Source organism: Plecotus auritus (genome assembly GCF_963455305.1).
Source record: "Plecotus auritus genome assembly, chromosome: 9".
Taxonomy (NCBI): domain Eukaryota; kingdom Metazoa; phylum Chordata; class Mammalia; order Chiroptera; family Vespertilionidae; genus Plecotus; species Plecotus auritus.
Genome location: NC_137783.1, coordinates 150,509,127 through 150,573,801, shown reverse-complemented (window position 1 = coordinate 150,573,801; position 64,675 = coordinate 150,509,127). Strand labels below are relative to the sequence as shown.

At 48.2% G+C, this 64,675-nt stretch overlaps 2 long non-coding RNA genes across 9 annotated transcripts; both read left to right on the top strand.

The window, feature by feature from the left end:
- The first annotated feature begins 11,462 nt into the window (after positions 1 to 11,462).
- LOC308257858 lies at positions 11,463 to 43,970 on the top strand. Of its 8 annotated transcripts, XR_013961638.1 has the most exons (7): positions 11,478 to 11,542; positions 12,058 to 12,175; positions 23,343 to 23,437; positions 33,008 to 33,122; positions 35,609 to 35,741; positions 38,632 to 38,744; positions 42,824 to 43,970. It is a non-coding gene; the product is annotated as an uncharacterized lncRNA (long non-coding RNA). The 8 variants fall into 8 exon arrangements; XR_013961636.1 differs by lacking the exon at positions 23,343 to 23,437 and having other exon boundaries at positions 11,463 to 11,542; positions 38,627 to 38,744; XR_013961640.1 differs by lacking the exons at positions 11,478 to 11,542; positions 23,343 to 23,437 and adding an exon at positions 11,559 to 11,958.
- Positions 43,971 to 44,142: 172 nt separating this feature from the next.
- On the top strand, positions 44,143 to 44,331 carry LOC308257857. Its single transcript, XR_013961635.1, has 2 exons — positions 44,143 to 44,252; positions 44,290 to 44,331. It is a non-coding gene; the product is annotated as an uncharacterized lncRNA (long non-coding RNA).
- The last annotated feature ends 20,344 nt before the right edge of the window (positions 44,332 to 64,675 follow it).

The following is a 64,675-nucleotide window of genomic DNA, read 5'->3' as shown; positions in this document are numbered from 1 at the left end:
CAGCTTCCTGTCGGGCATTCGCAGCCCCAGTGCCTTTCTAAGTATGCGGGTCGCCCAGGCTGCATGCACTTCAGGGACGTGGTTGGCGTTGACATTTCCCTACGTCTTACCGCCACCGCCACGTGCTCTTGGACTAGACAGTTTGTCAGTGTGAGCAGTGAAAATACATTGCATCTTTGTTTTTTGCATTTCTGTTGGATTGTGTACTTCCTTATTTTAAAGAGCTCTTTATTTGACAGGGCTACTTTCCTGTTTGTCTTGACTTTTAAATGTTATGCTAAAATTTTGCTGTTCAGAGTTTTAAATATACAAATACTCATCAGTGTTTTCTTTTATGGCTTCGGGATTATATGAGTAGTTCAGAAAGGCTAATCTCTCTCAAGATGACTTCTTGTTAAACCCCATGTTTCATCCTGTGTTTAAATTTGAGTCTGGGATCTATCTGGACTTCATTCAGTGTAATGAGTGACGGAAGTCGTAGGCCTCTTGTCGCCACACCGTTTACTGACTGATACCTCCGTGACCTTTGACCTGTCTGTTCATGTGCCGGCGTCAGTGTCACAGCCTGTAGTTCTGAGCCTCAGCATCCGGTACGATAGCCACGCCTCAGTACTTTACTTCTCCTTTAAGATGTCTTCGTGCCGCTGTCTTCCGTGCAAGAATCGGGTATGTCTCTGCATTTACTCACGGATGTTTGCCTTGGCTCTGCACCTGATGGGAGCGTGTGGGCAGTGGTCTTGGTCCGTACGGTGTCTGGGCCTCCTGTCCTAGTGACCGTCGCCGTCACAGAAGACCTTTCTGGGTTTGCTGTGCCTCAGAGTTACTTGTTGCGGTTGAACTGGCCGTGTCCAGTTCAGTGGACTTTCTGATGAAATACTTCCGAACACACTGTCCTGGTCACCGTGCCGCCACGTGCCCAGCTGGGGAATGCATTGGGCCTGTTCTAAGATGCTTGCATTTCCCCGTTTTATTGAGAGGTAACTGATGAGCAGGGTTTGCATTCTGATCCTCTGCCATGTGGCTGACTCCTGTTGTGGGAAGTTCTCTGTGCCCGGATGTCTGAACAGAGGCCCGTTCTGGAGCCCAGCGCCTGGCCCCATGCTCCACCCTGACCCGCCCCTCCTGTCCACGGGCCTGCTGGGACTGCTGACAGATGCATTGCGTGCTCTCCTCCGTGTCAGAGGTCACGCAGGCCAGGATCTGCTGGCTCCAGGTTCTCCAGGCCGCCGTCGTGAGCACCCTGTCCTGTCTGGGACACGGTGGTTCTTTGGGGGTTGCCAGGTGGGGCTGGCTTGTCCCCTCACTGCCTGCCTTCTGGTTAGGGGCCGAGTCAGGGTCAGCCCGCCCGCCCTTTCTTGGGCTCATTGTGCTGCAGCGGAGAACTGAAGGGGCCTGGAAGCCAGACCCCAAGCCTTTCCGTCGGTGATTCATTTTCTGCACGGAAGTCAGGCCTGAGCCTGCTTCAGAAGTCACGCCTGTGGGGCTGGTTTTCGGTCACGCACTGCTGTGTTCTGGTGATGCTTTTTTCTGACCTACTGTTGAAATCGGATGGGATGCTTTTTCCTGTTTTCTAAGACGTTGCTGTGCATGAATCTGATTATTTCCTTAAGAGAATTCCTTAGCAGTGATGCTACCGGCTCAGAGGGTGTGACCAGCACGAAGGCTTTTGACTCGGGTTGCCAGGTGCCCCCGAAGGTGGCACAGCGCGGCTCTCCCAGCCCACCCACAGCCGCAGTCCCGCAGCCCTGCTTGTGCGGTTTGTTTTCATCTTTGCTGATTGGAAGGCATACAGGGTCTCGGCGTTTTCATTTGCACTTTTGATGGTGTGAGGCTGGGTTCACTTGGTGTGTGTGTGAGCTGGCGGCTTTGTGCTTCATTTAAACTTGCACTTCCCAGGACCTCTGTTGAGGACGGCTCCCCCCCCATACCACAAAAAGTTTTCAGGTGTGAAGTTTGCCTTTTAAATTTGCATGTTGGATATTGCCGACGGTTTTCAGTTTTGTAATCAAATCTGTTTTCTTACTTTGGTTTCATACTTGGGCATCATGCTTATTTTTCTTAAGGTTCCCTTGTGGTTTCAGCTTTGACAGTTAACTCTTTAATCCGTCTAGAAGTGAATTTGCAGTACAGTATGAAGTAAGGATCTAATTTCGTTCTTTCAGAATGGCCAACCAAAGTTCCCAGCACCATTTACTGAATAATTCTTTATCAATTTGAAATGCCACTACTTCATTATTAAGTTCTGTTTCTGAGCTTTCTAGTCTGTTCCACTGACCTATCTTTTCTGTGGGCCAATCCAATGTTTTAGTTATTTTAGCTTTATAATAAAATAGGTTTTTATTGGAATTGCATTATCAGTATAAACATTACAATACTGAGACTTCCCATTTAGAAACTGGCCTCCCTGTGCATTCAAGATAGGATGATTCTCATCAGGCAATTTAGATTCAGGAATTTCAGACTTCTCTTATACAAATTATGCACATTTATGACGTTCTTAGAACTGTTACTCTGTATCAGGATTGGATCTGGTTTTCAATTAATAGTTCAGATGAGTTTTGCACATTGGCAGCGTCGTAGCCAATGAGGTTTATCCGAGGTACAATTATTGCCCATAAAAGAAAAAAAATTCAGATGATGGTAACATATGGGAAGGTGTGTGTGTGTGTGTGTAGTAAATTATGCTGAACTTCAGTATTAGGGCCAAATAGAGGTAATGCAGCATCTTGGCTAAAATTGTAAGCTTCCGAATCCGATCACCTGCTCTCACACTGGACCTGCCTCTGTCATGACCAGTTTCCTGTATTTAAAAAAGTGTCATCATATTATTTACTAAGAATATGAGGGTTAAGTAAGCATTGTGCTTATTTGGTGTGCTCCTGAAACGGAGTGGGTACTGTTCTTGGGGTGTCCAAGTAAACTTGTAGCATGTCATCTTTAATACGTATATTATCGTGTGATTTACTCCATTTTTCATGCTTCTCTCACCTAATTCCCAATGCGCTGTGAGCATCCTGGCCTTGTTCCACCTGACCCTCTACTGGGATCTGTCAGCAAACAAAAGAGGGGGTCAGGCAGGGCCCTGGGAGGTGCACATAGGCCCCAGCAGCCCCATCAGGTGGCTGAGGGGTGATTGTCCTGCTGGTGGTCCTCAGGACAAGCTGGGGTGGCCTGATACACATTTTAAATTCTAATATTTATGTATTTATATAACATGTATTTGAAAAAAATCACTGGTTTTCTATTTATGGGGGTAATATAAAGTTTCCTTTTAAAATAAATTTATTTTTCCTTTTTTAAGTTGAAATATTTACATACCATAAAATGCATGCTTTTAAACTGTGCAAGTCAGTGGGTTTTAGCATTTCACCATGTTGTGCAACCATCACCAATATTCATTTCCGGAACTTTTTCATCACCCCAGACAGAAGCTCTGCACCCAATGAACAAGAACTTCCCATCCCTTCCTCCCCTAGGCCCTGGTGACGGTGTTTCTGTGAATTTGCCTGTTCTTGGTATCTCACACAAGTGCAATCATGTTTGTCCTTTGTGTCTGTCTTATTCCACTTGGTATAAAGTATTCAAGGATCCTCCGCACTGTGGCATTTAACAGCACTCATCTCTTTTATGACTGAACTATGTTCTAATGTACAGATATACCACGTTTGGCTTATCAAATGTCAGTTGGACATTGGGTTGTCCCCACTTCTTTAGCTATTATAATAACCCTGCTATAAACATTTGTGGGAAAATTTCTGTATGAACATAAGTTTCAAATTCTCTTTGATTTGATATCTACTTGGGAGGGGAATTACTGGGCCATATAATAACTCTGTTTAACTTTCGGAGGAACTGCCAAACCTTTGCAATGTAGCTGTGCCATTTTACATTCTCACCAGTAACCGTGAGGGTTCCAATTTCTCCATTCTCGCCAACACTTGTTCGTACCCGATTTTATCGTAGCCGTCAGGATGGCCTGGGAAAGCGGCACCTCTATAACCCTGATGTGCGTTTCTCAGTTACTGATGCTGCCAGGCGCCTTTGCGTGTGTGCGTGAGCCACGTGTAGATCTGCTTTGGAGATCACACTGACCCTTTGACCACTTTTAAATTGGGTGTTTGTCTTTTCATCACTGAGTTGTAAGAGTCCTTTATGTAGTTTGGATACTAGACCTCCATCAGATATGTGATTTGCAGATACTGTCTCCCATTCAGGAATCTGTGATTCCATTTTCTTGGTAAGTTCCTTTGACATAAAATAAATTTACATTTTAAAAGTGAATTGAAAGAGCAGCCAAAGGACTTGTATGCATGCGTATGAGCATAACCAGTGGACACACAGGGCGGTGAGGGCCTGTGCTGGGGGTGGGAGCGGCTCGGGGGAGGTCAATGGGGGGGAAAGGAGACTTATGTAATACTTTAAAGAATTCAATTTTTTTTAAAAAGTGAGTTGATACAATGGGGGCTGGGGAGGACTGCTGTACTCAGATGTGGCAAAAAGTCTCAGTGTGTGCGAAGGATGAAGGTTTGGGAGGGTGTCCCGATGAGACCACAAGGGTCTGGAGCAGGAAAGGAGTGCGATCCTTGACTGAAATGGGTGAGGGCGCTGCCCCGGGCGTCCCTTCACGTGCCGTGTCCCCTGGCATCGCCCTAGGTGTGCTGGGATCCGGCTTGCTCAGAGAGTTTGTTTTTTCCTCAGTAACATACGCTGGGCTTATTAAAATGTCTTTCCTGCGTCTTTTGAGATGAGCCTCAGGTTTTTCTCCTTTCATTTTTGATGATTAATTATCTTAATGGGATATTAATGTTTGTATTAATGTGAATGGAATAGGGTGCTGTCCTGTGATTTCTGAAACAACCATGCCCTGGCCTGGAGCTGTCTCATCCGCACGGAACTCGGTCAGGGGCCCCGCTGATGCGGGCGCCGTCAGGCAGGGAGCACAGCTGAGCACTGGCCTCTAGTCCCTGCTTTGTCACTTAATACAATGTCACTTCGGCCAAGTTTCTTCGTTTCTTGACGTCGGTTTCCTCGGTGATAAAATGAGGACAAAAGCAGTCTTAGGACCTCACTCTTGGCCTGAGCCAAGCTGGTCACGTGGCGTGGACACGGAGTGAGGGAGGGGCACCGCTGCTTCCTGTCTGTCAGGAGAGAGAGACTGTACAGAGGCAAGTCCCAGCCTCCCGGCGCGGGGGGGGGGGGGGGGGGGGGGGGGGGGGAGGCGGGAAGCCCTGGCCCGGCTGCCGCCACTCCTCGGAGGGTCACTGGTTCTTGGGAAACTTTCAGTTTCTGAGTTCCAGTGCTAGTCAATATTCCTATTTCATCGTAAGTTAATTTTTCAAAGTTTTATTTTCTAAGAAAATTACCTTTTTCATAAGTATTAGTGTAAAATATGCTTTTACATTTTAATATTCTTTCTGAGTCGTTTTCTCATTTTATTCTGATTCCTAGTTTTTCTTTATCTTTTTTTCTTTATCTTTAGTATATTTTCAAGAAATGCATTTTATTGGTCTTTTCAAAGAAACAGCTTTAGATAAAATAAGCGGTTCTGCTTTCATTTTGCAGTTTATTAATTTCTCCTTTTATTGCATTAATTCCTGCTTTCCTTGGAGTTTGTTTTGTTACCTTTTTCTAGTCTGCATTTATGCTCAGACCCGCCTCCTCGGAACAGTAGGAAGGGAGGGTGCAGCCCAGGGGGAGCCCTGGCGCGAGGCAGTCCTGCTCCAGCCGCCGGCCGCCGCCCTGTGGTCTGGACAGGCTGCTGAGGGTGTCGGCATCCTGTTGGGGGCAGGGCAGGGTCCAGCAGGCACATGGGGACCTTCGGCAAAGGGAACAGAACTGTTCTCCTTCCACAGTGTCCACTTCCAGCTGTCCCTCCAATAACACCCTCCGTGGCAGACACCGAGCTGGTCCCACAGACACAGGCAAACGAGACTGGCCTTGCCTTCATGGCACCCCCATTCTCACGGGGGACAGGCCTGAGGTGGTCATTGCACAGACTGTAGGTGAGCACAGTGGTCACAGCCACAAAGGAGGGAAGTGCAGCCGGAAGCCCTGGCAGGTGGCTCAGTTGGTCAGAGCGCCCCAGTCAAGGTTGTGGGTTTGATCCCCAGTCAGGGCTCAGAGGAGAACCAACCAGTGAACGCGTCAGTAAGTGGAGTGACAATGGATGTTTCCCTCTCCCTCGCCCTGTCTCCCTTCTCTCCCTCTCAAAATAAAGAATTAAATTTTTAAGAGTGTGGCCGGAGAGTAAAGGCAGAGGCGCTCACCCGGAGGAGGGACCCGTGAGCACCCCTGTGGGATGGGGGTCCGTCTGTGAGGAGGAGCCTCTGAGGGAGCTGGAGCCACCTTGAGGTTCGGGGGGTGACTCCAGGGGCCGGAGGCCTCCAGCCGGCCGTGGGGAAGGATTTGCTCTCCTTACGTCCTATGTGCTTTGTGGTTTCAGCTCTGCCACACCATTTGACTAGTTACCGAAAAGCATGCTTTAAAATGTCTAAGTGTTTGGGAAATAGTATTTTTTAACGATTGTAATCTATTTCTAGTTTAATGAATGGCTGGTTACCTGAGCAAGCAGCCTGTACAGATTCTGCTGCTTTGAATCTATGGTTCCCTTTTTCATGGCTTCAGGTATGACAAATTCATAGACTTTCGTTGTTGTTGTTGTTAATCCTCACCCGAGGATACTTTTCCATTGGTTTTTAGAGAGAATGGGAGGGAGGGAGAGACAGAAATACTGATGTGAGAGAGACACATTGATCGGTTGCCTCCCACATGTGCCCCAACTGGGGCGGGGATTGGTTGAGCATGCAACTGAGGTCTGTGCCCTTGACCAGAATTGAACCCGGGACCCTTCAGTCCACGTGCCCACTAGGGCCAGGTACTATGTTTTTATCTGTGTCCCCTGGCAGTCGAGGAGGTGCTCTCTGTCACGTCCGCTCTGGACCAGTCTCTGCCTTGGGTGTTTTTCCGTCCAGTCCAGATCCCCTGCATCCTGCAATGAGAAGTGGGGTCACCTTCCCACCTCCTCTCTCTCCTCGCTTCTCCGAGGCAGCTTAGAGTGTTCCATGTGCTTCCCTGCAGTGATATTGGAACCTCGAGATTTCCAGCAGCACAAACCGACCTCCGCTGTGGAGGGCTTCTGCTTGGAATTCCCTTTGTCTGATGTCCACGGGCCAGACCTGCACCTGCGTCCCACCCCACCCGGCCGGCGTCCTGTTTGCATTTGACTGAAGGACCTGTCAGGGTTATTTTCAGCTGTTGAGGGTTTTTTGAAGCTATTTTCACATCTCTTTTCTGCTCAGACACGCTTTATTTTACACGGTTGTGATGAGTGGTTATTTTGCTTTTCCACTTCAGGTTATGTTACGGGCACAGCCAGGCTGGCGGCCTCTGGGGCATCCCCGTGTGTGAGCCTGTCAGGGCCACCTGTGAGCCACTTGGGGGGTGGTTACGGCATTTTGTGGTCATAAATCACGCTGTCACAAACGTCTTGGGGCAAATCCCTCTTTTGGTTTGCAGTCCCAACTGGCTGAAGGGAAGGGCAGTTGCTCTGTTCTCCCTGTTCTGCCCTGTGCCGTCCAGATGGCTCTAAGGGGCAAGTTATGTACAGGTTCCCCCTGCCCTGCCAATACGGTCTGTTTTTATTCACGCTCGTGGGCTGAGTGCGGAGTGGTTCCTTGAAGCTATTGTAACTTTCGCCCTATTAGCTCACTCTTGGGGGTTCCCACAGTACAAACCTTGAGGTCTGGTCACTAACATGTTACATTAATTCTTTGCTCATGTTACAGAGTATGTTCTGCCTTCCCACATTTCTGAGGCCTTCTAAGGCCAGAGCTTTGTTACTTCATCGTCAGGTTGGGACTTAGATGGCCGTTCATGGTTCCTCTCTCCTGCTGCAATCAGTAAGTGCCTCTCCTTTGTGGTGTGTTTGGGTTGAAGCTAGAGGGAGGCTGTGAGGCAGGCAGATGGGCCAGGAGGAGGGACGGGTGGAGGGAGCCGGGGTGAGAGGTTTGGGGGCTGGGCCTTCAGGACTGGCTCTGAGCCCACCTGGTAGTCCACAAACCATGTGTGTGTGTATGTATATGTATGTCTGTGCATGGCTCTGTGTGTGACTCGTATGTGTGTATCACTGTGACAGTATATGTCTGCATGACTTTGTATATGACTCGTGTGTGTGGGACTGTGTGACAATGTGTGTGTGACTGTGTATGACTGTGACAGTGTATGTCTGTGCATGGCTATATGTATGACTCATGTATGTGTGTGACAATGTGTGTGTGACTGTATGACTGTGACAGTGTATGTCTGTGCATGGCTATGTGTATGACTCGTGTACGTGTGTGACAATGTGTGTGTGACTGTGTATGACTGACAGTGTATGTCTGTGCATGACTTTGTATATGACTCGTGTGTTTGGGACTGTGTATATGACTGTGACAGTGTGTGACTCGTGTGTGTATGTGTATGAAGCGGCCTGGCTCAGCTCACATTCAGTCCTCGGAATGAGTAGAAAGGCCCCAGTTCTCAGCTGTGTGTGACCCTGAGCAGGATTCATCCCTCTCTGAGCCCGGGCCTCGCTGGGGAGGGACTTCGGAACTCCTCGGGGCTGACATGAGGGGCCAGGAGCCCCCCCGGTGAGAGGTGGAGCAGGACTCCTGGACTAGAACTGCAGAGCTAGTGGGGGCTGCTCCCACCGGACCCGCCGGGGGCCCGGGGGGCAGAGCCGGGGCTGGGGGCAGTGGGTGCTGCGGGCAGTGGGCTGGGAGGGGGGCCTGGGCAGATACTGGCTGAGGGTCCAGGTTGGGCTCCGTGGACCTTGGGCCCTGGCGACTTAGACCCGTCCTCCCCGGAACTCAGACTCCGGTGAGTCCAGTGAGAGGAGAGAGGCCGGTGGGGGCACTGAGCTTCCGACTTCATGTTCAAGTAACGCAGTTCCCGGGAGGATCCACAGCGGCGCTGGAGAGCCATAGGAGGCCTGCAGGCCGGCAGGTGGGCGCGTTGGTGTACCCCACGTAGCGGGGCGCAGCAGACCTGGATAAGCACTGGCATTTGAGCTAGGCCGGAGTGCTCAACCTGTCCCCTGGTTCTTAGGTTTCCTGTTCTGATGAAAAAGCTTAAGATTTTTACCTTTAAATATAAAAATCATCTGCATAGAGTTGAACATCCAAGCCCTGGAAAAGATTCAAAATGACAGTAAAATCCCCTTCCCTCACCCATCCCGCACGTTTCTTTGAGTCTTTCTGGACATTTCTGCGCACACAGCTGTCACTGCCAGAGCAGGCAGGACCGCACCGCGGGTCAGTTTGCCCGTCTGACCTCATGGGCTCCTGCAGTGGGACGAACGCAGCAGAAAACGGGGCCCTGAAGCCGAGGGGACGTGTGTCCCCCTGGCTGCGCCTCGGAGAGGGGGGGTGTCGGTAGGAAGGAGTGAGCCTGGGAGGGAGGGAGGCGCGGAGCCGCCGCAGGTGTTTCTTTTCCTGGACGCGGCTCATGGCCGCGTTCAGGTTTTGCTTTTCACCTTTGAATCTGTGAGAAAATGAGCAGGAAAAAGCAAAAGGCACTGGTGGTGGCACACCCAGCACGGCTGGGTCAGGGTTCGAGTCCCTGTGGTGTCCTTGCTTCCTTCCAGCTCCCACTCCAGGCCCTTCCTCCCACCCCATCGGGGACATCATTCTCCCCAAGGACAGGTGTCTGGGTGGGGTGCCTCTCTCCCAGGAGCCCTCCTGTTCCACTCTCCCTCACCTCACTCAGGTCCCCCGAAAGGGGTGAAGGAGATGGAACAGGCCTCATCCCTCCAGAGGCCAGAGAGGACAGTTCAGCCTTCCCGGCTCCCACTCCCTAGGCCAGTGGTCGGCAAACTGCGGCTCGCGAGCTGCAGTTTGCCGCTCTGTTGACTAATGAGTTTGCTGACCACTGGGATAGGGGCTTAATCACAAGGAACAACAGCCTGTAATTATTGGAATCGAGAGTCTAGGTCAGTGGTCGGCAAACTCATTAGTCAACCGAGCGGCAAACCACGGCTCACGAGCCGCATGTGGCTCGCGAGCCGCAGTTTGCCGACCACTGCCCTAGGCCCAAAGAGGCAGAGACCAGAAGTCTGACCCACACACCCGTTTGCCAGGTGTCTCCCTCTCTTCACCCGGAGCTGGTACAGGTGGTCCTTGTAGACAAGGTGGAAGATGTGCATCTGAAAGGCATTGGGTTCAGTTTGCCAGGAGTGCCGACTAGTGGGGTACAAGGCTGGAAAAGGGGTTGGGCTCTGAGGTATCTGCTTTTCCCACCTGTGAGTCTCAAGTGAGGCGATGCATTTGAAAAATTCCGAAAAAATGTTTGGATCACAAACTCAGGACGGTATTTGTTTTATTTATTAACAATAATTTAGCCCGGCTGGCATGGCTCAGTGGTTGAGCATCGACCTATGAACCAGGAGGTCACGGTTCAATTCCCAGGCAGGGCACATGCGGGGGGGTGTGAGGGTCAAATCCCCAGTAGGGGACATGTAGGAGGCAGCCAATCAATGATTCTCGGATCACTGATGTTTCTATCTCTCCCTCTCCCTCCCTCTCTGAAATAAAAATACATTTTAAAAAACAGTAACAATAATTTACGTTTTACTCTGTGCTTGACACTGTTTTAAATGCTTCATAAACACGGGGGTGGGCAAAAGCAGGTTCGCAGTTGTATTGTGCCGTTTTTGCGTTAACAAAGCCATTGTAATAACCATAACCGCATGTCTTTTCCATATGACTGTAAAACCACTTTCCCCACCCTGTATATTACTTCATTCTCACATGAGTAGGTGATTTCCATTCTCAAATAAGAAAAGGGAGGGTAAGGGACTGTAAACGACGGAGCTGGAATTTGAACTCAGTCTGGCTCCAAAGCCTGAACCATATACCAGGCCAAGATCTCGAGTTTTCCATACTTGAAAGTCTATCTTTCTGGGAAAGGTTTTCCCAGTTTTGGTTTTATACAGACACCCAACACTGTGCTAAGTGAGAGTCATACATACATCTTGCAATCTTAAAAGATAGCAATTCTTTTTACACAACCGCACAGAAGAGAAGAATTAGGCTAGGAAAGGGCACTTTCTGAGTTAGCCTTCAGACCTAGATTCCCCCAACAATCTATGACGTAACTGTTCTGCCTTAAGGATCCCCTTCGAGTCTTTCTCTTTCCAACACAACACCCCAGGGCTGGAGTAGCGCAGGATAGCAAGACAAGAGGGGCTGCCAGGCGGCTCCTTGTAGCTGGGGCCCCCGGTACCTCCCCAGCCGCCGCCTCTGCTCCTGGCCGCCCCTCCAGCCCCGTGAGCCCCTTGCACACTCTTCACGAACTCTCTCGCTTTCACCCTTTCTGTGTCAAAGAAAACACGAGGTCCCGACAAATAGCTGGGCTTCCGACCGGTGCTAGCTAAGCGGCTCCCATCACCTGCCGCACCCCACGGTCCCACAGGCGGCGCATGCGCGGCGCGGGGTGGCGAGGCGGGCTGGGCGTGGCCTGGGCGGACGGCGGAGGCGGTGACGCCAGGCGCCCCTACTGGCGGGTGAGTTCACGCCCTCACTTCCGGATTCCGTTTCCACGGATACGGCGGCGCGAGGCGGTGTCGCAGGTTAATCGTGTTTCAGTTGAAACATGAAACTGAGGGACTGAAGGCTGCAGGACGCGGGGACGGGGAGAGAGGGGAGCGGGCCCTGACCCGGACCGCGGGAGGAAGGCCGGACCCGCGCGTGCCCCTCCTGCGGCTCTAGTCAGTCTGCCCACCATTCCCGTAGGATGTTGCCCCGTCCACTAGCGCCCTTTAGCCCCACGAACTGTCCTGGACCCCCACATCCCCCCTTGCCTCTGCCAGCTGCCGACCTCACTCTTCCCTGCTCCGAGTGGCGACATGCAGCTTTTGCCCGCGCCCCGGAGCTGCACACGCCTGAAGTGACTGGCCTGGAGGCCGCTGCCCCGATCAAGGTCAAGACAGTAGTGTGATCCTGAGCGTCCCTAACGCACCCGCCCTCTGCCGGTCCTGTGGCTCCTCACAGAACCCTTGACTCTCCCTTTCCTCCCCAGGCCCCTGTAGCCTCCCTGGAGGGCCTCGCACCGAAGCTAAGGTCGGGCTTCCGGCGGGTTCTCCCCTAAGGATGAAGCCACCTTGGGCCAGTGTGGAGTAGAGGCCGCATGCTAGGAGGTGAGTGGGGCCACAGAGGCCCCAAACTGGTGCAATTCATGACCTGTAGACTTATTTATTTGCCTTTCACAGTGTCTAACATTTTTAAATTTAACTTACAATATCTGAAAGTCAGCTGATTTTATGTTAAAATTCAATGTGTGGTTTTGCTTCAAACATTGGGGAAAGCCAAGCCAGTGTGGTTCAGTGATTGAACTTCGACCTAGGAACCAAGAGGTTCCGGTTTGATTCCCAGTCAGGGCACATGCCCGGGTTGGGGCTCGATCGCTAATAGGAGGCGTTTCTCTCATTGATGTTTCTGTCTCTCTCCCTCTCCCTTCCTCTCTAAAAAATCAATTAAAAAAATATATTTTTTAATGGAGGCGATCTGGGGACAGTGGGCCTGTGTTCCCACATACCAACAATCTGCCATAGCTGAGAAGTGGCTGCTCTCTTTGGAAGGCTCTACAATTTGCTATGGTCCTCAAAGCCAATGTCAGTTACCATTTATCATCAGGCTTGAGCTATTGTTTCTTATAGTAACTAAAGGTCAACTCTTTTTGCACCTATGTCTCTGTCAAAAGTGGGAAAACGAAAGGTGGATTGAAAGCATTGCATGTTTCAAGAAAAGTGGGAAGGAGCGTATTTCCTTGTGGAAGTAGAGACTAGCCCTGTGTGTTCAATATGTAACCAAAATTTGTGTCAAAAGAATACAACTTAAGGCAACATAATGAAACAAACCCTAGTAAGAATTTTGACTGGTATACAGAAAAGATGCGTGATGAAAAACTTAATGAGCTCAAAAAAGGTCTAAATCTACTTCACCATTTATCATCAAATAAAAACAAAATAAGGGATGCTGCTGTGAAATGCAGTGATGTAAAAAGGGAGAAAATTGCCCGAGCATAAAAACCTTTTACAGATGGTGAGTTTATAAAAGTCTGTCTGCTGAGGCAGCGGAAATCATGTGTCCTGAACAGAAACAAGCATTTGCAAACATAAGTCTAACTGGAAACACTGTTGCTCAGAGAGTAAAAGATATGGCTGAAAACTTACAAGCTGCAAAAAAAAGTGGAGTTCTTTGTGACATTTTCTATTGCAGTTCATGAGACCACATATATAAATAACACGAGCCACTTAATTATATTTATCCGTGTTGTTGATGAGAATTTTGACATCACTGAAGAACTTTTGGACATGGTACCCATAAGAGACCCAACATCTGAAAATGATTTATTTTTGTATGTTGAAAAAAGTCTTGAAAATTAGTAGACTGGTCAAAATTAGTAAGTGTGACCACAGATGGTGCTCCTGCAATGGTCTGTGATAACATTGGACTTGTTGCAAACCTTAAATCCAAGGTCGAAATGTTTTGCAGGGATGCAGAACTTAAATCCGTTCACTGAATTATTCACCAGAAATTGTTTTGTACTAAAAACTTAAAACTAGAACATGTCATAGATGTAATGATTAACACAGTGAACTGGTTACGCTCTTGGGGCTGCAACCACAGACAAGTCAAGTGCTTTGCTTGAGGAATTAAATGCACAGTATGGTAACCTGCTTTACCATACGAAGGTAAGGTGGCTTAGTCATGGCATGATGCTGAAGAGATTTTTTGAATTGAGAAAAAAGATTTATTCTTGTCATCCAAGGGCAAATCCCTCCCCCGGCTCAGATATTGGATCAGAGACTTGGTCTTTTGGTTGACATTATAAATCATTTAAACGCTGAATATTTCTCCTCAAATACGTTCACAAGTAGCTACACAAATGTATGATTCAGTTTGCTCTTTCCTAGCAAAATTGAATCTTTGGGAAACTCATTTAGCAGTAAATAACCTGGCTCACTTTCCTACACTGAAATCAGTTTCCAGAAATGAAAGTGATGGCTTAATCTACATCCCCAAAATTGTAGAGCTGAATTCCAGAAAAGGTTCTCTGATTTCAAACATTATGTAAATGAACTCACATTGTTCAGCTCACCTTTCTCAATTAACATTGCTAGTGTTAAAGAAGAATTACAAATGAAAGTTATTGAACTACAGTGTAATGCGGTATTAGAAACGAAATATGATGATGACATTGGAATACCAGAATTCTATAAATACCTCAGCAAGAGTTACCCAAGAAATGGCATAGAAACCATTGTGCAAAGATTCTGTCCATGTTTGGAAGCACCTATGTCTGTGAACAGTTGTTTTCTGTTATGAAATAGAGAGAAACAAAATTTTGTTCCCAGTTAAAGGATGCAAGATTGAATTCAGTTCTACACATTGCATCTCGAAATACAAGACCAGACATTTACATCTTTTTTTTTTTAAATATATTTTATTGATTTTTTACAGAGAGGAAGGGAGAGGGATAGAGAGCTAGAAACATCGATGAGAGAGAAGCATCAATCAGCTGCCTCCTGCACGCCCCCTACTGGGGATGTGCCCGCAACCAAGGTACATGCCCTTGACTGGAATCGAACCCGGGACCCTTCAGTCCCCAGGCCGACGCTCTATCCACTGAGCCAAACCGGCTAGGGCCAGACATTGACATCTTGATGCCGGAAAAAAGATGTCAGGTTTCTGGTTCTAAGTCAAAGGAATAAGCGGTTATGAAAGATTTTAATAATGAAACATTTCTAGTTTTCAATGTATATTTTTAATTTTTATCTTTGAAATATCCAGTATTATAAATGTTGTATGTTTTTTGCTTGCACTGTGGTCCAATAAAAAAAATTGTTTAGCCGAAACCGGTTTGGCTCAGTGGATAGAGCGTCGGCCTGCGGACTGAAAGGTCCCGGGTTCAATTCCGGTCAAGGGCATGTACCTTGGTTGCGGGCACATCCCCAGTGGGAGGTGTGCAGGAGGCAGCTGATCGATGTTTCTCTCTCATCAATGTTTCTAGCTCTCTATCCCTCTCCCTTCCTCTCTGTAAAATATCAATAAAATATATTTAAAAAAAAATTGTTTAGATCCCTGCCCCACCCCCCCGCATTTGATTTTTTCATATACTGGTCTATTGTACTTGTTTTTGTAACCTACTTGGCTACCCAAACTTAGTTTGAGACTTCTGCCTAATGGAGTTAGTTACCATACACACACACACACACACACACACACACACACCCCAAGTGGCCAGATTATTATGATCTCTGAACGCATAATAATCTGGCCACTCAGAGTGTGTGTGTGTGTGTGTGTGTGTGTGTGTGTGTGTGTGTATGAGGCCCAGTGCAAGAATTTGTGCATGGGTGGTCCAGCCAGCCTGGCCAGGGGGAGGGGACATGGGCAGTTGGCAGGCCTGCCTGCTGGTCGAACTCCTAGTCGAGGGGACAATTTGCATATTAGCCTTTTATTATATAGGATATACACTGAGTGGCCAGATTATTATATGTTCAGAGATCATAATAATCTGGCCACTCAGTATACACACACACACACACACACACACACACACACACACACACACATGTGCCATGCCAGCACAGCCAAAGGTTCGTTGAGCCTGAGGAGGGGTGGTGAAGGATTAAAGAAAAGACAGACAAAGAGAATATAGGTGGGGTGGTGGATCTCCTGTGCCTGGATGAGGCCACAGAAAAAGATCCAGCCAGCAAGCTGAGCCTTTATTTTATAGTCAGAGGTAAACAAGGTAGTGGTCAACATAGTTTCAATGTTCTTGTGAGTTTCACTTGTTTTGGCAGCACTTGCTGCACCTCCCACAGCCCATTAGCTACCCAGGAAGGATCTAGGGAGCATATGGTTAGGCTTAATTATGCTAAGAAAACTCTGCCTTCTAAGCTGGGACTTGTTTGTAGCTCTGCCACAGGTCAATCCGAGGCTTAACTCTAGAGCTGTTCCCTGTGCGTGCGCGCGCGCGCACACACACACACACACATCTCTATATATAAAAGCCCAGCGATCAGAATGGTGGAACAACCAGAACGACCAGTGGCTATGACACACACTGTGGCAGCCAACCAGCCTGAACTGCCCGCGGCCCCTTCTCCCCACCGGCTCGGCCAGAGGGGCCCCCATTGGGGCGGGCTGGCCGGACCCCACCTGTGCATGAATTCATGCACCAGGCCTCTAGTATATATATGAAAAGCCTGACACAAAAGACTTGCCTATGTTTGTATTATTCCATTTACATGAGATTCCAGAAAGCCATAAGAACTCTTAAAGTAACAGAAAGCACATCTGAGGTTGTCTGCCTGGTGATAGTGGATGGATTCATTGTAAAGGGACACAGGGAAATTTGTGGGCCAATAGAAATGTTCTATTATCTTGATTATGGTTGTGGTTACATTTGTCAAAATTCATTGAACTATATGCTTAAAATAGGTCTGTTTTATAGCATGTAAATTATATCTCAACAAAGTTGATTTTTTAAAACTGAGATGTTATCATTTCCAGCTGCTGTTGGTCATTTCCCTCATGGTAAGTCTGCATACAGATCTTAAGGAAATAACAAAAGCCTTGTCTCAAGGTTTTCAAGTCCATGGTCCTATTATCACAACACTTTGACTCATCTTCATAAGAACTGGAGGAATAGGTTCTATCAAAGAACAAGGTGAATCTGGAAAATCTTAGCATGCCAGCAAGGAAGGAAAAATTGAAAGATAAATAGCATCAAGTTGAAATAATGGAGGCCATAATAAGAGGGGCTCCCACTGACCAAACTGAGAATATTTAAGCATCAAAAAGAGACTACTGGCCACGATCAACTGACATATATAATAAATCTGAAAAGTCATGAGTCCATTTTGAACTATAAAAAGAGAAGACATTAACATTCATATCCTGAAAGAGGAGATTGGAATGTATTCTCAAATCTCACCATTAAACCATAGAATCATTAATCGGCTGACTCCTGCACGTCCCTTACTGGGGGTAGAGCCCGAAACCTGGGCATGTGTCTTTGACTGGAATCAAACCTGGGACCCTTCAGTCCACAGGCCCACACTCTATCCACTGAGCCAAACCAACTAAGGGTAAATATTTTTTTTTTTAATATATTTTATTGATTTTTTACAGAGAGGAAGGGAGAGGGATAGAGAGTTAGAAACATCGATGAGAGAGAAACATCGATCAGCTGCCTCCTGCACACCCCCTACTGGGGATGTGCCCGCAACCAAGGTACATGCCCTTGACCGGAATTGAACCCGGGACCCTTCAGTCCGCAGGCCGACGCTCTATCCACTGAGCCAAACCGGTTTTGGCAAGGGTAAATATTTTTGTTATTACTATTATTTTTTAGTATTTTTACTGATTTCAGAGAGGAAGGGAGCAGGAGAGAGAGATAGGAACATCAATGATGAGAATCATCAATTGGCTGCCTCCTGCACACCCCCTACTGGGGATCAAGCCCACAACCCGAGCAAGCGCCTTTGACCAGAATTGAACCTGGGACCCTTCAGTCTGTAGGCCAATGCTCTGTCCACTGAGCCAAACCGGCTAGGGCTAAATATTATTGTTATTGATTTGAGAGAGAAATTTCCACTTATTTACAATTCATTAATTGATTCTTATTGTGCCCTGACTGGGGATTGAACCTGCAGCCTTGGCCCATCAGGACAATGCTCTAACCAACTGAGCTACCTGGCCAAGGGTCATTTATTGCTTTATTTATTGTATAGAACTATAGATGAAAAAAATGTAAAATACATTAAATTTCCACTTCCAGCAAAGATGGGACAACAGGGACAGGATTTGCCATGCCACCTCAAACAACTAGAAAACCAGAAAAAATATAAGAAACAGCAGTTTTTAAGATCTCGATCATCAGGCACTAGAAGACTGTGAACCATAAAAGGCAGGAAAAAAACAAGGTGAGCCCTAGGATTCTCCCAGCTTACTGTCTAGAGAAAATATCCGAGGCACAGGGCACAGTGAGGGGGAACCCAGGCAGCGGGAGCTGGGAGACCAAGGTGGCTAACGCTCACAGTGCGGAGAAGCAGGCAGCAACTTCAAGGATCTGCAGAGGGTCTCCCTTGGGACTTCAGGTGAGTTCTGATCAGTGCATGAGGGCATGGAAATTACCCAAAGCCACGAAAAGAGCCAGCAGGAGGGATCAGGGAGAATAACCAGAGATCCCATAGGACTGGGATCCCACCAGCCAGAATGGAAAAGCAGCCAAAGAAAAGACGTGTTACATAAAAAGGATTAAAGATAAGGACAACAGCATGTTTCTCATTGGAAGCAATGCAAGTCAGAAGACAGTGTTCTGGGATGCAACTGTGTAACTTGGAAACAGTTATTCTTTTTGGATCTTGCTTTTCAGCTTTCTTTGGTGAGAGCAGGGCAGATTTTAATCGCGGGCACATTTCGCCTTCTACCTGGGCAAAACCCTTCTGAGTTTTTTGCCTGATCCCCCATGATTCTTTATAGTACTGGTAGAAAAAAATTGTCTACCCATTATTCTATGTACAGCAAAGTGTATTTCAAAAACAAAGACTTTTTCAGACATATAAATGCTAAAGAATGTATCTCCGGCAGAGCCACACTACAATGAATGTTAAAGGAAGTCCTTCAGATGGAAGGGAAACTACGCAAGTTGGAAATGTGGATAGACAAAAAGGAGTGAAGAATACCAGAAATGACAACTAAAAGACTTTAGAAGAGAATTGACTATACAAGGAAAAAACAATGTACAGCAGGTCCTCAAATGATGTCATCTTGTTATAACACTGATGAGGGGGAAAAATTAATTCCTGGCCAAGGCCACTGTCCTGTGACCAGGAAGCAGACCCAGTGGAGGAGTGCATGCTCCAGGGCCCCACAGGAGGCCATAAAATATGTCGAGTCTCTCTAATTGAAAACACCCAGCTCCTGGCCTCTCCTGCCCATGGGTGACTTTGTCTTCCAATAGCATATGGGGCCAGAAGGACCCGGGAACACTGGGAGAGCTCAGCAGAGCTCAGCCGGAAAATGGAAAAGCACTAGAACCAGAGATACCATGCAAATATGAGGCACATGAGCCAGCGTGAGCTGCAGAAAGAAGGCCCCGTTAGCCACAAACTGGTCCATGTACTGTAAGCCCCCCAGTTACGGAGCATGGAAGGGAGTCAGGGTCATACTGTCCTCATCTTTGAGTTGGGGCTAAGCTTGGCCTTCCCTCCCACTTCAGAGTTTCCTGAACTTCAACACCAGACTCCTGTGGCCTATCTCTTTCCTTGTCCTCTGACCCCTTGACTGTCACATCCTCTTTGCATTTCTTCTAGCCTGGTCTGTTTTGCTTTGACCTTGACACAGTCCTTGCAGTTTCATGATGGTCTGATGAATCTAGTATTTGGCTAACTCTGAAATATCTCCAGGAACCTCCCGTGAAGCCCTGTGGTCCCTTCCAGGTTGTAGCATCCCACAGCATGAATAAATCACAGTAAACTGTCCATTTTTAATACTTGTTAAACCAGTTTAACAAGCATTTCCTGTTTATTAATAAAAGGCTAATATGCAAATTGTCCCCTCTACCAGGAGTTCCACTGGGAGTTCAACCAGGGGGCATGGCTGGCCTGCCAACCGCCTGCAGCCCCTCCCCTCAGCTTGCCCCACCCCCAGTCACCTCCCCCATCCTGATCGGGGACAGGGCCAGCCCACCAACCACTCGAGGCCCTTCCCCCCAGCCAGCCCAGCCTGATCAGCCCTGATTGGGGTGAGCCAGCCAGACCCCACCTGTGCACGAATTTGTGCACCGGGCCTCTAGTATACAATAAAAACCAGTTCTCCAGGTGATGTGAGAAGGCCAGTCTGAAAAGGAAGGCAGAGGGTAACAAAGCCTGAAGGTGGAGGGAGAGCTGTGGTGCGCACGGGCCACCTCGGCCAGAGGCCTAGACCACCTCTGTGGTTTTTTTTTGGTTTTTTTAAATATGTTTTTTTTTATTGATTTTTTACAGAGAGGAAGGCAGAGGGATAGAGAGTTAGAAACATTGATGGGAGAGAAACATCAATCAGCTGCCTCCTGCACACCCCCCACTGGGGATGTGCCCACAACCAAGGTACATGCCCTTGACCGGAATCGAACCTGGGACCCTTCAGTCCGCAGGCCGACGCTCTATCCACTGAGCCAAACCAGTCAGGGCAACCACCTCTGTGTTTTGAAGTTAAGCGATACAATAAATACTCCCTTTTGGGTTAGGGTGGGGGTTTCAGGTGAAATATAAGGAGGTCTGGTAGACCTAGACTTTGACCTTGCATGCCTTGCTGCCACGCCTGAGCTAGTGGACTCCAGCAAGTCATAATGAGATTTGTGCCCTGATGGGAATTGAACCATGACCTCCTGGTTCATAGGTCGACACTCAACCACTGAGCCAACCAGCCGGGCTTGGGCCTGTCTCTCTTTTTTTTTTTAAATATATTTTTATTGATATTTTACAGAGAGGAAGGGAGAGGGATAGAGAGCTAGAAACATCGATGAGAGAGAAACATCGATCAGCTGCCTCCTGCACACCCCCCACTGGGGATGTGCCCGCAACCAAGGTACATGCCCTTGACCAGAATCGAACCTGGGACCCTTGAGTCTGCAGGCCGATGCTCTATCCACTGAGCCAAACCGGTTAGGACTGGGCCTGTCTCTTGAAGATAAAAAATAAAAAACCAGACATAGACCTGACCTGACACTGAGGAGCAAGAGATCTGAAATCTAGACCAGCTATCTTTACTTCCTCACTGGGGACCTTGAGCCTGGCCTGGCTGTCTCTGTGCCTCTGTTTCCCAGGGCTACGGAGAGGCTGAGCAGGTGAAGGTCTTGCCCCTGTGGGGAGCAGGTGTCCCCCTGCCCACTCTGCTGGGCTACACCACAGGCATCAGCTCCTCAGGGGGCAGTATGCTCCCCAAAGCAACTCCCTGGGTCAGAAAGGTCTTATGACTCAAAACACATTCATTTGCCAACTAATGAAATGATGAGAGAGACACAGGAGGCCAGGCCTCCCACCAGCTCCCACTGACTTCCGGTGGGGCCCAAAGAGCTCCGGGCTCCATCTCTGGGCAATGCCCGGCCTTGCCTGGAGGGTGGCATGAGTACTTCCCCTTCCTGCACCAAGCATGTTCCCAGCTTCGACATTCTGGAAAGCCCCTTTGGAGATACAGACTTGTCATTTTTGCAGTGAAGCGTTCCTTTGTGGCCCCTACTCAGAGCAGCGCAGGGTCACAGCCTGGACCCTCCCTGTTTCTGGGACTGGAACTCAAGCCATGGGTCTGGCTATGGACATAGGCTTCTAGCCTGGCTCTCCGTAAGGCTTGAGCCAGGACACTGGCCAGGGCCTGGTCAGCCCCACGCCTCTCTCTGTGGGCCCTCAGTCTCACCTTGTCAGAGATCTGCCATGTAGAAATGATTATCCCACCTCCAGACCAAGCCCCCTGTCTGGACTGTTCTGCCCAATTTATTCACCAACTCATCCTTCCGGGCCCAACTGAAGTCCCACCCCCTCAGGAAGCCTCCCGCTGCTCCTGCCTATCTCCCTGACGCAGGTTCCCAGTGCCGGGTGCACAGCCCAAGCTGCGTCACAGCTATTTATAGATGTGCTCAGCTCTCTGACTCAGCCCCAAAGCAAGTTCCAGAAATATGCTAACAAAGGTAGAGGAGAAGCCTGGAAAAACGCAGTGCTCTTGCTTTGGGGGTGGGGGTGAGGGGTGTTTGTGTGTACTTTTTGCTTTATACATTCATTATTGTTCATAAAATATATCAGTATAACAGGTTTAAATATCACAACGTTTTGTTTTAAATGTTTGTTATAAAATACCAAAATTATTCATAACTTTCTACATAGAACCTTACACATTTCTTAAATTTATTTCTACATATTTTATGGCTTGTGTTGCTGTGTTAGTGGTTAAAAAAATAAGATAGGTCTCATGTACCAAAATAGATCTCCAACCCTATTTTTTAATGAGAAAAACCAAGTTGCAAGAATATCTTCAGTATATCTTTTATGAAAACAATCTCCCAACCACTAAAGTGATAAGACATTTTTTAAAATATATTTTACTGATTTTTTACAGAGAGGAAGGGAGAGGGATAGTTAGATACATCGACCAGCTGCCTCCTGCACGCCCCCTACTGGCGATGTGCCCACAACCAAGGTACATGCCCTTGACTGGAATCAAACCCGGGACCCTTCAGTCTACAGGCCGACGCTCTATCCACTGAGCCAAACTGGTCAGGGCGATAAGACATTTTTATATATGTATATTCATATATACACATACATCAAATAGGTTGTATATATAGGTGTATAAATATATATTTGTGTGGTATGTATATATAAACATATACAAGCATATTGTGTAATATATGATGTGTATATAAATGAGTATATGGATCCTGCATACTGCAATATATATAAGATATTATATAATAATACATTAAATATGCAGAATAATTGTAGTCAACTTTAGGACAGGCCTAAGATGGGAGGTGATTATACAAGGGACTTTGTACTATTTAAATTTTACAACAAGAAAGTACCCATGCACTTGAGTATTTATTTTTTTAGAGAGAGAGACAGGAGGGGTATAGAGAGAGAGAGAGAGAGAGAGAGAGAAACATCGATTTTTGTTGTTCCACTTATTCACGCATTCACTGGTTGACTCTTGTATGTGCCCTGACTGGGGATCGAATTGACAACCTCGGTGTATTGGGATGACGCTCTAACCAACTGAATTATCTGGCCAGGGCTGTACTTGAGTATTCTAAATAAATAATAACAACAGCAAATCACAGGTGGAGCCAGGAAGCCTGAGGGAGGAGAGGCAGTGTAGCAGGGGAGCCCGTGGGACTCACTCCTGCAACGAGGAGTCATTGGCTCTGGCCGCTGAGTCCACTGGACATCTCCGTGAGACAGTCTCCCAAAGTGCCGCAGTATGTAATTTTCCAAGCCGAGGCCTGACTTCCTTAACAGAGAATGTGTCAAAGACCACTGAACTCCTTAAGGAGGGCACCAGTATGGTGAAGAGCTAGTTTACAGAGAACTGGAAAGACAGAAGTATTTAATGGCACCAAAACCAAAGGACTGGCGTGAGATTTCTTAGGTTCTCCTACAAAACCAGCCAGTGACCTACGGGGAGGCCAAACTATCTTTCCTCCTGACAGTTATTTACATTTTATCCGTTTGCTTGGCACCGACTTGGGACTGGCAGTCATCCTTTTGCCTTATTTTTAAATTGAATCATTTTTTAAAAATATATTTTTATTGATTTCAGAGAGGAAGAGAGAGATAGAAACATCAATGAAGAAAGAGAATCATTGATCAGCTGCCTCTTGCACGCTCCCAAGTGGAGATTGAGCCACAACCCAGGTATGTGCCCTTGACCGGAATTGAACCTGGGACCTTTTGGTCCACAGGCCGACACTCTATCCACTGAGCCAAACCAGCTAGGGCTGGCTAATCCTTTCTTAACAGAAGAGTGTGACGTAACCTTCTCCGAATCTTCTCTGCTGATTTAGCTTTCCCAGAGCTACTTGTCTGAGAGTGGAGAGTGGACTAAGCACACTTGGTGGCAGCAGTCTGAGATCTGAGGAGACACTCGGGGCCTGTGTCACTGGTTCCCTTGTCTTGAGGCCTGAGCTGGGCCCCAGGAAGCAAGAATGTGTCCGCTTTCTCCCTAAGGTTAGGGAGCCCCGCGGCAGAATCTTTACACCCATGTCTTCAAGGAGGCTGCAGGCTGAGCTGATGTAAGGACTACTGACGTAAGGAACGCCCAAAGCTGCAGAGAACTCTGAGTGGGGTGGGAGCGCCCAGGGTCTCTGCCCTGGCTTTACGGATTAGAAAACCAAGGACTTTCAGGCTGCGGAGGGGGCTCCAGAGGCAGAAAAGGGCTCTAGAAAGCAACCCTCATAACTGGGGTACAGATGCAGGGGTGGAGGAGAGGGGCGTCAGGACTGACTGGAGGGAGTGTCCCAGGTTTGGAGGAAGGATGGGGGAACATCCTGGGACGGGGGGAGGGGAGGATAACTCAGGAGCATGTGTGTCAGAGCAGAGCAGAGCCCTGCACGGCTCCGGTGCTCTGAGTGGCTCTGAGTGAGTCCCCGTATTATTCTAAATTCTCCCATCGACTACGCCAGGCCTGGTCCTTCTCGAACCCTGCCCACTGTACTAACTGTTGGGGACTTAGTCCAAGTTCCTACTTTATTCTCCGCCCACTAGTTACAGGTCAGTTCTCGGCGGCGGGGCAGACGGAGAAGCCATGAGAGGTTGTGGCTGTAGAAGCATGAGGCTTTATTGCAGAAGCCAAGGGCCACAGAGCCATCAGACTAGAACAGTCCGCACAGGCAGACAGCCGGACAGCGGCTGGGAACACTTACCTTCCTCACAGAGCAGCATTAGTCTCTACCCACAGCTGTTATCTGGACAGCCGCACGCTGCCCCAGACTCACCGCCTTACATCGAGCGGTACTTGAGCTCTGGCTCCGCAGCTTCTCCTGTCTCTCCTGCCCAGCTGCTCTCTCTAGCAGACTTCTCTACACACCCCATCCGACAAGCTGGTCAGTACCCTGCTTTTACCCTATGCAGACAAAGAAGGCTTCCTGCCAATATTACATCCATCATACTGGCCGCTGAAGGGCACCCTGTACCGTGCCCTTGCATCTGCTTGGTGTCCTGGCCTGATTATGGTTCTCAGGCGCAGAGTCCTGAACATCCCGCTTAGGCACATGCCCAGAGCAGCCTTTGGCCATTCCGGTGTATGGATAACAAGGCCTCTGTGCTCCCACCGGCCTGACTATCTGGGGACCTGGCATGGTTCCCACAGTGTGCCTGAGAGGTGGAGCTGAGGGATGTGGGTCTTCAGAAAGGTTATCCATACAGCATTCTGTCCCTACTCCAAAACAACTTCAAGCCCTTGCTGGGCCTCAGCTGGGGCTGGCATCTCAGGGCCCTCAGACTGGCCTCTCACGCGTGGTCTGTCTCCCCTCCCCCCCCCCCCCACAACTCCCTGGATCCCAAGCATTGGTGGCCTGGCATCAAGCCCTTCACATCCCAGCCAGTGCCCTCTGCGCGCCCTTCCTTCTCTTCCTCTCTGCGCACATTCCTGCTTGTTCCGACAGGGGGCGCTCGCACACCCTTCTGTGAGCACATACCGTTCCCTGCATCCAGACTGCCCTCTGCACCCTCTTCTGTCCCTGGTGAACTCAGACCCCTTCTGGAATGCCTTCTATGGGAGTGTCTACCAGCTCCACTCTACCTCCTCCCCACACACACCCAGGAACCAATGCGTGTGAACCCCCCTAGCACAGGGCCTGGGGGCTTTGAGGCTGGGAAACCGCCCAGGGCTGGGAGCTGAGTGGACAGGTCACTCGTCCTCCATAGGAATCGTTGTTAAGGGAGTGGGGTCCGGAACTGCGAACCCGGCCCGCATCCCTACTCCTCCCCTTGTCGCAGGGCGCAGGTAGGGCCTACGGTGACACGGACTCCAATCGCGGCCCCCCGCGGCCCTGCCTCGCCTCCCCGCCTCCCGGAGCACTAGCGTGGCAGCTGCATCAGCCTGGGCCGCCCTCCCCACTCCCCACTTCTCCAGCCAGAGCTGCACGACAGGGAGGCGCCTGGCCAGCCTGGCCTTCCGGTCTGGGGCCAGGGTTGGTATACGCAGCCTCCAGTACCGGAGGGCGTGGCACAGAGGGGGTCTGGGGTTCAAGTGGTTAAGCAGGAAGTCAATGGCCACTTGAGGTCATTCTGACTAACCTCACACATCTGAGATGGAAGGTTCCTCTGGGCCCCTAAGATAGGACGCCAGACAAGTGACCATCCATCAGCTCCTTGGTTTCTCCCACTAATAGGGAGCTCACTACTTAATACTACTGAGAAAGTTCTTGAATTGACATCCCCTTAGGCCTCGCTTATTTTTTCATTCAACAATGTTTACTTAGCACCTACTGTGCGGCAGAGACTGGTCACTGGTTTAGATAATGAGGATTTTACGGGGGTAAAACCCAAGTCCCAAGCCTCTTGGCTCATGTTCCAGGATTCTTCTGAGCCTGTGGATCACTCCCCCTCCTGGCTCTGTCCTCTGGGTTAAAGCCTTCTTCTGTGCTCTACCTAATAGCTCCCCAGGCTTCCTCCCCATCAGCACCCACCCACCTTCATTAAATAAACTGGAGAAGGGGACCCCCCCTCCCCACCTGGGAGTCTGTGCTTGTTTCTCAAATTTCTGCCTTTGCTATAAAAACGTAAACAATAAACTGGAAGGTGGAGCCCCTTCTGGTTTGGACTTGACCAAGGTGTTTGGTGATGACTAATGCACCAACACCCAGTGAAAGCAGAATCCTGAGCCTGAAACTGCACCCCCGCCCCTCCCAGCATCCAGCTCTGCTCTCTGGAGGCACGTGGGGACTAGGGGTGGCTCCTCTGGGGCTGAGCTGGTCCATGTAAACCTGGCTCCTGCCCCTCGGCACAGCCCCTAGCGCAGGAGGACCGAGGACACATGGTGCAGGAAGCCAGCGCACCAGTAGCTACCTGTCTGAGGTTAAGCCCAGAGGTCAGAAGGTTTGGGGCTCCCACCCACGAAGACGGTTGTAGGCATGTATTTCAACACAGGTCTCTGGAGGCAGTAACAACAGTTGCATATTTCACACTCATAAGCCAAGGACAGGCGGCCTGGTACGGGAAGCTTCTTGCATGGGTGGAGGGAAAGGAACCTCCCTCTGGCCTTGGGGAGCAGCCCTTCCCCCAGAGGGATAGCTCTGTGATCCTGACCTTGCCTGTCCACCCTTGCTTTTCCTTTTGTCCAGATTCACCCATCTCTTCTCAAAGCTGGTTCCTGCTCATCCTTCGACTCTCTGCTCCAACGTCACCTTCCCTGTCCACCTGTCTAGAGGGAGGGGTCTCCTCCTCTGGTTCTCTCTGTCCCACCGCCACCTTCCTTTCCTCAGACACTTACAGGGCTGCTGTTCCCTGGAACTGTTGCCTGACTCTCCCACGAGAATGTCAGCTCCAGGAAGGCAGAAACCTTATTTTCACTAGCTTTGTCTTGCAAGAAGGGTATTTGTTGAATGAATGCAGTTCTGTTCCAGATCATATAAAGAATTGAAACTAGATTAATAAAATTGAATTTTAACAGTGAAAAAAAAAGTGAAACTAGAAGACAGGAAGACCCGCCCCTGTTCTGCTACTAATTTTTTAATTTATCTCTTTCTATGAACCTTGTACACAAAGGATTGGAGTCAGCTTTTAAACATACCGTGAGCCAGGCTGGAGTGCCTCAGTTGGTTGAGCGTCATCCTGTGTACCAAAGGGTTGCCAGTTTGATTCCTGGTCCGGGCACATACCTGGGTTTCAGGTTCAATCCCCGGTCGGGTCACATAAGGGAGGCAACCTTCCTCTCTCTCTAGAATCAATGAGAAGAAAATTCTTCAAAAAAGAAAAAAATAATAGTAATAACAGGTAAAAGGCCCTAGAATAAAAAAATTCATTGAATCCTACATCACCACCAAAGTGGTGCCTCCTACGGCTTTGCGCTTCCTGGAACCAAAGAAAAAGGAACAGAATTTGTTACATGACTTACCTTGCCCATAAGGAAAAGTATCCTCATTTCTCAGGAAAAGCAAACGTTTTGCTGGCAGTTTATAAGAAATTTCTCACATAGGGATGTGTGGTGGCTGTCGACAGCAGCTTTCCTAACTAAAGGTGTTGTTCACCGAGCGTGGCTACGTCAGCAGTGACCAGGATGCCAAGAACAGCTGCAGCTCCGCAGGGCAGAGCAAGGCGTTTTCTGGGGCTCTAGGCTAGACTCAGGCTTGAGGCCTAGAACCACATAATTCCTGTCAGAGCAGTATGGATTCCAGCTTTTTGGATTACATTACTAATTTATTTTTAAACTGGATGTTTTCAACACCATCCATAAAATATTCTTGTAAAAAACAAATAAAAGGGAAATAGCCTGGCCGGCGTAGCTCAGTGGTTGAGTGTTGACCTATGAACCAGAAGGTCATGGTTAGGTTCCCCGCCAGGGCACATGGCCAGGTTGCAGGCCCCATCCCCAGTGTGGGGTGTGTCAGAGGCAGCTGATCAAGTATTCTCTCTCATCATTGATGTTTCTATCTCGCTTCCTCTCTGAAATTAATTTAAAAACATATATATTTTTAAAAGAAAACAAAATTGAATCAAGCTTCTAGACCTACTCACCTGTTTACAAGAAATGCAGAGGGGCCAGAAGAACATGTTACACCACCACAGGGATCTGATCGGCAAAATACACGTGTGCAAAATTCCAAGGGCAAACAACCCAGAGTCTTCAGCAAATAAATTACAGGGGAAAGAACGGTGGGGAGAGGAAATCTATAGAACATGTAGAGTCTTAAGAGACATAGAAGGGCCCTAGCCGGTTTGGCTCAGTGAATAGAGCGTCGGCCTGCAGACTGAAGAGTCCCAGGTTCGATTCCGGTCAAGGGCATGTACCTTGGTTGTGGGCACATCCCCAGTAGGGGGTGTGCAGGAGGCAGCTGATCAACGTTTCTCTCTCAGTGATGTTTCTAACTCTCTATTCCTCTCCCTTTCTCTCTAAAAAATCAATAAAATATATATTTTTAAAAAGACATAGAAGGAAAGAAAATGTGTGCACTCTGTTTAGATCCCGACTAAACAAATCAACTGCAAAAAAATTTAAAATTGAGCCCTGACCTGTTTGGCTCAGTGGATAGAGCGTCAGACTGCGGACTGAAAGGTCCCGGGTTCAATTCCAGTCATGGGCATGTACCTTGGTTGCGGGCACATCCCCAGTAGGGGGTGTGCAGGAGGCAGCTGATCAACGTTTCTCTCTCAGTGATGTTTCTAACTCTCTATTCCTCTCCCTTTCTCTCTAAAAAATCAATAAAATATATATTTTTAAAAAGACATAGAAGGAAAGAAAATGTGTGCACTCTGTTTAGATCCCGACTAAACAAATCAACTGCAAAAAAATTTAAAATTGAGCCCTGACCTGTTTGGCTCAGTGGATAGAGCGTCAGACTGCGGACTGAAAGGTCCCGGGTTCAATTCCAGTCATGGGCATGTACCTTGGTTGCGGGCACATCCCCAGTAGGGGGTGTGCAGGAGGCAGCTGATCAATGTTTCTAACTCTCTATCCCTCTCCCTTCCTCTCTGTAAAAAAATCAATAAAATATATTTTTTAAAAATTTAAAATTGAGACAGTGTGAAAATGGTAATGTGATTGTTTTTTTTTTTTTTAAATATATTTCTTTATTGATTTCAGAGAGGAAGGAAGAGGGAGAGAGAGGTAGAAACATCAATGAGAGAGAATCATTGATTGGCTGCCTCCTGCATGCCCCCTACTGGGGATCGAGCCCGCAACCCAGGCATGTGCCCTTAGCCAGAATCGAACCTGGGACCCTTCAGTTCCCAGGCCTATGCTCTATCCACTGGGCCAAACTGGCTAGGGCGATAATGTGATTATGTTAAACTAACTTATTTACAGGTCAGTTTATATGGGGTTTGTAATTTGCTTCAGAATAATGCAGGGCATGGGGGTTGGGAAGTAAAGTGGCTAGCAGTTAGTAACAAGGGAATTTAATTAAACTGGTCTTACTACTTTTTTTTTAAATCTTCACCTGAGGATATGCTTATTGATTTTTAAAGAGAGGGAAAGGGAGGGAGGGTGGGAAAGAAAGAGAGAGAGAAACATCAATGTGAGAGAGAACAGAACATCAATCGGTTGCCTTCCGTATGTGCTTCAACCAGGGACCAGGGATTGAACCTACAACCTAGGTATGTGCCCTGACTGGGAATCGAATAGAACTTTTCTGTATACAGGACGACGCTCCAATCAACTGAGCCATATTAGCCAGAGATACTTTTTTATATGTTTGGAATTTTTCATAATAAAACATTTTTAATAATTGTATATATTGATATAAGGTTAGCCAACTTTTCCCAAAAAAGATTACAACAAAGTAGCTACCATTCACTAGCACCATCATTTCCTAAGAAAATCCTATATAATAAAAGGCTAATATGCAAATTGTCCCCTCCACCTGGAGTTTGATGAGGGGGCGGGGCCAGCCAGCCAACCTCCTGTGTCCCCCCCCTCCAAACCCCACCCGTGCATGAATTTGTGGACCAGGCCTCTAGTGGTCTTTATAACATCAAAGATGCAGAAAGGGCTTATCCTATATAATAAAGAGATAATATGTAAATTGACCCTCATGCCCTCGCATCACAAGATGGCCGCCCCCACGTTTTCACAAGATGGCCACCCCCATGTCATTACAAGATGACTGCCCTCACATCATCACAAGATAGCCACCACAAGATGGCTGCCAACACATTGTCACAAGATGGCTGCCCCCACGTCGTCACAAGATGCCACCACAAGATGGCTGCCCCCACTCATCACAAGATGGCTGCCCTCACATTGTCACAAGATGGCCGGCAGGGGAGGGCAGTTGGGGGTGACCAGGCCTGCAGGGGAGGGCAGTTGGGGGTGACTGGGCCGGCAGGGGAGCAGTTAGGTGTCATTGTGCCGGCAGGGGAGTGGTTATGTGTCAATCAGGCTGGCAGGGGAGTGGTTAGGGGCAATCAGGCATCCAGGCAGACGAGTGGTTAGGAGCCAGCAGTCCTGGATTGTGAGAGGGATGCCCGACTGCAGGGATCGGGCCTAAACTGGCAGTCAAACATCCCCTAAGGGGTCCCAGATTGGAGAGGGTGCAGGCTGGGCTGAGGGACACCCCCCCCCCCCGTGCACGAATTTCATGCACCGGGTCTCTAGTCTCTGAATAAAAGCCAGTCTGTGAGCCCCAGCTTCAAACAATCCTTCCCAAACCTCCTGTTTTTGAAAAACTGAGATCATGGCTAATGGACAGGCCATTTCAGGCTGCACTTTTTTGCTCTGTGACTCTGGAAGGCTGTCACTTGTCTCCTCTGTGCCAATATTTCTCTCTCAAAGACTCAGTGTTTAACCAGAAAGGTCCTCAGAGGTATAGCATAACCTCTTACTTTTACAAATGAAAAAACTGAGGCCAAGAGAGGAAAAGTGACTTGTTGGAGGTAACATTGTGTGACTTAATGGCAGAACCTAGAGAAGAACCCAAGGCTTTTTATTGCTATTCCATGGTTGGCTCCACCCAATGTTTTACCTACTCTGAATCAATACATACTGTTTTTGTCTTAATTTAAGTTGGTGCCTGGAAAGATAGCTGTGTAGACATGCTGCCAGACCACCAGGCTTTAAATCTTGACCTTGCTAATTGCTGGTTGTGTGACCTTGGGTAGGTTTACCTAACTCCTCAGGCCTCAGCTTCCTCATCTGTAAAATGGGTAGGTGTAATGATGGCACTCGCCTTCTAAGGTTGCTGTGAAGATTGAGCTAACGCCTTTGCAGTACCTGCTGCATAGAAAGTGCTCGGTGTAGGGCAGTTGCCTGTATTCTTACTTCCTATAGGCAAGATGAGTTCCACAGGTTTGTAGTGGAAAGCAGGAATGACAGAGCTGGAATGGGCCTCCTGAGACCATCTGCAGGAAGTCCTTTTACAGAAAGAGAAAATGAGTCCCTGGGGGGCTATGTGAACTGCTGAGGGTCCCAGGAAGCAGTTGGTTGGCAGAAGAGGAAGTAAACTCCAAAGCCCCCCCCCCACACACACCCCTTTCTGGGGGCTCTGGGCTTCCCTCTGGGGGTAGGGAGGGGGGGGTCAACTCCACCTCATAGAGCCCTAAGCTAATGTCAATGCCAGTAAATTAAAGACACATGAAAAAAATAAAATAAAGACACATGGTGAGTGCACAGAGCTCTACAGTATACAATGATCATTTGCAAACTTGGTCCAGAGTGAGCCTTACTTGAGCTGTGGAAGGTGGTAAATCCTGGAATGAATATAGGGTGGGGCAAAGTAGATGTTAGGGTCGTCGAAGGAGGAGCACACAAGGCCAAAAGGGGTAAAGAATTATGAATTTATTAGGTCATCTGGAAAACCAAATGGGCCGAGCCCCCAAATGGCGCCAGCATCCAGGGACTGGGGAGTCAGAGTCAGAGGTTTTAAAGGACTCTAGGTGGGCTTTTTCTGGGCAGAGAATTCTCTTGGGCGGGTCCTGAGGGGAAAGATAATGGTCTTAGCAAGTGGAATGTGGTCTAACAAGTGAAATGTGGTCTAAGCAAAAAGGGAATGTCAGTTGTAAAGTGGCCTAAAGGTCAGTGCTCAGGGGAGGGGGTATAGATTCAATTGATTCATTTTTTTTATCAGACCTAACGGTAGGTTTACAGTTGTAAGTACACGAAACACAGAGTTTATCCTTTTTTAAAAACATATTTTTATTTCAGAGAGGAAGGGAGAGGGAGAAACATCAATAATGAGAATCACTGATGGGCTGCCTCCTGCAGGACCCCCTGGGGATGGAGCCCACAACCTGGGCATGTGCCATGACCAGCAATCCAGCCATGACCTCCTGGTTCATAGGCTGATGCTCAACCACTGAGCCACACCAGCAGGACCAGAGTTTATTCTTGTATTATTATTTATTAACTAGAGGCACAGTGCATGAAATTTGTGCACTCGCCGGGGTCCCTCAGCCCGGCCTGTGCCCTATCGCAGTCCAGGAGCCCTCGGGAGATGTCCGACTGCTGGCTTAGGGAGTGGGCCTAAGCTGGCAGTCAGACATCCTTAGTGCTGCTGCAGAGGTGGGAGAGGCTCCCCCCACCGCTGTTGGGCTTGCCAGCAGTGAGCCTAGCTCAGGGCTTCTGGCTGAGCGGCACTCCCCCTGTGGGAGCGCACTGACCACCTGCATTGAGCGTCTGCCCCCTGGTGATCAGTGCGCATCATAGTGACTGGTTGTTCCACCGTTTGGTCGATTTGCATATTAGCCTTTTATTATATAGGATTATTGTATTACTTTCCATATGAACGACTGTAAACCTACTTTTGCCCCACCCTGTATTTCATTTCACAGAAGGAAACCAAGGCCCCCAGGATGGACCAGTACCCAGGCCTGTTAAGTGGATGCTCAGAAATGCCTTGACTCCTCTGGAAGTTGAGGGCTGTCCTCTTCAAAAGAATGAAGTCAGGTTCGTGTAAAATGGCCGACACCCTCTCTGCCTTTGGAAAAGTCCTTCAACTACAAAGAAGTTAACTATTAACTCCAAGTAGGGCAGAAAGGAAGGCAGTTGCTATGGCAACACCTTTGGCAGCCTATCTGTCTTCCTTGGGCTCAAACAACGGCTCCCAGCAGGTTCCTGGTGGGGGTGGGGAAGGCCTAACGCGAGCCCAGCTACTGCCATCGGCCAATCTCCTGCTGAGTTTCAGTGGCAAGAGGATGGTGGCAGCCAATAGAGAGGCCTGGAGCTTGAGTCATCGGCCTCAAGCCAGGTTGGAATAACAAGAAGGCCGGCACACGTGACCGTTTCCATGGTGACCTCCCTTAGCAACTCAGACTGGTCCTGTTTATGAGGACTGGAAAATTCCACCCAGCCTTCAGCCTGATTTTGTTACCTTCTCTGCCTCCTTCCTGCTTGAGGGGCCGGGATGAAGTCACTGCCAGTGTTTAACTCTTTCCCAGCGGTGCCTGGCCCAGTCAGATCCAGGGGCCTGGGAGGGGGGCGCATGCTCTGCACTGTGCTTGGTGCTGGAGGGGGAGGAAGGTAGTCCAAGTTGGTAGTGACAGCCGTCATTTATAGTGCAAATCATTTGAGCCCGGCACTGTACCAAGCTCCTGGTAGCCTCACACCCCTGACAAGAGGGTAGGGCACAGATCATTTCCATTTCACTGAGGAACAAACTTGATTCAGAGAGGTTAGGGAACTTGCCTATGCCACAGAGGACAGCCAGCACGTTGAGGAAGCCGGCTTGGAGGAGAGTGCGGCACTCTCCGGCCGTTCTCTCCATGATGGCTCTCTAATGCTTGCCTGTACAGGACCAGATGAGGTGGGGAGGGGTGCGGAGGAGGGCGAGAGCCATGGTTTACAGGGGAGCTGAAGAAGGCTTCACCACACAAGGAGGGTGACTTTGAGGCTGAGGGGAGGGATATGGAGCTGGGGGCTGGTGGGTAAGGCCAGCCCAGCCCCAGTCCTTGTTTCACCCTGTAGAACTGGCTGGGCTGGGATTCTGGCTGGGCGCAGGGAGGGAGTCAGGCTTACAAACAGTGCTGCTGGGGAAGTGCTGTGTGGCTGCTGGCAGATCCAAGAACCAGCAGCTGGAACCTGGGGTGAGGCCAGCCTCTCAGAGTCCCCGCCAGCCCCAGGCCACACAGGAGCAACTTCCCGGATGCTGGGTAAGCAGTGTGCAGAGCTCCTCTGAGCCGAGGCAGAGCAATAGGAAGACCCCAACTCTGTTTTCAAGGATGTTAAGTGACAATGACAAAGAACAGAAGTCATATGCCATAGCTTAAGGTCACAACAGATGAGTCACTGAGTGAAGGGTGTGATCACAGGAGTGCTGTTGAGGTCACTGGACCACAAAGGCCACAGGAGTCTGCAGGAAGGACTGACCATTGAGCGGCCTCCTGCAGGAGGAAAGGGCTCTGACCTGGTTCCTGATGGGTGGGGCCCAGAAACCAGGTCACCATATCCTGTGACCTAGGAACCTGAAAGCAAGCAGGGCTAGAAAGAGGAGACAGAGGGACGCAATGGTTGAGCTTTACGGCCCTGGTTCAGGGTGGGACAGCATCTGGACGATGAGGAAGGGGGACTCAGTGTGACTTGGATGGTCTGTAGCTTACTGGTCTCTGCCTGGGCCAAAAGGTCTCAGCTGAAGTCTTTGCTGAAGCAGAACAGCCATGGAAATTTCTACCCAAGTTCTTTTCCCAGCGCTGTTCTCAGCTCCACCTTCTTCCCAGGCCCTGCTGAGCCCAAAGTTCTTTTGCTTGGGTGGGTTGAAGGCTGGAGAGGCGAGGGCTCCCCCAGAGACCATGACAGCCACCCTGGGTGGTCAGAGCTTCAGGCACCCAGGGCACTGTGCCACCCTGGAAACTGGAATTGTCAGCCCAACTGACAGGTCCCAGGATTCCCGCTCCTGGGAAGGCAAAGGGAGGAATGGCAGCTCCCACCGTGTTGTCAGGGTTCTGAAGCCAGCAGGTTCCTGTGGCTGTGCCTCCCAGAGGACGAGGCCTCGGGCCCAGAACAAGCCCAGAGGCACCTAAACGGGGAGTGCACCACTTCTGCTCAGTTCTCTTGGGGGCGCATTTTGTATATTCATTCCTAACAGCTCCCGAGTGGAAGAAGTGACTTTGTGTGAGAGGGAAGCTGGGAAAACCCCGGGAGCTCTCCCCCTCCCCACCCCACCTCTCCTTGCCCAGGATCCCAGCTCCACCCACCTCTAGTTAGGTTCTCCCACCACAGCAACAGCTGGGGTGGGGGCCAGATGGAGCCCTGGCCTTAGGGCAATAGTGAGGTTACCAAACAGGACAAAATGACATCTCCGTGGTGTCTGCATCCTTTGTCCACAGCCTGGGCGGGCCGGGCGGGGTGGGGGGTCGTCTCCCTCAGTGAGGCTGATACAGATCACCTCTCCCACGTCTGGGCATGAGTGAGCCTGAGGTTTCTCTGTCCACTTTCAGGCTCCAGCAGTGGAACCTTACCCTCCCACCAAGCTGGCTGCAAACCCCGCATTCCCACTGACCTTCCGAGGAGCCAGGAGACATTTTAACAACACAGCATCATCCAGGAAAGTAGAGGCTGTGCTGAGACAGGGTGAGATAACTAAGGGGTGATGATGCCGGGTGACTGGCTATGCTGGCCCGAGAGGCCCTTGCAGAGGAGTGCCGTCGAGGCTGGGTAAAGATAATGAGTCTCATCTGAAGCGTAGGAAGGTATATTCCAAGCAGATGTGTCATCAAGAGTAAAGAACATGATTCTGGAAATGCCAGGGGTGCTGCAGAGACCAGTGTGGGAAGCTCAGAGAGCCTCAGGCAGATTTTCTATACCTGTGTTCTGTCCCTTGTCCCATGGCCACCACCCACCCCAATCCAGGCCTCCATGACCTCTGGCCTGCCTAGGCTGCAAGAATGGACTCCAGTGCCCTCCCCTCTGCCACCTCTCCCCCTCAGCCACCTTGCTAAGAGCAGCCACGGTATTTCCCAAAGCCAGGGCCCCTCCCCGCTCAGGAGTCATCCCCTGCCCAAAGAGTGGAGTTCAAACCCCTCTCCAGGTAATTCAAGCCCTGGCAGACCTCACTTTGGTCTTCCCTTCCTGCCTCCCCTACTTTCTAGTGGGTTCCCATCACTTCATGAGCTGTAAGATCCACTCCACCCCAGTCACTGTACAGCCCTACTATGACCTTAGCCCCGGGAAGGATCCATAATGCTATGGGCTTCTGTTTTTACCTGGCATGTGTTGAGAAATACACCATTGGCCAAGTTCCTGGAACTGGTGACCTCTGCCCCCTTGTTCTACAAGACTTGTCTCTGCGGGATGTGGGCCACAGTTGTGTTGAGAAAGAATGAACACACACGGAAGATGTGAAATGTTTAATGAGCTTCTTGCTGGGTGTGCAATGCGTCTGTGATGCTAACACAAACATCGGCCCGGGACCTCAAAGTGGGTGACGGAACAGATCACAGGTGGGGGTACAAGAAGGTAAACATGACTCACTGGAAGCCTCCCTATTCCTTCAGGCTATTTCTGAGGGTCCACTCAGCAGGCCTCGGAGGGTGAGTAACTAGAGGCCCAGCACAAGTGAGGGCTGGACACACTGCCTCCCCCAGTGAGTCATACAGGGGAATGACAGCAAGGCCTGAGCCTGAGCCTCCACTCCAGGGTGAATGCCCAACTGGAGCTCCGTGGAGCCCTGAGGCGGCCTTGGGGTTTCCCCTCCTGCCTTCGCGGACCACCGTCTGTCTAGATTCTTCCTTCAGAGAGGGAAGCAGTTCCCCCTTTTTACGCAGTACCAGCTCCATGCAGTCACTCCGTCCTGATGGGCAGTGCGTTCATGTCAAATCTAACTCATCTTGTTCCTGTAGAGTCACATCAAATCGTCTCATCACTTCCTTCTTCCTTACTAGCAATACTCAGCACAATTCTCCAGTCCTTAAACATCACAACAGCCTGCTGAAAACCTCCCTTACCACTGAGCTACTGTGGCAGGTGTTTCTGTAGGACATTCCAGGAGGGGGAACCCTGGGTCTCTCACAGCCCCTTCCGCGCTGGCTTTCGGGTCGCTCAGTCACGCTGCACCTACTGAGCATCTATCACCAGGCTCTCTTCACTGTTCCGCTTGGGTTTCTAATCTCAAGACATACTGTTCCAATTGATTCATCATTCAATGGACACGTGTGGCGCTTCTATTGTGCGCCAAGCACTATGATACCACGACAGACCTCCTAGGCCTCCGTTTCCCCATCCCTCTAAGGGGGTAACAGCAGCACCTCCCTCACAGGGTGGCTGAGAGAACTGAAAGGAAAACAGTTTTATTTTATTTTTAAAATATATTTTATTGATTTTTTACAGAGAGGAAGAGAGAGGGATAGAGAGTTAGAAACATCGATGCGAGAGAAATATCGATCAGCTGCCTCCTGCACACCTCCTACTGGGGATGTGCCCGCAACCAAGCTCTTTAAAGGTCACAGAACAGACCTAACCGGTTTGGTTCAGTGGATAGAGCATCGGCCTGCGGACTGAAGGGTCCCGGGTTCGATTCCGGTCAAGGGCATGTAACCTTGGTTGCGGGCATATCCCCAGTGAGGGGTGTGCAGGAGGCAGCTAATCGATGTTTCTCTCTCATCGATGTTTCTAGCTCTCTATCCCTCTCTCCCTTCTTCTCTGTAAAAAAAAATCAATAAAATATATTAAAAAAAATAAAGGTCACAGAACAGAAAGCTGTACGCTGGGTTTACTGTCCTGCAGACACACCAGGGGCAATGGAAGGCCAAGGAAGCCGGTGCACCCTGTTCTCTGCTGGGGAGAGGTCAGTAAGTCTCTGCTGGGATGGGGCTAACGCTGCTCCTCTGAGTGCCATGTTCTGGCCGCTGCGGCCACTCTGTCCCCCCACAGCTCCGTGCTACAGCTGCACTGCCACACCCAGGCCTTCTAGAAAGATCCACAGAGCAGGCTGCAGGGCCCAGCACCAGACACATTATGTGGGGAATAAACTAAAGAAGGGAACTAGCAGCATGGAGCTCTGGGGCTGGGGGTGGGGAACTGCTCTTTCAAGACACCTTAGTCCCCTCCCCAGAGGCGGATTCTATCACACAGAACCCTTCTGAGTCTTAGGGGAGGTGCGTTTAGAAGACGGATGCTTTTCTCAGGAAGACAAGAGGAAAATGTTTCCCTTATTCTTCTACCTAGTGCTGCCGTGTCTGTGGGAGAGGCCAGGGGCTGCCTCTTCCTGGCAGCATTTTGGGGGAAGACCAGGGTTACACAGCCACTTCTAGCCGCCCCCCCCCTTTTTTTTCTCTTTCATGTGATTTATTTTGCTAGAGGGTACATTTGATGTTTTCTTCTTTCCAGATTCAGCTTTTAGAATGATTATTTTCACACGTCAGTGTTTGTGTTCGTGGTTAGAGGTTATTTTTAAGGGTGGAATTTCTAACACTGTACATTTCAATCACATTTAGGAATCCTTAACTTTTATCCCCTAGAGTAGAACAAGAAATAACATCAAGAATTATTTCTGGACTCTTCCCAGCCCAACAGCAGGCCCTAGCTGTGTCAGTGTTTCAGCCAGCGAGGCAAGTGAACCGTTGACTCCTGACATTGGTAAGTAAAATGGAATCTCTTTCACTTTTTTGTTATTAAAAGACGAAACTTTCAGGTCATTGTGAATTATATATTCTAGAGGTCAGGTACTCCTCAGCTGACACCAGATAAATTCTTCCTTTCTATGTCATTTCCCAGCTCTGGGTAGTGGTTAGTGTCCCCTCACCCCCTACCTCCTATGCAGCACTCAGAGGATTATAGTACCCTCCATCCCTCCCACCCCAGACCTGTTTTCCATAGCATATATCTTTGTTACAGATATCACACATACAATTACCACATTGTATTGTGATTGGTTTACCTATCTGTCTAACTCACTAGACTAGAAATTACTCGGGATTAAAGATGTTTCTTCTTTAGCCACTTCTAATTGCTGTTGATCTCTCTTCCGCATAATGGAGCTGTGAGCTGAGTCACCCCTGGGTTTTTTCCTGTGGCAGGATCTGGCCGCTCCGCAAAGGAGGGAGCTGAACGTTTTGTGCAGTCATTGTTCCAGAGGTCGGCTCTGGAAGGTGGGCGGCAGGAGGGGGCTGGGAACTCCAAATTCCTAGTCTTTAGAAAACAAGCAAGTTGTTTCTTTGGGACACCCATTGCACTTCTAGAACAGTCTCTGGTAATGCAGGATTAGAAAAAAAAAAATCAAGGAAGAGATTGAAATCAAACAAGAGGCCTGGAGGGGACCCAGGTGTAGCTGAAGCCTCACCTCGGCTGGCCTCTGGACCCCAGACCTAAATACAAAGGGCCCCAGAAGCTTCTCTCTTGAGTAAGCCTGACTGAAAAGGGAAGGATTCGGCATTCTCTGGAGGTTTCTGGCCTTGGTGTGAGCCTGGGGGATTAGGGAGAGCCCTCATTCTAAATTATTGCTACTTTAGTCCTTTTCAGTCCTCTACCTCCTTGAAGCCAAAACCAGGATCTAAAATCCCCCATGTTCTCCTCCCATCACTCTGTTCACTGCATTTTATGGAATTGGCATCATCACTCCTGTCATCTAACCTCCTCATTCTACACAGAAGAAAATTGCTGAGAAGTTATTTGGGTTAGTGCCCAAGGTCACGTTGGTGTTCCTCCCTGGAGTGATTGCCAGAAACCAAGGACCTCCTATTTTTAGCCTGGGCTTTTTGAGGGCGGGGGCAGGGAACAGGAGACAACCAGCTAAAATGGATTTGCCCTCTGAATGTGTATCTTTAGGCTCCAATGAAGACTAGATTTTTAGGCTGAGGAGGGTAATGAAGTACCAGCGGAGAGAGCGGCAGCTATCAACCAGGCATTCTGAAGTTAATTGGAACATGGATGCAGGCAAGGGGAAAAGTGCCTTGAAAAAATGCCCTTTTGTTCAAGATCTTCTTAAATCAAAGAGTTGAGAGAAGGCACATATTAATCTCCTCTAAGAACATGGTGATTTTACCATCTTGTTTAAATCAATATATAAAGGAGAGGAGGTAGGAATCAGAATATTGTAGAGACTGTTTTGTGAAGCAAAAGCTCGGAGAGATGCAGGCAATCAGTGTTTGGGCCTGAGCAGTAAAAGCAGGAGTTAGTGTCCATAATCATCTCTAAAATATTTTTCATTTACCAATCAGAAAAGAAAAATTAGAATTTTCTCTCTGGCCTTGGCAAACCATCATTCAAATCCTCTGTTTCTTTCCCCAAACCCACGGAGAATTAATCACATAATATACAGCCATTTTCACAATGTAAGAAAAATGCTATAACCTGTAATGGGAATGGGAACTAGTTTAGGGACATTCTGACAATTATTTTAAGCACTTTAGGGCTCTTAACATTCATCTCATGGGCCAGAGTGGGACAAAGATCCTGATAACGGGGGCCTCGGTCCTCCCCGGAGGCTGACGAAGTACTGGGAGGTGAGGGGGAGGCACCATTAGGTCTAAATTCTGGGATTCAAGAACAGGTTCTGGTACTCATTAGCTGTGTCTGATTTTAGGCAAGACTCCCCAGGCTCCCAAATCCCCGTTTGTAAAATGAGGTGACTCAGTTTTCCTCCTTTCAGTGCTAAAATGCTGTAAAAATTTTCCAGTCCCGGAGCAGACATCAAGACGTGTCTGAAGGGAACCATCTGCGTCTCAGTAACATTCCACTCCGAAGGGAAGGGGAGAGAGAGGGAGGGAAAGGTTAAACCAGGGTCCCTAGTAGCTGCTTAAATTGGCCCTGCTTATTGGGGGTGCGGGAGGGGCGTCTGCATGAGGCAGTACCCTCACTCGCTAGAGACCCCAGGCCAGCTCCCCCACCCTCACAATCACTGCCATTTCCAGGAGCCAGAGGGGTTTTAAAAAGAGTATTGGTTTTATACAGTTCTGTCATTATTTAGTTGCCATTCTAACCTGTATCGGGTCACTAAACCCCATCTTCCCCTCTTGGAATTTACTGCCTAAAGACGTGCCATTTTACAGACACTAAATTAATGGATGACTTTGACAAAGGAGGAAAAAGCAGGCCTAGGCTGAAAACTGAAGAGGGGGCAGGGGGCACGCGTGGGGAATGGGAGGAGGGGCGGCCAGGAAGCCCGGGCCCAGCGCCCTGCTCCCCCTCCCCCAACGCCCCTTCCTAGGCCGAACACAAGCCCTGGGGGCGGGGCGCGCCTGCGCAGTGGCGCGCTGCGCCAACCGCCGGCTCCCGGAGGCTGCTAGAACTTGCTGGAACCGGTTGGAACCGGTGACGCCCGTCCGGAAGCCAACACCTCACAAAGGCAGGCGGCGGCTCACTGCCCGCGTATCCCTGCGCCGGGCTGGCGTGGGTGGGTGCCGGGCCGCGCCCCTCCCCCAGCCTCGTCCCCAGCCCCGGCCTGGGAATGCGGCCTTCCCGGTCCGCGCCCGGGAGACTAAGGGGAGCGGAGCCGCGGGGACCCCACCCCGCGCCGCTTCGCCCTGGTTTTGCCTTCTCTGTGCAGCCACTTTGCGTGGAAACCTGTGTGGGGAGCCCCCGGTGCCATTGTTCCCACTCCCTCAGGCCTCGCTGGGGCGGCAGGGCTGGCTCTTCGCTGCCTGGGCACCGGGTTTGCGAGTTCCATGTCCGGAGCCTAACTCATTCCGCTCTCCCTTTGGGGAGAGCCTGCGGGGGGCGGTTACGGGAAAGCCAAGCTGCAGGAAGAAAAGGCTTGTTAGAAGTTTTTGCTTTCCTTCCAGCTCGAAGACAAAAGGTCTTAAGAAGGCAGCCGAGCCAGAAACGATAGAGTCTGTCCAACAGCCCGGAAAAGCGAGTCCGCAGCAGTAACTGTCCGGCGCTGGCTGCCCAAGGTCGCCGCGTCTTTAGAGGCAAAACCCGCGGCTGTTTCGGACACTTTGTAGGGGGCGCAACACCCCGTTTTGACAGCGGGTTTGGGTTTTGGTGAGAGAAAAGCCTAGGCACATAGAAAGGGTCCCCTTTGGGGAAGAACAGGTTAACCCGGCCTTGATTTAAAACGTCTCAGCGGGCAACCGAGAGCATAGGGGCCTGCTGGCAGGAAGGGCGAAAACGAAAGGACGTTAAGCAGGAAAAATAACGACCGCCAGCCGCACAGACGCCTCAGATTGTGGAAGGCTCTGAGATGGCTGCCGACTCCTTCGGAGACAACAGTATATTGTGTCCAAGACATTTCCTATTAGTGGGTTTCCACATTTAGTAGAATTGTTAAGCAGATAATCCAGACCACTGGATTTCTCAAATAAATGGGTAATCAGAACGTGGTATAACCCCAGAACCAACTCACAGGACGTGAGCAGTTTGGGGGAAAAACCTCAACACTTTGCCACAGCCAAAATGGCTGCGGCCTCTGTTACGTAATGAAAACCCGTATTAAGCTGCCTTCAAAAAAGCACTAAATAGTACCTACTGAACTTGGAGGAAAGGTGTTTTCAAAGCTGCTAAAAAATTCCCAAGCAATGGCTCTGAGGTTTTGTGACCGGTTTGATGGTGGACTTAAATGTGATTTCCATTGTTTTTTGCCTGAATTTTCAGCTCAAATCTACTTGCTAATGAGTCTTAAATATCTCTGGGTACATGGTTTGCAATTATTTTGCATAAACGGTTAGAAAAAAACTAGAAAAGCTTGTAAACCAGATTCTATTTTTAACCTTTTCTAGGAACTACTTTTGCTTCCCTCACAAAGGCTGCGGAGGGATATTGAATGCCAACAGCGTGAGTTGTCCTTCGCCCATAAATACGCCTCTCCCGGCTCTGCGGCAGGCATTCAGGCAGCGAGCGCAGAGGTGACTGCTGAGGCCCAGGCGCTACTTGAGGAAACCAGATAAGTTTTTTCTATTAAAAAGAGATAGAAAATAATATTAGGAAATGTAAATAGCGAAGGGTACTTACTGAGATATTGCTTAGCATTAATATTTTAACTTTTATAACAAAGATCTTACTTAAGGGAAAATATAATGAAGACTTACCTAAAAAGTAGTTTCAGAAAGGAAAAGAGAAGAAAAATATTTCCAGAACATGACGGAGATTAAGAGATGAAACTTCTTTACGAAGTGAAAATAATTTTCAAGGAAATGGCTGATAGGATTGCAAAGTCTGAACTCAAAAAAAGCCTTAAATGGAAGGGCAAACTAAAAATACCACTAAACCGTAGGTGACAGAATTGTCATTTAAAGAAAGTTGGAGGTGGTTAAACTATATATTAAATGCCGTATTTAAAAGAGAAAATTGAAGGTGATTTAAGAGAGGCCTTCAAATTCATGGCGCAGATAAGATTGTGTCATTTGAAGCCGAATTGCTCTTAACGGCATTATTAGCTCAAGATGGGGCAATTAATTTAGAAGTCGTAGGATAAAATTTTGGAGAAAGATTAGCAATTTGAAGTGGAAAACTTGGAAGACAGAAGTGTACAGGAGAGTGAAGAAAAAGACTTAGAGAAGACAGGAAAATAAAAGATACAACATGTATTTTAGAAGACAGAAAAACTAAGTCCAAAAGGTAGAAAGCAGAAGAGAAAGTATTGAGACAAAATAACCAAAGCAACTAAGGGCACAGAAACAAATGTAGTAGAAAACCAGAAGATAGAAAATGAGAAGATACAGATTTAATAGAAAAGTAGAAAATAGAAAATGAGAAGATACAAGTTTAGTAGAAAAGTAGAAGATAGAAAATGAGAAGATACAAATTTAGAAAAATAGAAGATAGAAAATGAGAAGATACAAGTTTAGTAGAAAAGTAGAAGATAGAAAATGAGAAGATACAAGTTTAGTAGAAAAGTAGAAGATAGAAAATGAGAAGATACAAGTTTAGTAGAAATGTAGAAGATAGAAAATGAGAAGATACAAGTTTAGTAGAAAAGTAGAAGATAGAAAATGAGAAGATACAGATTAAGTAGGAAACTAGAAGATAGAAAATGAGAAGATACAGATTAAGTAGGAAACTAGAAGATAGAAAATGAGAAGATACAAGTTTAGAAAAGTAGAAGATAGAAAATGAGAAGATACAAGTTTAGTAGAGAAATAGAAGATAGAAAATGAGATACAGATTAAGTAGAAAACTAGAAGAGAAAATGAGAAGATAACAGTTTAAGTAGAAAAATAGAAGATAGAAAATGAGAAGATACAAGTTAGAAAGCTAGAAGATAGAAAATGAGAAGATACAAATTTAGAAAACTAGAAGATAGAAGGTCAAAAAAATTTCAGCTAGATAGTACAGGAACAAAAGGAGGAAATTAAATTTTTAATAGTTTAATAAGAATTTATTATAAAAGCCCATGAGTTTAATTTCTGGTGGTGCAGAAGTTAGCTTTGAGAAGACGAGGATGTTTAAATTGCTGTAGAACAGGACTAATTTAGAAGAATATCCGGAAGCTAGAAGGGAAATCGGCTAAAAGAAATCCTCTAAAAGGACTGAAGTAATTTTAAAACTAAGGGTAGGATGTTTTTTGGAAGACTTAAAAGGCCTAAATACATTAGCTTAGTTCTCTTTGGAAAATTTAAAGGACTTTCATAACTGAAGTAATTCGAGATCAAGAATAATCACCAACTTAACGCTTTTGCTTTGGACTGAGCTCAGATGATTTAAAACCTGAGGACTAGCGTTAATTGTCAGCTGACCAGGTGCCACCCAGAAGTGGATTCAGTGAAGCTAGGAAGACAGGAGCGACAGACAGGATCCCAGGAGCCAGTGTGGTGAAGCTAGGACTGAGCGGCCAGCGGCCTTCGTGAAGATAGGAAAGGAGCCGGGAGCCGGGAGCCAGTGCGATGTGGAGGAAGCTAGCACGAAGGAAGGAGCGCGTTGGAGGTGCAGCTAGGAGAGGCTTCCGGGGAAGGAGGAGGAGCCAGTGCGATGTGCTGACGCCAGCGTGCGACTTGGCGACCACGCGGAGGCGGCGAGCAGGCGGAGTGGAGGATGGAGGCTAGATAGCGGAGCCTAGAGCAGCGGGCGTCCAGTGTGCGAGGCCGCGTGCGGGCAGCCAGTGGTGGTAAAAGTCCGGGAGGTCGGCCGCGTCCTGGTTTTTGGTAACGAGAATGGTAACCTTACTAATGGTAATGGGGGAGTTGTACTTAAGCGGCAAGGGCTTTCTTATGGAATGTAGGCCGATTTCCGGGTGTTGTAGGTTTCTCTTTTTCAGGCTTATTTTCTCATGCATCTTGTCTGAAGCTTTTGAGGGCAGACTTCCAAGGCCCGGAGGAATGGTAGATGGCAAGTTTTATGGTTTTTATCTTTTAACCAATTTGAGGGAAACATGAATTGAGACAAAATTAAGGCAAGTTTTGTAAGCGGCTTTTTTATTTTTTTAGTTTGGGGTAATGAAACATTTGAGTTTTGTGAATAGCGAGTTTGAGCGTGTATGGGGGGGAAGTTTTTGTGTGGGGGGGCAAAATGTCTTGAGTTCTTTTCCCTTAGGTCTGTCTAGAATCTCAAAGGCAAATGACTCAAGGTAACAGAAAAAAAGAAAATCCAGTATCAGGATAATCAGAACACCACAGGTTTACAGTTTCTAGAAATTAGAGCACGAGCAGTTCTCACTTTGAGGTCTGTGGAGGAGCTGTGCATTGGAAAAAATGGCTGGTAGTTACTCTTTTTTTCCACCCCATAATCAGATTTTTAAAAGTATGTAATCCTTAAAACTTTATTTTGAAGTATTTCGGGGTGTTCTTAACAGGGAAAAGGGTGGGGGGAGCAAAATGTTTTTTTCTAAGATTTTCCACAGATGCTATAGTACTATTGACAAACTGGGTTAGAGAAGGATTGTGCCCATATGCTGTTGGCAACACCGCCTTTAGGGATCGGAGCTGCTTCTTCTCTTGGAAGAGTATTCCCAGTTGAAGCTGAAAGGCACAGCACAGTGCAGCTTTGGTTCACGTTCAGTCATCTCAGGAGAACTTCAGAAGATCTTGACTAGGCCAAATGTTGAAGTTAAGTTTTCAAATAATGTGACTTTTAAAGTAACCTTTTATTAAAAGGGGAGGGGCAAATTTTGGCAATTAACCTTTGTCTGTAGCTTGTTATGGTTGGGGTTGGGAGGGTTGGGTGTAGGTAATTGTTTAGTTTATGATTTCAGATAAACTCATGCCAGAGAACTTAAGTACTTAGGATGAAAAAACTCAGAAATCTCAACTTCCATGTTGGCAAGTAACTCCCAATCTTCAAGTTTTTGTTTTCCCTCAATTTTTGAATTGAGCAGCTGGGGAGTTTCCTGAAGATCCACTGGATTCAAAATGCAGGGCCTGGGGAAGGAGAGTGTTGCACGGGGTTGGTCTAGCCCACTGGGCTGACAAAGACAATACCTTGGGAATTTTTGGAACACTAAAGTTTGGATATGGTAGTGTGTTGGTTCTCTTTTGGAATTTTTTTCAGGTGGTTTAATAAAAGTTAATGCTATAGGAGCTTCAGAGCAGATGAAGTGGCTTAATGATCCTGAAGGGATTTCTTCTGATGGTAGCTTTTGTGTTATCAAGTAAGATCCTATTTTTAATTGTACATAAGCAAGTGTGTTTTTTTAGTGTAGGAAAATATTTTTCCTCTGACTGCAAAACAAGATGTTAAGGTATGCTTTAAAATTATTGTCAATTGTATATTTTATGTTTGCATCCTAAGAATTTATAAATCATAACTGATAAAAGAAAGGGTGGGCTTTGTTGATGAGGGAGGGGAAATCTTTTTTTCTGTAGACTTTTTTCAGATAACATCTTCTGAGTCATAACCAGCCTGGCAATAATGATGGCCTAGATGGAGAGGGAACAACTCCTTGGTGAATGATAAGTAAAAGCAGAAAAGATTATATTTCATACCTTCATTGGGGAAAAAGCATAACCCTGAGATCCTAACTACTGATGAAAACATTGTCTGCATATGCCAAAAAAAGCAAATGAAAGCTACCAATTTAAAGTTAATGGAATCTACCATTTTAAAGTTACGGCTTATCAAGCTATACCCACAAAAAATGAATCGAGAAATTAAATAATGAATTGAGAAATACAATGAAGATCATATGTCCATCTCAAAATACTGCTTTTACAAAAGCAGAATATAAATGAAATGAAAATGATAATACTACATAAATCCCGGAATAAAAGAAGCTGAAATAATTCAGAGGAGTTGGGATCAAGTGGATTCAGAGGAGAGGAGGCTGTGCTGTTTGCCAATCTTTCGTTTGCCTCAGACAGGTTCTCTTCGTTATCAGAAGAGTTGCTTCATTTCATCTGGGAGCAGAAAACAGCAGGCAACTGTTAACAGATAAGTTTAACTTGCATCTGCAGTACTGCATGTTAGGGCTAAGTGCTTATGTTTATTAAGAGCTGTGGAGGGCTTAAGTATTGAACATGGCCCCCTTCCTGGTCCCTTCCCTGAGGGCTCCAGGATTGTGAGGAATTTTCCCATTCAGCCTTAGATGAGACAGGACGTTGTACCTGTGGGCTTCCATGATGGGATAGCACCTCACTCAGAGGCAAGGTAATTCTTCAAGCCTCTCCACATTAGTACTTAATAAAACTGAAGTAGTTGTTTAGCACTGAATAATTGAAAAACCCTACGAAAGGCTAGGATAAGATGTGCTGTTAATCTGATGTTAATCTTGCTAAAATTTACAAGTTGTGTTGTATGTTGTGCAGAAAACCATTAAGTCGTTCAAAATAAAACATTTAATAGAGAATGTATGCCTTTAGGAAGCAGCTGTCTCCTTATTTAAATAAAATACTGTTTGTTTTGTGGTTAGTGTTGGGCAATCTTGGGGGGATTCTTCTCTAATCTTTCAGAAACTTTGCGAACACTCTTTAATGGACAAGATCAGGAATTGAGCGGAAGAAGGACTTTAACTCTTAAGGCAGGAAAGACAAATTTTATTCTTCATAAATTGATGAGCATTTAATAATGCCAGGCACATGGCAATAGAGGGCCTCTAAATAAGGAATAAATACCTCTTAGGACAGGTGGGAGATAATCAGAAAAACAGGTAACTGCACCTACACTATGTTTCCAGAAAGTCCAGGGGTCTGTAAACTTAGAGCAATAAAATACTGTCTACGTTTCCCAAGTTTGCATGTTAACTTCAATGCTTATGACCATCTCACCCAGCGTTAGTTAATGTTCACACTATTGGCCTTCTATGTAGACACGAGTGGGGGGCATGTGGGTTTTTTAAGAATTTTCCTTTGCAGAGGCTTCATTTCATCCCTCATGAAGCTGTTCAGGACTTTGACTTGCATCTAGCACTTGGCTCTGCCTTCTGTTCTCCTAGTGTGTGAGACCTTGCAGTGAGTTTCTCAGCATACTCCAGTAACGTTCCCCCTCTGGATCTTCGAGGGGAGGGAGGAGGGGGTGGGGCTTACTTGTCAGCTTTTTTTTTTACAGACTACACAGAATGCGGTTGTCTTGACCTCAGGTCTGTCTTTTCTGTTGGCAAGTAATGCAGTACTGTTCTGATCCGCTGCTATTAGAATGCATTGTGAGACGACGAGTATGATTAAAAGTTGTGTTTGCCCCAATGCTTGGAGTAGTGATTGTTGAAGGAAAAACCCAGCTGAGTGATAAAGGCTGTGTGTTGAGGAAATTTCTGCAGCTTTAAGTATTCATGTTTGTGATTGAAGCCAAGTACCTTTTGCTGTGCTTTAGGTAAAATGCTTTTTGTTCTTTCCTGGTAGGGGGGTGGGGAGGGCACTGAAGCCTTTAGTCTTTTCCAGATGCAACTTAAACTCAGTGACAAGAAATAACCCCCAAACAAGCAAGTCTTGAAGAAATTTAACTGGCAAGTGGAAATGTGAATACAGTTCAGTGGTCTTAGTGCATTGTTTGTGTGGGTTTCTCTCTCCCCTCCCTTGGTCTTAATTCTTACACACAGGAACATGCAAAACAGCAGACGTATGCGAAGGGCCAGAGAAGCCAGCCCCAGTAAGGAAAAATAGCTTATTTACTTTAAACAAACAAATATTCTGTATTCTGTGTGGGGATTGGGAGCCACTAGTTCTTTCAGATGGTATTCTTCAGACTCTAGAAGGAGCTTCCAGTTGAATTCACCAGTGGACAAATAAGGACAACAGGTGACCGAGCCTTTTCTGTTTCATACCAAGTCAGTTACGGGTGAAGAACTTAGTGTGGAATAGGCTTCAGCTTTACGCTGGAGCAAATAGTACGCACACGAGCACGTTGGCCTGGGGGCGGAGGGGTGAGGTGGGCGCTAAGCCTGTTCTTTAAGATTTTTCAGGTATACCTCACTAAAGGCACCGAAGGCTTAAAGTAGGACAACCCGGAGCCTTCCTGTGGCAAGAGACAACAAAGCGCTATTATACTCAGGTCAAAAGGGTGTCGGCCTCCTAACCCCATCCTGTCAGAAACGAGGACTTGCCTTAACTCTTGGCAGGCACGCAGTGGTCCTCTTTCCTGGGGAGTGAAGCGCCCGAAGGAATGCCTGCGTACCTTGTAACCCCCTGGGCTTGTCCTGACCTTGAATTAAGCTGTTTTTATAGCAGCTCTTAAAGCCTGAACAAACTTCAAGTGATGCTTGAAGGGGAGGAAAAGGGGTAAAGCGGGCAACCCCTTTTCCCTAGCTTTTCCAGAAGCCTGTTAAAAAGCAAGGTCTCCCCACAAGTGACTTCTCTGCCACATCGCCACTCCCTGCCTTTGGCCTAGCGCAGACCCTTCACCCCTCACCTCGATGCTGCCAGTAGCTTGGATCCTTGGCACGGTCCATACCTGTCGCAAGGTAACAGTGGTGCTGAGGTCTTGGTGGGTTGCACTATTAGAAAGGCCATTAATTTTTGCCTGCAAATGGATGTTACTAAAACCACACTGAGCTCTAAAAATGTTTTAAATATTCAGCACTATTACCAGTGATTAAAACTGACTTAAACCAGTAAATGCAGAATAACATTTAAAACCTGGAATGTTGGGTGGGAAGTTGTAACTTTAAACTGAAGATAGGCTTTAGTGGTTGAGTGGGTGGGATTGCACAATTCTCTGCTAAGACTTTTGCAGGTGAACACACAGATTTGGCCAAGCTAGCATCTTAGCTGAAGCAGATTCTCCAGTGCTCTTCACTAGGGCTTGTAAAGGTTTTTCTTTTCCTGAGAAAACAACCTTTTGTTTTCTCAGGTTTTGCTTTTTTGCCTTTTCCTAGCTTTTTTAAAAAAAAGCAAAAGATGCTGGTGGTTGGCACTCCTGGTTTCCAGGACAGGGTTCGAGTCCCTGTGGCGTCTTTGCTTGAATAACTCTGCCTTAAGGATTCCCCTCCCTTTCCTCTTTTCTTCAGGGGCCGGCTGTTGGGAGTAAAGTAGCTTTTGAAGTGGACAGAATCCTGAGTCAGTTTGTATTTACTGGAGACAATGTAACTGCCTTATTTTTTATTTTCAGGTATTTTCCATGCATCTTGTGTTGAGAAGCCTTACAATTAACTTACTAAAAAATGATTTTTTAGTGAGGGAGAGAGATGGAGCCCACAACCAGGGCATGTGCCCTGACGGGGGATCGAACCAGCAACCTCTTGGTGCATGAGACGACCCATAAACAACCAACTGAACCACACCTATTACGGCTAAAAACTTTATAAAGATTTTATATAAATAAAAATTTTAAAGGTCTTCATTGGTGTGATTCTTTTCTGACCCTGAGTAGATGGGAGAAATGGGTGTTCTGTGGGGGTCCCACCTTGTTCCTGTTTAACTTGTGGTCTAATAACAAGTAGACATCCCTGAGATAAAGCACAATCTTCAAGTAGGGGAGGGACATGGAAGGGGTGTGTGGTGGGTGAGGGACCCGATAACATCCCCAGAAACCAATAGGACCCTTTAAGCAGCCTGTTTCTGTTCAGTTGGCTGTGAGCTGGTGGGGTGGGAACAGCTGGAGGACCAGGAGGAAGAGGGTTTCCATTGCTTCCATGCAAGCCTTGAAGAGGCACCACTGCAGCCAATAAAGAGCATTTGATGTTACCTCTTAAGTCCTAGGTTGGTCACATTGTCTTTTTGTCAGTTGTCAGCTGCCCAAACAACTGGTCATGTCTCCCCTGTTGTGTGCAACCGCATGAGGATCAGTATTTCCTCAGTTGCAAATGAAATACTGAAATAACCCCCGTGGTTCTACCTTGGCCACTCAATAAGTGAGGTGTCTGCTTCTAATCAGCCTATTCCTTTAACGGTGGGAGAGGCTCAGTCCAGTAAAGCCAGCCAGGCCTAAAGAGGCTGGGGACCCAGGACCAAAGATGCTGCGCCCTGCATAGGGATCCTTGACTCGGCCCAGTGGAGGGGCCTCAGTAAATGGCTGGATTCACTGCTGCAAAGGGGTTGCAGACTGATTGGGTCCCTTTGCCACGGCAGCAAGGCTGGGATTTGAACCCTGGTCAGTTTCCAACACTTCAACTCCTGCTGCTGCTTCAGTGCAGGAGTGTCCTCACAGATGAAGCAGCCACACCGACTAATGACCAATATACTCGGCCTGTGCAGCCCTGGCAGAGGGGCTAGCTCTTGGAGTGACCTAGTAGGGGCAGAGGAAGGGAGAAGCTGCACGAGACACCATGGTCTCCCTTGATGCTGAGTCACAGCGTCTTAGGCGCCTTCTGTGGAGAAAGGTCTCCCATGTTTGTCCGGAGCGGGAAGGCTCCCCGAGGTTCTGACACATCAGCAGGGAAGAAGGAGTGGAGACTTGCCAGGGGCTCCTTTGTTTCTTGTGTTGCACAGGCTCACAGTTGGCTGCGCCTGGAAATGTGAAGGCAAAGACAGGAAAGGAGGCCACCTCCACCCTCCGAGCGCACAGAATGGAGGCGGCCAATGTAAAATTTCCTGAAAGTTAGGTCCACGTCAAGGATGTAGGGCCCCTGAAGAAAAGAGGAAAGGGAGGGGAATCCTTAAGGCAAGAGTTATTCAAGCATGTATGTCTTTTACACATGTTTCCTTGGATCTGCACCCTGGCAATCCCAGAAGTGCAGGGGTAAACAAACCTGAATCCAAGTGGTAGCTCCCCCATATCCCAGCCTCCCTGAGGTTCCCCTCAAGCCCCCAGGCCCAGGGCTAGTTGGTATGGACTTGGACAGCAGATTTAAAAATATATTTTTTTTTATTGATTTCAGAAAGGAAGGGAGAGGGCAAAAGAGAGAAACATCAATGATGAGAATCATTGATCGGTTGCTTCCTGCACAACCCACACTGGGGATCAAGCCCGCAATCCGGCTTCTGCTCTTGACTGGAATCTGGGACCATTCAGTCCGCAGGAAGATGCTCTATCTACTGAGCAAACTTAGATTTCTGGCTTCAGTAAAGGATTGAGACTAGGAGAGAGAGAGGAGGTGCGGGGGGCGGGGGCGGAGGGGGGAGAAGAGGCTTCCAACGGTGTGGGTAGAATTTGAAATGTGGGGGTGTCTCCCTGGGAAGGGTCGATTTGAAGCCCAGAATATCTAGGAGACATGGATGAGATCTTGGCTCCTGGCTCGGACAAGTTGGCAAACTTGGAGTGTCACCTGCCTTCTCCAGGCCTGAGTTTTTTCTCAGGTTAAATTGGGGGTAATGGCCGGCCTTCCTTGCTCAGGTAAGAAGAGGAGCCACAGACTCAGATTGATGGAACTGGACATAAGTTGGCTTTTGTCGCCATCTAGTGTGCAAACGGAGTACTGCAACACTGTCCTTGGACTACTTTGTAACACATTCAACATAAAAAGTTTTTATTTCCTGGCAGGCGTAGCTCAGAGGCTGAGCATTGAACTATGAACCAGAAGGCCACGATTCCATTCCCGGTTAGGGCATATGCCCGGTTGCAGGCTCGGTCCCCAGTAGGGGGCGTTCAGGAGGAATGATGATTCTCATCATTGATGTTTCTCTCTCTCTCCCTCTCCCTCTCTCTGAAATCAATAAAAATTTTTATTGATTTCAGAGAGAGGAAGGGAGAGGGAGAGAGACAGAAACAATAATGAGAAATAATCATTGATCAGGTGCTTCCTGCATGCCCCCTATTGGGGATCAAGCTTAAACCCTGGGCGGGAATCAAACCATGACCTCCTGGTTCATGGGTTGAAGCTCAACCACTGAACCACACGGGCTGGGCTCAACATTTTTATTGCTGAGTAATATTCCATTGTACGAATATTATAATTTGAGTTATTTCCAGTTTTTGGCAATTATAAATAAATCTGCTATAAAATTGGTGTACAAGTGTGTGCAAGCATATGCTTTCCGTTTTCTTGGAATGTTGTAGGTGTATGCAGTTTTAAATAAATTTTCCAACTATTTTCCAGAGTAGTTGTTCTATTTTGCATTCCCATCAACAAGGTCCCAAATTGCTCCTCATTATCACCATCATTTGGTCATTCTAGTGAATATGTAGTATCTCTTTGTGGCTTTAATTTGCATTTCTCTAATAACTAGCGATGTTGAGCATCTTTTCATGTGTTTACTTGCTACTTATATATCTTTTTTTATAAAGTGTCTATTCAATTTTTTAAAAATCCTCACCCGAATATATGTTTATTGATTTTTAGAGAGGAAGGAGAAGAGAGAGAGACAGAGACAGAGAGAGAAACATCAAGAGAACATCAACTGATTGCCTTTTTTTTTTTTTTTGAGTGCCTCATGAGATTGAGGCACTCTTATTATCAAAATTTGAGACTCAGAAGGGTTCAGTTGTCCGGTCAAGGGCACATAACTACTAAGTCAGCTGGTTGCCTTTTGTACATGCCCCGACCAGGGATCGAATCCAAAACCTACGTATGTGCCACGACTGGGAATCAAACCCTCAACCTTTCGGTATAGGGGATGACGCTCCAACCAAGACCCACAGTGGCCAAAGCTCTATTCAATTTTTTTGCCAATGTTTTTATGGGGCTTTTATCTTTTTATTGTTGAGTTGTAAGAGCTTTTTCATTCACTAGATATGTATGTTTTAAATATATGTGCCTTTCCTTTTGATTTTTCGTAGCTATGTTTTTGAAGAGTAGAAGGTTTATTTTAAGTTTTTTATTTTTTTAAATATATTTTATTTATTTTTTACAGAGAGGAAGGGAGAGGGTAGAGAGCTAGAATCATCGATGAGAGAGAAATATCGATCAGCTGCCTCCTGCACACGCCCCATCGGGGATGTGCCCGCAACCAAGGTACATGCCCTTGACCAGAATCCAACCTGGGACCCCTCAGTCCGCAGTCTGACGCTCTATCCACTGAGCCAAACCGGTCAGGGCTATTTTAAGTTTTTAAAGTTTTCCTTTATTTGTTTGTTAATCCTCACCCAAGGATATTTTTCCATTGATTTTTAGAGAGAGTGGAAGGGAGGGAGAGAGACAGAGAGAGAAACATCAATGAGAGAGAGACACACCAATTGCTTGCCTCCCGCACATGCCCTGACCAGGGCCAGGATCAAGCCTGCAACTGAGGTACGTGCCCTTGAATGAAATCAAACCTGGGACTCTTCGGTCCAAGGGCCAATGCTCTACCCATTGAGCAAAACCAGCTAGGGCAAGTTTCCTTTCTGTCTTTCTTTCTTTCCTTCCTTCTTTCTTCCTTCCTTCCTTCCTTCCTTCCTTCCTTCCTTCTTTCTTTCTTTCTCCCTTCCTTCCTTCCTTCCTCCCTCCCTCCCTTCCTCCCTTCCTTCCTTCCTTCCTTCCTTCCTTCCTTCTTTCTTTCTTTCTCTCTTTCTTTCTCCCTCCCTTCCTTCCTCCCTCCCTCCCTCCCTTCCTTCCTTCCTTCCTTCCTTCCTTCCTTCCTTCCTTCTTTCTTTCTTTCTCTCTTTCTTTCTCCCTTCCTTCCTTCCTTCCTTCCTTCCTTCCTTCCTTCCTTCCTTCCTTCTTTCTTTCTCTCTTTCTTTCTCCCTTCCTCCCTCCCTCCCTTCCTTCCTTCCTTCCTTCCTTCCTTCCTTCCTTCCTTCCTTCCTTCCTTCCTTCTTTCTCTCTCTCTTTCTTTCTCCCTTCCTTCCTTCCTTCCTCCCTCCTTCCCTCCCTCCTTCCTTTCTTTCTTTCTTTCTTTCTTTCTTTCTTTCTTTCTTTCTTTCTTTCTTTCTTTCTTTCTTTCTTTCTTTCTTTCTTCCTATATATTTTTATTGATTTTAGAGAGGAAGGGAGAGAGAGAGAGATGGAAACATCAATGATGAGAAGGAATTATTGATAGGCTGCCTCCTGCACCCCGCCCCCCCCAAAAGGGGATCAAGCCCACAACCCAGGCATGTGCCCTTGACCAGAATCGAACCTGGGACCCCTCAGTCTGCAGGCTGATGCTCTATCCACTGAGCCACACCAGCTGGGGCAATTTTATTTTTTTAAATTAATTTTTGGAAAGCAGGCAGGACTGAAGGTCTGGAGACCAGGACGTGGAGGGAGTGAAATCCCTAGGCCAGGACTGAGGGAGAGAAGGGCTTTGAAAAAGGCCCCCCGGATTCTGGTTTCAGGGCCACAGGATGGATATGCCATCCCTGAGACAGAGCAGGGCGGGAAGGAGCGGGTTGGGAGGTTGCGGGGAGGCAGGCAGATGAAAACAGTGAGGGGAGTGTTGGACTGTTGAGTTTGAGAGGCCTGTGGGATGTCTGAATGGGGAGGTCTGGCGGGTGATCTGGTTCATAGGCTGACGCTCCACCACTGAGCCACACCGGCCACGGGCTGATTTTTAAGTTGATAAACTTGTAAGGCCTGGGATGATGTTATAAAACCCAAATGGCCCTGGGCAGAGAGATTCCCCGCCCCGCAGCGGAAATCCCACTCCTCCCCGTCCAGCTCAGCCGCTCCCGCAGGGACACCTGGGGCCGGACTGCCCTCTGCCGGCGCTGCCGCGCTCTGCCTCGCACACCCTCCATGGCCCTCGCTCCCCAGCCTGTGCCGGGCTTCCTGCCCGCCTGGCCGTGCTCCGTTCACTCAGCCAGCCAGTTAGGCCGCCTCGACAGTGACTCCTTTTTCACTACAATTACTCGCCTTCCCCGTCCCTTTCTTTCTTATTTATTATCTTCTAAAATATTTTTTAGCCCTAGCCGGTGTGGCTCAGTGGATAGAGCGTCGGCCTGCGGACTGAGGGGTCCCAGGTTCCATTCCGGCCAAGGGCACATGCCCGGGTTGTGGGCTCCATCCCCAGTGGGGGGCGTGCAGGAGGCAGCCGATCAATGATTCTCTCTCATCATTGATGTTTCTATCTCTCTATCCCTCTCCCTCTCTGAAATCAATAAAGAAATATATTTTAAAAAAATAATAAAATAAAATATTTTTAAAAAGGGAGAGAGAGCAGCATCGATGAGAGAGAGAGAGAGGGAGAGAGAGAGAATCATTTACCAGCTGCCTTGTGCACGCCCCCTCCCCGGGCACGTGCCCTGACTGGGAATTGAACGGGGAACCTTGCCCTGCACGGACGATGCCCAACCACATGAGCCACAGCAGCCAGGGCTATTTGTTGATGATTCACATTTTATTGATTGATTAATTGATGTGAGAGAGAGCGGGATGCATTGACTTGTTCCACATATTTATGCTCATTGGTTGACTCCTGTATGTGCCCTGACCTGGGAATCAAACCCGCGACTCTGGTGAATCGGGTGGCGCTCTAACCCATGAGCTACCCGGCCAGGCTCTCTTTTTCATTTTAATAAACTTCATTGGGTAATGTTTTTAGACTTACAGAAAAGTTGCAAAAATGGTCCAACAAGCTATAATGATTTTTTTCCCTTTTTTTTGGTGCAGAAACCCCAGGATGTATGATGATTCTTTCTTTTACTGGAAATCACAGCAAACAGACTTACGATTACGTATATTTCAACATTATGGTTGCAGACAAAGACACTCATACTGAACTCGGCACGGCGGTTAGAAGCACCTGGAACAGGCGGACTCACGGGCCACATTGCTTGAACCAGAGGGCTTTGCTCTGGAGGCAGTGCTGCCCCGCAGGAGGGTGGGCAGGAAGGAGACCGGAAGCAGGCCAGGGACAGGGTCCACCCCTCGCTGAGTGCCAAGGGCTTTGCAAGGTGCGCGGCAGAGTCAGGGGACCCAATTCCATCCCCTGAGGGTCCCTCTGGTGGCTGTGAGGACAGTAGACCGCAGGGGCAGAGGTGGGAGTGGGGAGGCTAGAGAGGGGCCCAGCCAAGGGCCGGTGGCCTGGCCGTGGGGAGGCGATGGGAGGGTGGGGATGGGGGGGGCAGGTGCTTGGAGCCCCTGCGTGGGATGTGCGAGGAAGGGATGAGATGGCCCTGGCTTCAGGCCTGAGAGGGTGGAGTTGCCGTTTGCTGCTGGGCGAGCCTGAGCAGGTTTATGGGGATCAAGGGCTCGGTTTGAGGAGCCCCCAGAACACCCAGGCGGCACAGCAGGGGCTGGGCTCAGGGAAGGGTGGGTAAAGCCCTGGACTTTATTTTATTGATTTTTTACAGAGAGGAAGGGAGAGGGATAGAGAGTTAGAAATATCAATGAGAGAGAAACATCTATCAGCTGTCCCTTGCACAACCCCAACTGGGGATGTGCCCACAACCAAGGTACATGCCCTTGACCGGAATCGAACCTGGGACCCTTCAGTCCGCAGGCCGACACTCTATCCACTGAGCCAAACTGGTCAGGGCAAAGCCTTGGACTTTATAAGGTGACCAGGCGTGCCATGCCTAGCCAGACCACCTGCCCCACCGAGGCTCAGCTCCAAAGCCCCTGACCGGTGGCACTGCCAACGGAGGCCCAGCAGCGTATGGCCAGGACAGCAGCCTGGAAACCCCACAATTCACACCCCAGAGCTCCACCCCCCAGCCCTCTGCTTCCATCCTTCTTTCTCCACCTACCCACCCCCTTCATTTTCTGGCCTCTCCTGAGCCCCGGTCCCTGCCCAGGGCCTGCCTGGGACCCGGGGCCATGGCAGAGGTGCGGCCAGCATGCCTGGGAAGGAAGACGAAAGGACACAGAGCAGGGAGGGTGAGGAGGGGGGGAGAGGGGGTTCCCACTGCTGCCCTGACCTGGGCCGCCTTCCCCAGAGAAATGTGTGTGTGGGGGGGAGGGGCAGAGGAGGGAGGGTGCTGGAAGTCTGCAGGTTCCCAGGCTGGCCCCTTCGTAGCTGAAATGGGTCCCCTGAGGACCTGGTATTCCGGGGAACCAGGCATTCCTGGGCCCAGGCAACAGACAGGCAAACAGGTGTTTGGAGCTGGGCCCACTGCCGCCCGGGGGAGCCAGGGTTAGGGGAGTCAATGCCGCCCCTTCATCCTGCCACCCACCACACTGCCCCACCTGCCCCCATGCGGTCGCTCACCCAGTAACACGCAGGCCATCCACAGTCCGTCGGGAAGGCAGGTGAAGGGCCTAGCTGGTTGGATTAGTGGACAGTGTCGGCCCTCGGACCAAAAGGTCGCGGGTTCGATTCTGGTCTAGGGCACGGTGCCACAGTCCCAGGCTTGATTCCTGTTTCTCTCTCTGTCTCTTCCCCTCCCTTCCACTCTCTCTGAAAGTCCATGGAAAAAAATCCATTGAGGATTAACGACAACAAAAAAAAGGGAAGAGATTAATTTTAAAAAGAAAGTAAGACTCGTGGACACAGACAACAGTATGGCGCTTGCCAGAGGGGAGGAGGGGATGGTAGAAGAAGGTAAAGGGTGGATAAATGGTGATGGAAAGAGATTTGACTTGGGGTTTTAAACCACAATACAGTATACAGATGCTGTATTGTAGAATTACATACCTGAACCTATATAATTTTATTAACCAGGGTCACCTCAATAAATTCAATAATTTTTTGTAAAAAAAAAAAAAAGCTGAGATTTGAACCCAGGCAGTCTGTCTGGCACACGCCCACCACACTCTCAACACACCTTCCCCAGTGGGCCACCCACTGGGCCACCCAGTGGCAGAGAGGACGTGGCCTCAGCCCTGACAGCCGCTGCTGAGGGCGGGTGCCCAGGAGTCACAACAAGGCCCCAGGGCTGGGATAGGGCGGTTCCGGGAGGCCTCTGAGCCCCCCAGCTGCTTGTTTCACCCCCACATGATACACCCTGACTCTCTGCCCCATAAGGCCGGCAGCCTCCTTCCTGCTCCACACGCTCCCCCGCCCCTCTGCTCCCGTCCTCCTCCTCCTCTGACCTCCCTCCCCCTACACAGCTTCTGCCCTGCCCCCACCTCTGCGCTGGCCCAGCCACGGCTCCCTCAGCGGACACCCACGACCCCCCAAGTGTCCCCTCGGTGCTCTCCTCCGCCCAGGCCTCCTCCAGGCTGCCCCTGAGGATGTTCTGACGTACAGATCTGCTCGTGCCACCCTCCTCGGCAGCCTGTTTTCTTCCAGATCGTCAACCTCCATGACCCGACCCAGGGCCTTCCGCCTCCTGGCTTTCCCTTCCCCCCTCAAACCAAGGGCTCTTTCCAAGTCTCCCCCCAGGAATCACCTGTTGGGGAAGATTTTTTTTTAAATATATTTTATTTATTTTTTACAGAGAGGAAGGGAGAAGGATAGAGAGTTAGAAACATCGATCAGCTGCCTCCTGCACACCCCCTACTGGGAATGTGCCTGCAACCAAGGTACATACCCTTGACCAGAATCGAACCTGGGACCCTTCAGTCCACAGGCCGACGCTCTATCCACTGGGCCAAACTGGTCAGGGCTGTTGGGGAAGATTTTTATCTGCAAACAAGTGTTATCAGGTAAGCCAAAAGCAGAGACCCTGGCACGTAGTCCTACCCCACAGTCTGCGGTGGGAGCGTGGGGAACTCCTCCGGCTGGGTGAGTGCTGAAGGTGGTGTGCTTTGTGAACGCTGCTGTTTTGGCTTTACTCTTTGGATCAGGAGGCGTGTTCTTTAAAAAAAAATCATCCGTATTGTTTACATACAATACAATTTATGTCTTGTAAGTGTGCAGGTTGATGAGTTCTTATTCATGTATGTACCGTGTAACCTCCACCACAGTCAAGATAGTACAGCACCCCTGTGTCTAGTCTGTGTCTCTATATGTTTATCCTTATGCCAGTACCACACTGTCTTGTTTACTATTGCTTTGGAGTAAGTCCTTCAACTCTGTTCTTTTTCTTTCTTTTTTAAGTTTTATTGATTTTTTACAGAGAGGAAGGGAGAGGGATAGAGAGTTAGAAACATCCATCAGCTGCCTCCTGCACACCCCCTACTGGGGATGTGCCTGCAACCAAGGTACATGCCCTTGACCGGAATTGAACCTGGGACCCTTGAGTCCGCAGGCCGACGCTCTATCCACTGAGTCAAACCGGTTAGGGCAACTCTGTCCTTTTTCAAGATTGTTTTGGCTATGCTGAATTCCTTGTAATTCCATGTGAATTTTATTTTAAAATTTTATTGATTTTAGAGAGAGGAAGTTGTGAGTACGCACAACAGTTTATTCTTGTATTGTTATCTATTAATTACTGTATTATTACTATTAACCTGCTTCTGCTCTCCTCTGTATACGCTGCCATGTTAGATCTCTTTCACTTCAAGGACTGATGATTGCTGTACAGTGGGCCCACCTGGACAATCTTGGCTACTCTAACCTTCATCGCCCCTTTGTTACGTAACATTCACAGGTGTTGAGAATTCGAATATGGACATTGGGGGTTCATTATCCTGCTTACCACAACAGGCCAGAGTCAACCTTTTGTTTTTTGTGAAAGGCAATCGTATGAAGGCAAAGTCACTTCACCTTAAAGCCATTCTCATGTTGTGGCAGACATTGAAATGTTTTCTTTAACTCTGAATGTTTAGATTCCAGATGAAGCACGATTCTAAAATGAAATCTGGTTAACAGCCACACGAGCTCCACCATTGTTTAATAGCAGTTTCTGTTTCATGACTTAAATCTTTTAAGATAAGTAAAAGGACACAAATGACAGTTTTTTTTGTTTTTTTTTTAAAAATATATTTTATTGATTTTTTACAGAGAGGAAGGGAGAGGGACAGAGAGCCAGAAACATCGATGAGAGAGAAACATCGATCAGCTGCCTCCTGCACAACCCCCACTGGGGATCTGCCCGCAACCAAGGTACATGCCCCTGACCGGAATCGAACCCGGGACCTTTCAGTCCGCAGGCTGACGCTCTATCCACTGAGCCAAACCGGTTTCGGCACAAATGACAGTTTTTCATCTGCGGGGCTGTCCAGAAGCAGAGCGTGGGCCCTTAGCCAGTCGCTCTTGGGAACATGCAGTGTGGTGAGCACATATTTCCCCTGGAGTCCTGAACTCTGTTAGCTTCAAAGTTTCTATTGTTTTGGAGGAAAAGGTCCCACCACAGGCAAAGACAGCTGGAGGGAGGCCTTTCCAAAAGATACATACATACATACATACATACATACTGCACACACACATTGATTGTGTGTATGAGTAAATATGTATACATATATGTATGTGTGTTAGTATAGATATACATATATGTCATTTATTGTTTATAAAAATTATCTACTCTCATTACATCAGATATAAATATGATACTGAACTGTATGAAATTGCCAGTTATTTCACTATTTTTAGCTCCAAACACAGCAATTTCATACTGTTCAACCTAATAAGATAGCAAGGATCCCCGGGTTCTGGAGGGAACCCCTGGCATTTGGTGCGTCTTCCTCCAGGCGGGAGAGGATGCCTGTGCACGTTTATGGTTAGTGGAGTTATTACCATGGGGATGGAACACGGGTTATTTTGCAACCTGTCTTCTTTCTTTAAAAATATATTTTTATTGATTTCAGAGAGGAAGAGAGAGAGAGAGAGATAAAAACATGATGAGAGAGAAGCATTGATCAGTTGCCTCTTGCACACTGGGATCGAGCCCGCAACCCAGGCATGTGCCCTGACCAGGAATCAAACCGGTGACCTCCTGGTTCATAGCTCAATGCTCAACCACTGAGCCACCACAGCTGGGTGCAAGCAGCCCTCTAAATGCTTCGTAGAGCACAGAAATCCTAGCACTGGTCGCGCTGCCTCCCTCTCTGGGGCCTGCTTCCTCGTCTGCAGTGGCTCTGTGCCCATTATTCCCTTATTGTCTCTGCTCTGAGTTCTTCATGTTTGCCTTCTCTGTGAAAATGGATCTGGGTCCTTTAAATATTTTCCCTTTGCCAGCTGGCACGATGTTACGTTTTGCCAGGAGAGGGCGCGGCAGCGTTTCTTGAGGAAGAGGTTTTGTGTCTGCTTTTAAGGGGCTCCTCTCAGCTCCGGCAGGGGGCAGCTCCTCCAGCACCAGGCCTGCCACGCAGGTGGCCAGCAGCACCCACTGCACCCAGGGCGGAGCGGAGGGTCTCTTCTCAGCACCCTAAAGGACGGCACGTGTCAATCTCCTGGGCGGACAGGGGCGAGGTGTTGTTATACTTTCACTGATTTCAGAGAGAAAGAGATAGAAACATCAATGATGAGAGAGAATCATTGATTCGCTGCCTCCTGCATGCCCCCCACTGGGGATCGAGCCTGCAACCCGGCATGTGCCCTTGACCGGAATCAAACTCAGGACCCTTCAGTCCCCAGCCCGATGCTCTATCTACTGAACCCAACCGGCTAGGGCACTCTCTTTACTTCTTACTAGCCAATCCCTTGTTACTCCAGTCTCCTGTTATCGTTAATAATATGTTTTTATTGATTTTAGAGAGAGAGGGTAAGGGAGAGGGATAGAGAGATAGAAATATCAATCAGCTGCCTCCTGAACCTATTGGGCATCCAGCCCACAGCCCGGGCCTGTGCCCTGACTGGGAGTCAAACCGGTGAACTCTTGGTTCATGGGTCGATGCTCAACCACTGAGCCACATCAGTTGGGCAACAATTCTTTATATTAGACTTTCCATGTCTGTGGTGCGGTGTTTCTTCCTTTTCCGCGTCCCGCACGGAAAGGGAGAAAGACAGGTTCCTGAGGGGAGGAGCTGGGGGTTAAGAAATTAGAGAAAGAAAGAGACAAGAGACAGAAATAGATTCAAGCTGGGTGCCGGTGGCTTCCTGTCCTCTGATAGAGAGACAGTCACACTCACCTCAGACAACACAGCATATTTATTGGTTTCCAAAAGGGATTTTATGATAAAAAGGAGTTTCGGGTGTGCCCAAATCCTATTCATCAGGATCTGAGTAAGCTCCTTATTTTGGGTGGGTCAAGGTCCTTTTTGTTCCTCATTCCAAGTACGTGGGTACTGATAACAGGATTCTGCCAGTGCCCTTGGGCTCAGCTGATAAGAATTAAAAAAGTATCCATGTGCCTTCCCAGAGGGCTCTCTACACATGTCCAAGTTACTTTGTGGTTTCTCAGATTGAAACAGAGCCCGAATATTGTTAGAAGGATCAGAAATGATGATGCAGGGAGAGTGGGAAGGCAGCTGCGATATGGCGATCATGAGCACTCCCACCTCGGTGCCTGGAGGGCAGCCTCTTTTGCTAACTGTTGCTGTGGTTTCACAGTGGAGCGAGTTTCCAATCACTGCACTGCCGATGGACATTTGGATTATTCCACTTTCCCATTATTACAAACAGTCCTGTGATCCACATAAGGGCTGTCATTTATTGATCACTCACCATGTGCTAAACACTGAAGCCCTTACACATGTGAACTCATGCATCCTCACGCATACAGGAAACATGCCTCCTGTATTGGTTTCCTATGACTACTGTAACTAATTACCACAAATTCAGTGGCTTAAAACAGTTCTGGATGCCAGAGTCCAAACACCGGTGACACCAGGGCTGTGTCTCTTCTGAGGACTGCAGAGAAGATTGTTTCCTTTTTTTTTTCCAGCTTCTAGAGGCCGCCAGCATTCCTTGGCTCATGACCCCTTCGTCCCATCACTCCATCTTCTTGTTCCCATGTATGTCTCCTAGCCTTCTGCCTTATGACCTGCATAATCCAGCGTCATCTCCCCTTCTCTAGACCCTTAACTTAATCAGAACAGCAAAGTCCCTTTTCCCTTTGACTGTGTTAGGAGACAAAAACCACAGCTTCCAGGGATGAAGAGGTGGACATCTTTGAGTGGACATTATTCAGACAACCACACCTACGGAGCAGATACGATTATTCCACCCATTTTATAGGTGATAAAACTGAGGTGCAAAGAGAGAAAGTAACTTGGCCAAGGTTGAGCAATTCATAAACAGCTGAGCTGGGATACCTGCAGTCTCGCTCTGTAATCCAGGCTCTAACAACTATGCAACTTAGTTTGAATCTTTGCATACTTGAATGAGGGTTTGTCCAGGACACATTTCTAGAACCAAGTGTTAACCAGGTATTGCACACTTGTCCTTCACTACAGCTATGCTAGTTATTTCTGCCAGAGCGCCTGCGGTCCCGAATTCCTCCTCATCCAACTCTCGTGCTGTGAGGGCAGAATGCTACTTGCATACACAAAACTAAACGATTTTTCAACTTCTTATCAACTTAGTAAATGAAAATGTTTCTCTTTCACGAAAGGAGAGGAATATCACTGATCTCTGCATCCCTTCTGGTCTGTCGACTTCCTCTTCATCTGTCTCCCCATCTGTCCTCTGCGCCTCGGTTTCCCCATCCTCTGTCCCTTCTCAAGCTCCCATCCTTGTAATAAGGCTGGGAAGTGGCCTCTATTATCACATTTCAGACTAAAGGGCACAGAGGATTGGAGACTTTGGGTGACCTCCAGCGCCACGCAGCTAGTGACTGGCCCTGCCGGG